Source organism: Stenella coeruleoalba (assembly GCF_951394435.1).
Source record: "Stenella coeruleoalba genome assembly, chromosome: 16".
NCBI classification, from domain to species: Eukaryota; Metazoa; Chordata; class Mammalia; order Artiodactyla; family Delphinidae; genus Stenella; species Stenella coeruleoalba.
The window spans coordinates 82965883-83036550 of record NC_137162.1 but is presented as its reverse complement, the minus strand read 5'-3'; the positions used below and the strand labels follow the sequence as shown (position 1 = coordinate 83036550).

The 70668-nt window shown below is 48.7% G+C and overlaps 2 protein-coding genes across 13 annotated transcripts; one reads left to right on the top strand and one right to left on the bottom strand.

Annotated features, from left to right (window-relative positions):
• Positions 1 to 15189: 15189 nt before the first annotated feature.
• On the bottom strand, positions 15190 to 41828 carry TAF5L (TATA-box binding protein associated factor 5 like). Of its 10 annotated transcripts, none has more exons than XM_079899633.1 (7): positions 39683 to 41029; positions 38506 to 38600; positions 37482 to 37581; positions 31846 to 31990; positions 28950 to 29054; positions 21282 to 22006; positions 15190 to 17059 (listed from the first exon to the last, which is right to left on the bottom strand). In XM_079899633.1, exons 4-7 carry the CDS (start codon positions 31985 to 31987, stop codon positions 16262 to 16264), a joined length of 1770 nt encoding a protein of 589 aa, XP_079755759.1. In that variant the 5' UTR covers positions 31988 to 31990; positions 37482 to 37581; positions 38506 to 38600; positions 39683 to 41029; the 3' UTR covers positions 15190 to 16261. The 10 variants fall into 10 exon arrangements, with proteins under 10 accessions (XP_079755759.1, XP_079755758.1, XP_079755756.1 ...); XM_079899632.1 differs by having other exon boundaries at positions 38506 to 38634; positions 39683 to 39699; XM_079899630.1 differs by lacking the exons at positions 38506 to 38600; positions 39683 to 41029 and adding exons at positions 33336 to 33449; positions 38100 to 38478 and having other exon boundaries at positions 37452 to 37581.
• Positions 41483 to 67645, top strand: URB2 (URB2 ribosome biogenesis homolog). Of its 3 annotated transcripts, none has more exons than XM_079899625.1 (10): positions 41483 to 41708; positions 43598 to 43736; positions 45085 to 45261; positions 46978 to 50284; positions 54058 to 54218; positions 55809 to 55919; positions 57715 to 57957; positions 60550 to 60637; positions 62441 to 62580; positions 66609 to 67645. In XM_079899625.1, the coding sequence occupies exons 2-10, from the start codon at positions 43611 to 43613 to the stop codon at positions 66804 to 66806; spliced, it is 4551 nt and encodes a 1516-aa protein (XP_079755751.1). In that variant the 5' UTR covers positions 41483 to 41708; positions 43598 to 43610; the 3' UTR covers positions 66807 to 67645. The 3 variants fall into 3 exon arrangements, with proteins under 3 accessions (XP_079755751.1, XP_079755753.1, XP_079755752.1); XM_079899626.1 differs by lacking the exon at positions 41483 to 41708 and adding an exon at positions 42011 to 42248; XM_079899627.1 differs by lacking the exon at positions 60550 to 60637 and having other exon boundaries at positions 66609 to 66747.
• The last annotated feature ends 3023 nt before the right edge of the window (positions 67646 to 70668 follow it).

Sequence of the window (70668 nt, the reverse complement as noted above, 5' to 3'; positions counted from 1 at the left end):
AACATTCTACTCCTCACCGGACGTTCCACAGGCCAGGACTAGAGGACATTCCCCTCCTTACAGTCCATTCTACAGACAGGAGTAGAGTACATTCCACTACTCACAGATGCTCTACAAACACGACAGGACTAGAGAATATTCGTCTCTCACAGAACGTTTCATAGGACAGGACTGGAGGACATTCCCCTCCTCATACAATGTTCCACACACAGCACGAGAGGACATTCGCCTCCTCTCACAACATTCTACAGGACAGGAAAGGACTAGAAAACATTCCCCTCCTCACAGAATGTTCCAGAGGACAGAAGCTGAGAACATTCCCCTCCTCTCAGAACATTCTATAGGACAGGACAGGACAGGATGAGAGGACATTCCCCTCCTCATAGAACGTTCCACTTTAGAGAACCTGAGAACATACCCCTCCTCTCAGAAGGTTCCACAAAACACAATCTGAGAAGATTCCCCTCTTCTCATAACGTTCTCCAGGACAGGAAAGGTCAGAGAACATTTCCCTCCTCAAAGAACATTCCATGGGACAGAGCTAAAGAAAATTCCCCTCCTCACAGAACTTTCCACAGGAGAGAACCTGAGAACATTCCCTTCCTCACTGAACGTTCACAGGACAGAACTTGAGAACACACCTCTGCTCTCGAAACGTTCTACAGGCCAGGACAGGACTAGAGAACACTGCCGTCCTCACAGAACCTTCCACAGGACAGAACCAGAGAACATTCCCCTCCTCCCAGAACTTTCCACAGGCCAGGACAGGAATAGAGAAATTCCCTTCCTCATAGAATGTTCCACACAGAGGACTAGAGGACATTCCCCTCCTCACAGAACATTCCACAGGACAGGTCAGCAATAGGGAACATTCCCCTTTTCATGGAATCTTCCACATACAGATCTAGAGAACATTCCCTTCCTCTCAGAAAGTTCTATAGGGCAGGACAGGACTGGAGTAGAGGACATTCCCCTCTTCTCAGAACGTTTTATAGGACAGGAAAGGACTAGTGAACATTCACCTCCTCACAGAACATTCTACAGGAGAGAACTAGACAACATTCCCCTTCTCAAAGAACGTTCCACACGACAGAACCTGAGAACATTCCCATGCTCTCAGAACGTTCTATAGGACAGGATAGGAGTAGAGAACGTTCCCCTCCTCATAGAACGTTCCACAGGACAAAACCCGAGAACATCCCCCTCCTCACAGAACGTTCTACAGGACAGGACAGGACAGAACTAGAGAATATTCCCCTCTGCAAACCACGTTCCACAGGAAAGAATGTGAGAACATTCCACTTGTCTGAGAACGTTCTACAGGACAGGACAGCACTAGAGAACATTCCCCTCCTCACAGAACATTCCATAGGACAGAACCTGAGAACATTCCCCTCTTCAGAGAATGTTCCACAGGATAGAAACTGAGAACATTCTCCTCCTCACTGAAAATTCTACAAGAGAGGACAGGACAGAAATATAGAACATTCAACTCCTCACACAATGTTCCACAGGAGGGAACCTGAGAACATTCCGCTCCTCACAGAACTTTCACTGGAGAGGACCAGAGGACATTCCCCTCCTCACGAAACGTTCCATCAGACAGAACCTGAGAACACTCCCCTCCTGTCAGAACATTCTACAAGACAGGACTAGAGAGCATGTCCCTCCTCCCAAAACGTTCCATAGGAAAGAACCTGAGTACTTTGCCCTTCTCTCAGAACGTTCTACAAGCCACAAGAGGACTAGAGACATTCCCCTCCTCACAGAATGTTCCACAGGACAGAACCAGAGAATATTCTCCTCCTCACACAACATTCCATAGGAGAGCACTAGAAAATATTCCCCTTCTCACATAACGTTTTGCAGGACAGAACATGGGAACATTCCCCTCGTCACACAACGTTCCACAGGATAGAACCTGAGAACATTCCCCTTTTCTCAGAACATTCCACAGGACAGGACAGGACAGGACCAGAGTAGAGATCATTCCCCTTCACACAACGTTCCACAGGAGAGAAGTAGAGGAGAATCCCCTCCTCTCAGAATGTTCTACAGGACCGAGCTAGAGAACATTCCCCTCCTCACAAAGGTTCCATACGACAGAACCTGAGAATATTCCCCTGCTCTCACAACGTTCTCCAGGACAGGACACGAGCAGAGAACTTTCCGCTCCTCACAACTTTTCACAGGACAGAAGCAGAGATAATTCCCCTCCTCACAGAACGTTCCACGTGATAGAACCTGAGTACTTCTCCTCCCCACAGAACGTTCACAGGACAGGACTAGAGAACATTCCCCTCCTCAGAACAATCTACAGGACGGGACAGGACTAGCGTATTCACCCCCTCACAGAACATTCTACAGGAGAGAACCAGAGAACATCCCCCTCCTCACAGAACGTTCCACACGACAGGAACCTGAGAACACTCCCTTGCTCTCAGAACGTTCTACAGGACAGGACAGGACTAGAGACCATTCCCCTCCTCATACAATGTTCCACACACAGCACGAGAGGACATTCCCCTCCTCTCAGAACGTTCTACAGGAAAGGAAAGGACTAAAGAACATTCCCCTCCTCACAGAACATTCCACATGGCAGGATAAGAGAACATTTCCCTCCTCACAGAACTTTCCACAGGACAGAACCTGAGAATATTCCCTTCCTAACAGAACGTTCCACAGGACAGAATCAGAGAACATTCCCATCCTCACAGAACGTTCCCCAGGCCAGGACTAGAGGATGTTCCCCTCCTTAGAGTCCATTCTACAGGACAGGTATAGAGTACATTCCATGACTCACAGATGTTCCACAGGACAGGACAGGACTAGAGAACATTCCAATAATCATACAACGTTCCACCCACAGCACGAGAGGCTATTCCCCTCCTCACGGAATATTCCACAGGACAGGACAGCAATGGAGAACATTCACCTCCTTATGGAATCTTCCACACCCAGGTCTAGAGGACATTCCCCTCCACACAGAGTGTTCAACAGGACAGAATCTGAGAACATTCCCCTCCTCTCAGAATGTTCTATAGGAAAGGACAGGACAGGAATAGAGGATACTGCCCTCCTCACAGAAAGTTCCACTGGAGAGAACTTGAGAATATACCCCTCCGCTCAGAACATTCCAAAAGAGACAACCTGAGAATACTCCTTTCCTCTCAGAATGTTCTACAGGACAGGACAGGACAGAAAACATTATCCTCCTCACAGAACATTCCATGGGACAGAACCAAAGAACATTCTCCTCCTCACAGAACGTTCCGCAGGAGAGAAACTGAGAACATTCCCCTCCTCACAGAACGTTCACAGGACAGGAATTGAGAATGTTACCCTGCTCTCAAAACGTTCTACAGGACAGGACAAGACTAGAGGACATTCCCTTACTCACAGAAAGTTCTATACGACAGAACCTGAGAATATTCCCCTGCTCTCACGACACTCTCCAAGACAGGACAGAACCAGAGAACATTCCCCTCCTCACAGACGTTCCACCTGACAGAACCTGAATACTTTCCCCTCCTCACAGAACTTTCACAGGACAGGACTAGAGAACATAGCCCTCCTGACAGAACGTTACACTGGACAGAACATGAGAACATTCTCCTCCTCTCAGAACGTTCCACACGACAGGACAGGACTAGTGAACAGTCACCTCCTCACAGAACATTCTACAGGAGAGAACCAGACAACATTCCCGTCCTCAAAGAACATTCCACACGACAGAACCTGAGAACATTCCCCACTCTCAGAACGTTCTACAGGACAGGACAGGACTAGAGACCATTCACCTCCTCATACAATGGTCCACACACAGCATGAGAGGACATTCCCCTCCTCTCAGAATGTTCTACAGGACAGGAAAGGACTAGAGAACATCCCCCCCCCCCCCACAGAACATTACACAGGGGAGGACAGGTATAGAGAACATTACCATCCTCATAGAATGTTCCACACAAAGGACTAGAGAACATTCCCCTCCTCACAGGATGTTACAGCATAGAGACCCAAAGATTATGCCCCTCCTTATGGAACATTCCACATGAAAGGATTCGAGAACATATCCCTCCTCACAGAACGTTCCACAGGACAGAACCTGAGAATATTCCTCTGCTCTCAGAACGTTCTACAGGACAGGACAGGACTAGGGACCATTCACCTCCTCATACAATGTTCCACACACAGTACGAGAGTACATTCCCCTCCTCTCAGAACGTTCTACAGGAAACGAAAGGACTAGAGAACATTATCCTCCTCACAGAACATTCCACATGACAGGATAAGAGAACATTTGCCTCCTCACAGAACGTTCCACAGAACAGAACCTGAAAATATTCCCCTCCTAACAGAACGTTCTACAGGACAGGACAGGACACGAGAATATTCCCCTCCTAACAGAACGTTCCACAGGACAGAACCAGAGAACACTCCCATCCTCACAAAACATTCCCGAGGCCAGACCTAGAGGACATTCCCCTCCTTACACTCCATTCTACAGGACAGGTGTAGAGTACATTCCACGACTGACAGATGTTCCACAGGACAGGACAGGACTAGAGAACATTCCAATAATCATACAATGTTCCTCTCACAGCACGAGAGGACATTCGCCTCCTCATGGAACAATCGACAGGACATGTGAGCAATAGAGAACATTTACTTCCTCATGGAATCTTCCACACACAGGCCTAGAGGACATTCCCCTCCACACAGAGTGTTCCACAGGACAGAACCTGAGAACACTCCCCTCTTCTCAGAATGTTCTATAAGACAGGACAGGACAGGACTAGAGGATATTCCCCTCCTCACAGAAAGTTCCACTGGCGAGAACTTGAGAATATACCCCTCCGCTCAGAACGTTCCTAAAGACACAACCTGAGAATACTCCTTTCCTCTCAGAAAGTTCTACAGGACAGGACAGGACAGAGAACATTAACCTCCTCACAGAACATTCCATGGGACAGAACCAAAGAACGTGCCCTCCTCACAGAACGTTCCATAGGACAGAACCTGAGAACATTCCCCTCCTCACAGAACATTCACGGGATAGTACTAGAAAACATTCCCCTCCTCATAGAACGTTCCACACGACAGAAATTGAGAACATTCCCATGCTCTCAAAACATTCCACAGGACAGGACAGGACTAGAGAATATTCCCCTCCTCACAGAACGTTCCACAGGAAAGAACCAGAGAACATTTCTCTCCTCACAGAGTGTTCTACAGGACAGGACAGGACTAGAGTACATTCCTTTCCTCAGAGAACATTCCACAGATCAGAACATGAGAACATTCCCCTCCTCTCAGATTGTTCTACAGGACAGGACAGGACTAGCGAACATTCCCCTCTTCAAAGAACATTCCACAGGACACAACCAGAGAACATTCCCCTCCTCACAGAACTTTCCACACAACAGAACCTGAGAACATTCCCCTGCTCTGAGAACGTTCTACAGGACAGGACAGGACTATAGAACATTCCCCTCCTCAGAAAACTTATTCCAGGAGAGAACGAGAGAACATTCCCCTCCTCAAAGAACGTTCCACAGGAGAGGACTAGAAGACATTCAACTCCTTACAGTCCATTCCCCAGGACAGGAGTACATTCCCGTATGCACAGATGTTCCACAGGACAGGACAGGACTAGAGAACATTCATCTCCCCCAGAACTTTCCATAGGAAAGACAGGACTAGAGAACATTCCCCTCCTCATACAATGTTCCACACACAGCACTAGAGGACATTCCCCTCATCTAAGAACGATCTACCAGACAGAAAAGGACTAGAAAACATTCCCCTCCTCACAGAATGTTCCAGACAAAGGACAAGAGGACATTCCCCTCCTCACAGAATGTTACACAGGACAGAAACAGAGAATATTCCCCTCCTCACAGAAGGTTCCACAGGAGAGAAACTGAGAACCTTCCCCACCTCACAGAACGTTCTACATGACAGGACAGGACAGGACTAGAGAATATTCCCTTCCTCACAGAACGTTCCATAGGAAAGAACCTGAGTACCTTGCCCTTCTCTGAGAACGTTCTACAAGACAGGACAGGGCTAGAGACATTCCCCTCCTCACAGAACGTTCCACAGGACATAACCAGAGAACATTTCCCTCCTCACAGAACATTCCACAGGACAGAACTAGAGAACATTCCGCTCCTCACATATCATTCCACAGTACAGAACCTGAGAACATACCCTCTTGTCAGCACGTTCTACAGGACAGGACAGGAGTAGAGAAAATTCCCCTCCTCACAGACCGTTCCACAGGAGAGAAGTAGAGATCAATCCCCTCCTCACAGAATGTTCCACCGGTCAGTACCTGAGTACTTTCCCTGCCTCACAGGGCATTCACAGGACAGAACTTGACAACATTCCCCAGCTCTCAAAACGTTCTACAGGACAGGACAGGACTACAGAATATTCCCCTCCTCACAGAACGTTTCCCGGGACAGAAGAAGAGAACATTCCCTTCTTCACAGAACATTCCACAGGACAGGAGTAGAGAACATTCCCCTCCTCACAGAACGTTCTACAGGAAGGACAGGACAGGACTAGAGAACATTCCCCTCCTCACATAACATTCCACAGGGCAGGACAGGTATAGAGGACATTCCCATCCTGATAGAATATTCCACCCACAGGATTAAGGGACATTCCCCTCCTCACAGAATGTTACAGAGTGCAGACCCAGAGATTATTCCCCTCGTCACAGTACATTCCACATGACAGGGTTAGAGAATATTCCCCTCCTCACAGAACGTTCTATGGGACAGGACAGGACTAGACATTCCCTTCCTCAGAGAACATTCCACAGGACAGAACTTGAGAACATTCCCTTCCTCTCAGAACATTCCACAGGACAGAACTTGAGAACATTCCCCTCCTCACAGAACGTTCCAAAGGACAGAACCAGAGAACATTCCCCTCCTCTCAGAACGTTCTACAGGACAGGACTACAGAACATTCCACTCCTAACAGAATGTTCCACACGACAAAACCTGAGGTTATTCCCCTGCTCTCAGAACGTTCTACAGGACAGGACAGGACTAGAGAACATTCTCCTCCTCAGAGAATTTATCACAGGACAAAACCAGAGAATTTTCCCCTCCTCACAAAAAATTCCACAGGACAGAACCAGAGAACATTCCCATCCTCACATGACGTTCCACAGGCCAGGACTAGAGGAATTTCCCCTCCTTGCAGTCCATTCTACAGGACAGAAGTAGAGTACATTCACCACTCACAGTTGTTCCACAGGACAGGACTAGAGAACATTCGTCTATCACAGAACGTTCTATAGGACAGGACAGGACTAGAGAACATTCCCCTAATCATACAATGTTCCACACACAGCACGAGAGGATATTCCCCCCCTCACAGGCATTCCACAGGACAGGACAGCAATAGAAAACATTCCCCTTTTCATGGAATCTTCCACACACAGGTATGGAGGGCATTCCCCTCCACACAGAGTGTTCCACAGGACAGAAGCTGAGAACATTCCCCTCCTCTCAGAAAGTTCTATAGGATAGGACACGACAGGACCAGAGGATATACCCCTCCTCACAGAACTTCCACTGGAGAGAACCTGAGAACATACCCTTCCTCTCAGAATGTTCCACAAGACACAACCTGAGAACATTCCCCTCTCCTCAAAACGTACGACAGGGCAGGACAGGACGGAGAACATTACCCTCCTCTCAGAACATTCTATGGGACAGAACCAAAGAACATTCCCTTCTCACAGATGTTCACAGGACAGGACTAGAAAACATTTCCCTCCTCATAGAATGTTCCACACAACCGAAATTGAAAACATTCCCCTGCTCTCAAAACGTTCCACAGGACAGGACAGGACAGGACAAGACAGGACTAAAGAATATTCCCCTCCTCACAGAACGTCCCACAGGAAAGAACCAGAGAACTTTCCCCTCCTCACAGAACATTCCACAGGACAGGACAGGAATAGGGAACATTCCCTTCCTCACAGAATGTTCCACACACAAGACTAAAGGACATTCCCCTCCTCACAGAATGTTACACAGGACAGAACTAGAGAACATTCCCCTCCTCACAGAAAGTTCCACAGGACAGAGTAGAGAACATTCCCCTCCAAATAGAATGTTCCACACACAGGTCTAGAGGACATTCCCCTCCTCAGAGAACATTCCACAGGACTGGACTAGAGAACATTCCCCTCCTCACAGCATGTTCCACAAGAAAGAACGTGAGAACATTCCCCTCTTCTGAGAACGTTCTACAGGACAGGACAGAACTAGAGACATTTCCGTCCTCACCGAACGTTCCACAGGACAGGACAGGACTAGAGAACATTTGTCTCTCACAGAACGTTCTGAAGGACAGGACAAGACTAGAGAACGTTCCCCTCCTCACAAAACATTCACAGGACAGGAATAGAAAACATTCCCTCCTCACAGAACGTTCCACAGGACAGAACCTTAGAACAGTCCCCTCCTCTCAGAACGTTCTACAGGAGAGGACAGGACAGTAGAGAACATTCCCCTCCTCATAGAATGTTCCACAGGACAGAATGAGAGAACATTCCCCTCCTCACAGAACATTCCAGAGGACAGGACTAGAGAACATTCCCCTCCTCACAGAACGTTCCACAGGACAGACTCTTAGAACACTCCCTTTTTCTCAAAACGTTCTACAGGACAGGAGATGACTAGAGAACATTCCCCTCCTCACAGAACGTTCCACAGGAGAGAACCAGAGAACATTCTCCTACTCTAAGAACTTTCTACAGGACAGGACAGGAGTAGAGAACATTCCCTTCCTCACAGAACGTTCCACAGGATGGAACCTGAGAATATTCCCCTCCTCACAGACCGTTTACAGGACAGAACTGGAGAACAATCTCCTCCTCACAGAACGTTCCACAGGATAGAAACTGAGAACATTCCCCTCCTCTCTGAACTTTCTACAGGACAGGACAGGACTAGAGAACATTCCCCTCTTCATAGAATGTTACACAGGACAGAACCACAGAACATTCCACTCTTCTTAGAACATTCTACAGGACTGGGCAGGACTAGAGAACATTCCCCTCCTCACCGAATGTTCTACAGGACAGGAGAGGACTAGAGAACATTCCCCTTCTCAGAGAATGTTCCACAGGACGGAATATGAGAACATTCCCATCCTCTCAGAACGTTCTACAGTACAGGTCCAGAGAACATTCTCCTCCTCACAGAATGTTCCATAGGAAAGAACCTGAGAACATTCCCCTTCTCTCAGAACGTTCTACAAGACAGGACAGGACTAGAGACTTTCCCTCTTCACAGAACATTCCACAGGACAGGACTAGAGAACATTTCCCTCCTCGCAGAACGTTCCACAGGACAGAACCTGAGAACATTCCCCCCCTCCCAGGACGTTTCACAGGACAGAACCTGAGAACATTCCCCTCCTTACAGACCGTTCACAGGACAGGACTGGAGAACATTCCCCTCCTCTCAGAACGTTCTACAGGACAGTACAGGACTAGAGAACATTCCCCTCCTCACAGAACGTTCTACAGGACAGAACCTGAGAACATTCCCCTCCTCTCTGAACGTTCTACAGGATGGGAAAGGACTGGAGAACATTCCCCTCCGCACAGAACCTTCCACAGGACAGGACCTGAGAACATTCCCCTCTTCTTAGAACGTTCTACAGGACTGGGCAGGACTAGAGAACATTACCCTCCTCACTGAATGTTCTACAGGACAGAACCTGAGAACATTCCCCTCCTCTCAGAACGTTCTACAGGACAGGACAGGAGTCGAGAACATTCCCCTCCTCACAGAACTTTCCACAGGGCAGAACCCGAGTACCTTCCCCTCCTCACAGAACGTTCCACAGGACAGAACCTGAGAACATTCCCCTCGTCTCAGAACGTTCACAGGACAGGACTAGATAATATTCCCCTCCTCAAGGAACGTTCCACAAGACAGAACCAGAGAATGTTCGCCTCCTCACAGAACTTTCCACAGGGCAGAACCCAAGTACCTTCCCCTCCTCACAGAATGTTCCACAGGACAGAACCTGAGAACATTCCCCTCGTCTCAGAACGTTCACAGGACAGGACTAGATAATATTCCCCTCCTCAAGGAATGTTCCACAAGACAGAACCAGAGAACATTCGCCTCCTCAGAGAACATTCCACAGGATGGGACAGGACTAGAGAACATTCCCCTCCTCACAGAATGTTCCACAGGACAGAACCTGAGAAAATTCCCTCCTCACAGAACATTACACAGGACAGAACCAGAGAATATTCTCCTACTCACAGAATGTTCACAGGACAGAACCTGAGAACATTCCCCTCCTCAAGGAACGTTCCACAGGAGAGAACCTGAGAACATTCCCCTCATCTCAGAACGTTCTACAGGACTCAACTAGAGAACATTCCCCTCCTCACAGCTGATTCTACTGTCCAGTGTGGTTCCAGATGTTTGTCTATGTCCATCACATGTTACTAGTTCGTCCTTCTATTTATAGCCCGTTCACTTTTTCTTTTTTGGTTCTTTTGATGAATGGATGTTTTTGAATTTAATCAATCTTCTCTTTTTTTTATTGAGGGCCTTTTGTGTCTTTAGAAATTTCTTCCTGTTTCTAGGTCATGAGGATATTCTTTTAAATGCTTTAGATTTCTGCCTTTCACATTTAGGCTTTATTTTACTTGGAGTTGATTTTCATGCATAGTGAGTTATGGGTCTAATTTTTTTTTTTTCCCTGTCGATTGCCAGTTGTCTTAGCAGTGTTGTACAAAATCTCTCCTTCCTCCCTTGCTGTGTGTGTCACCTTCACAGTTTCATATTTATTTCCTATTACCTTTCCTCTTTTCAATCAGTTTCAACGGTCTTTCAATGCTCATTACTCAGCCATAACTTCTAGTGCTCAGATTGTGAGTCCCCACCACCCCTCCCCACCATATCTAATGGATAATTTTGAATCCTTATCTTTTGTGAATTCTCAGTAGCACAGCTGACCATTACCGATTTTGAAGTATTTTCTCCCCTAGGCTTCTGGAACGGTACCCTCTCCTGTTTTTCTTCCTTTGTTGGCTGTAACTCCTTCCTGACCTTTAAATGTCAGGGAACATCAAGACGTAGTCCTAACCCCTGATCTCCTGGTTATCCTTGGTCATCTCATCTATTTGCAAGGTTTCCAATTCCAACTATATGCCAAGGATTCTTGCCCTGTCAGGGACTGATTCAGTGATTAGCAGGCCTAATCCAAATCGGAGAGGTTTGTTGGTGCTTCCAGAAATTTTTTTCCTTGTTCTTAAGAGCATGGAATGGAAAGTAAGGTCACATTCCCACTGGACATGAATATCTGGCCCTCGTTGCTGTTGGTAGCGCTCTGCACAGGAGACACACCTGACCTTTAGACTTTGTTATGTGAACCAATAAGATTCGTTATTTTTAAAGCCACTTGGAGTCCTATTTCTGTCCCACGTGGCAGAAAGCACTGTAATGAAGACAACTCCCGAATTAGCAGGTCGAGGCCCGATGTCTCCTGAGCGCCAGGCGTCTGTCCCTCTCTAAAGGCGTCTGACGTCTTCACTTGGTTCTCTCATAATCACCTCAAACTTAAGAGGCCCAAAAGTGAACTCGTTATCCCTTCCCCAACCTCCTCTTCCTCTAGTATTTTCATCACAGTAAGTGGCAATACCAGCTATGAAATCGCTCTTGCCAGAAACATTGGGGTCATCCATTATTCCTTTCTTCTTTTCTCCCATCCAACCCAGGACAAAGTCCAGCCAAATCCAGCTCTGAAATACTCACTGGACTTGTCCCCTTCTCTCCTTGCCCACTGTAGCCACTCTGGCCCACGCCGCCTGCCTCTCTCCCCTGCACGACTGCAATGACCCTAACTGCCCACCACCCTGCCCCCACTCTGTGTTCCTTCCAGCTGCCAGTGATTTCTTTTTAAATCAGTAGTTCTTTCACCCCAATGTGAGCTGGGGATCTGGGCACTTACTGAATGCCTCTGCTACCAGGTTGGTCAGGAGCGGTCTTATCTGAGGCTCAGCCAGGCAGGATCTGCACCCAAGCTCAGCCGCGTGGCCTTTGGCAGAATTAGGTCCTCACTGGCTCTGGGTTGGAGGCTGCTCTCAGTTCACTGCCCGGGGGGCCACTCGGCAGGGCAGCTGGCTTCCACCACTCAGCTGTGCCCCGCAGTGCCTGACAGCCTGGGTTCAGTAATCGATGCCTAGTTATCCTGATGTTGAAGTGAGTTGCAGTTGTAAACGTGTCTGTATGCCTTCCTGTTGCCAGCAATATTAAGGTGGAAACCGGGCTGCATCCTTTCCCTGTTCTACACCCTTCAGTGGCTTCCATTCCAAACTCCTGTTGGTGCCTGACGCCATGCCAGTTACCCAAGCTCATGTCACGCTGTGGCATTCCTTACCTGCCCCACTGGACTTCCCTGAGTGTGCCCAGTTCTCTCCTGACTCTGCCTGGATAACTCTCACCTATCCTACAGGCCTCGGCTTAATTACTACTTCTCCGGATCCCTGGGTTTCTTCTTCCACCGCAGCCAGTACAGCACGCGCTACAGACTGAAAACATATATGTCTATATTTATGGCATCATTTGATCAATATCTGCCTCCCTCTCTAAAGTCAAGCCAGGGACTGTGTCAGTTTTGCTTACCACTGTATTTCCACCCACTAACATGATATCTGATTGTAACAGACACTCACATATTAACATAGAAAAATTGTTTTTGAATTTCAGTCAATCATAGGAGAGTATTTAAGTGTCCTTCAACGCGTGAAATTGACAGGGAACATTTGCATTCCTTAAGCTCCTCAGTGAAGATTTTCTGCTCCCCACAAAGCAGTTTGAGTCACTTGGCTACTATGCAGGTGACAATAATATGAAGTTTTGGTGTGGGCCGGGCATAGACATAATGGACACTTCTCTAAAACATGCAACTGAAAGACAAGTTGAAGTACAGACTAATCTTTTAATCCATGTACTTAATACCAATCTGGGCGATAGCAGAATCAGAAGCCTACATATGCAACAGGTTTTTTTTTTTTTTTTTTTTTTTTAATACAACCAAGACATTTTAAATACGGGAATAAAATGAAAAACTAGGAATCATGGATACCCTTAGAAGCTGGATCTTGAACATAAAAGCTTTAAATTGGTTCCTGTTTTATGTCTTACATTACTTTCCTTTATCCTAATTTTCTCTCTTTTGGCTAGTCTATATTGCTAAATTACAGTCAGATTTTCTGAGCCTGTCAGTCTAAGAAATTTCAGCTGTTCCCCCGTCCCCCACCTTAAACACATTGCAGAGATTTACCATTGTGCTTCAAAATAAGTGAATATTCTGCGGTTTCTTTTAGCTATATATTAAGTTTTTTCTTACTAGCAGTTCCTGATCCTGCTGTTTCTACTGATTTATCTGGCAAAGGGAAGCATGAGTCTTGTAACTACTGCCAGGAACACTGTTACTAGAGACCTCAGGTCACTCTTTACCTGGTTCTGTGGGAATGAAGGGAGACAACAGCGTGGATGAAGCATGGACCCAGAGCCAGACTGCCCACTTCAAACTCTGGCTTCATCAGTTACTAGCTGTAATTGATGACACTTGGCAAGTGACTTAATCCATCAGTGCCTCAGATTCCTCGCCTGTAAAATGGGGATTATAAACAGCACTTAACCCACAGCGTTGTTATGGAGATAAGTTACTTTTCATAAAACCCTTGGAGCAGTTTCTGGTGGAGAGTAAGAGCCATATACACATGCTTGTTAAATAACTTATTTATACTCATATTTCCTTTTTGGAGAGTTTTTAAAAAATAAGTTCTTCTATCTTCAGGACTATACCCTCTAGCTAGAACTTGAGGGTTTGGAATATAGATCGTCTACATAACACACTTGAGACATGTTGACTATTCCGTGCTGGGTACAGATACCACAGCTTTTCTGGGTATTTTAGGTACTTCACCTACGAAATGGTAATATCTCTAGTCCTGTCTGTCTCACAGGATTGCTCTGAAGATAAGATAAAATAAAGCAGTACAAGAAAGCGACCTGAAGAGTGTGACCATGTTCTCATGCACCGTTGTGGACATAAGGACACATACACACCCTTATAATATTTCTAAGGGTTTGGGGAAGTAATGTGGGGTAATTCAACTATATCCCACATTAAGATTAGTTCACAAAAGGCCAACTATGCAGATCATTGAGAGCCTGAACTGAAATCACAAAGTGTATATGTGATTGGTAGTGATGGCCGACCAACCTAATGCACTTCTGCGTTTAATCAGAGAAATTCTGCATTAAAACACAAAAATGAAACCTAAAATCGGTGGTCCTTTCACTTCTGAGAAAGATTCAGCCCAATTTAGGCGTTTCATTGTTTCTAGCAATACACCACAAAACCCAACTTAAGAGCTCACTTATTACAGATGAGAACGCGCTTGAATTCTAGGCTCTGCCAGCAGACCATGTGAAAGGTGATGCTGCCTGGGTATGCCGCCAAACATTCTTTCTTACAATATCTGAAATATATGGAGTTTTATGAATAAGAAACATTTCCTGTTAATTAGGATCTTAGGCTCAAGTAAAAAAATTTTTTTGGCCTAGAATTCTAGTCTTCCCATTTAATTTCGTGATACATCTTGGTGTCCTTGCCAGAAAATTATGTTTTAAAGTACATTTAAAAAATTCTTGCATCATTTAAATCTTTGAATGAGTCCTTTATCTGGAATGGTTCAATAAATGGTCTGAGTTAATTAAATGACACCGTCCTTATGCCCCTTAGAGATTTTACAATGGGGTCTTTAAAGAAAACTGAAGTAGGATCTCACCAAAAAACTCTAGAGAGAAAAATGTATGTTGTCTCTGGCGAGCCACTGGCAAGTTTGGATATATAAAAAGTATTGTATGCTATCAATAATCCACGTGAATGCAAAGAGAAATGATTTGAAGCAAGCTGGACAGAATACAAGAGACAGGAGAGCAGCTCCCCGGGGAGTCCGGGCTACGTAACTGGCTGCCACCTTGCAGAAAGCTGAGCTGTGTCCCCAGAACAGCCCACACCCCCGCCTGTCCTCAGTTTAAAAGAGATGCCAACGCTTTTTGTTTTTTGAAACTAAATACATTTTAATAGAAAACAAAATACAAAATAACTCTTTTCAGAAAACAGAAATATTTAATCCTTTTTCCACAAATTAGAAGTTGCTTTATCTTCAGAGCGTAGTTTTCGACGTGTGTGTTCGTACTTAAGATTTGTTTCACAGACTGTTCATTAAACTGCTATTGCAAAGCAGGAGGTGGGAGGGATGATCTCAGGGGGAAAAGACGCTGGAAGAGCCACACCTCAGAATCATTTGGAAATTCAACATTTTCTATCTTTTGACTTCTCACTTCCAATTATTTTCATTTCTTTACCACAATCTGTCCTTTCAGGGGAGAGAACTGTTAATAGAAGTGCAGCCACGAAAAGAATCTATCCCACCATCACTGCAAGAGCCCAAGACTTTCTCAATCAAATCCACCCACCCACTTCTAGAAACATGTCAGCTGGAGTGATCAATCTGTCACCCAGAAATTTTCCCTTTCGCCCAATACACTGTACGACCAAATTCTCTGAATTCCCTGAACCTCAAAATTCCAAGTATCACAGCCAGTGCCAGGAGTAAAACCTGAAAGATGAGAGCAGAGAAGGCCCCTCCGCCAGTGCTAGGCTTCCTCTTCGCATTAATAATAATTATAATAATAATAAAAAATCCTGGTTCTCTGCAACCACGAAAAAGGAAAGACATTTGCCAGGATGACCCCGCCCCCTTTCCTCGTTCCCGCCCCCGAATTCTACCCAGATAGAGTCCCTTCCACCCAGTGACCCTGCAGCACTGCTCCTGGGGAGGGCGCCCAGCAAACCTCCTCTGGCCAAGTGCAGCCCCGGCGAGGTGAGGGCATCTTGGCTCCAGAGACAGGAAGGGGCCGGCAGGGGGACACCGCGGGATCTCCGTGATTCTTGATCTCACGTTCGTTCCCCGTCACCGCCCTTCCTCCCCCCGTCCCTCCACACTTGGGGGCTGAGCAAAGGGTGGCGGGCTCGGGATGTCCGCGGGATGAGGGGGCGCGAGGGGGGATGCGTGGGGACGCGGGGAGTCCTTCACAGTCAGTCAGTGATTTCATACGTCTGTCCTAAGACTTGTCGTCTGGAGCCCTTCGCACGCCCCAGTCCGTTACATCAAAGATAAAAATCAATGTTCCTGATTTTCTTGTGTGATTCCGGTCACCAGCAGGAGGTTGCAGGCCATGAACTGCACGCTCAGCACGTTGCTCATCTGGCCGGTGTAGACGCCCACGAGCTCGCTGGACGAGCCGTCAGCGGGTGCGCTGCAGTGCGCGCTCCTGATGTCCCAGATGCGCACCGAGTTGTCCATGGACGCCGACGCGATCAGGCTGCTGTCCGGGCTGAAGGTGAGGCTGGTGATGTTGTCCGTGTGGCCCCGAAGCTCTTTGTAGAGGGTCCCGGACGCCAAGTCCCACAGCTTCAGCCGCTGGTCCTCGCCCGCCGATGCCAAGTACTTACCGTTGGGGGAAAAGGCCAGAGAGAGCACGGGGCCGCGGTGGCCCGTGAAGAGCCTCACCGAGTTCCCCTGCTGGGTGCTCCACAGCCGGACCGTCTTGTCGGTCGAGCCCGTGGCTAAGTAGTTTGAATTGGGGTGGAACTTGACGCAGTCCACGTCTGCCAGGTGCCCGGCGTAGATGCGTAGCGGGTGCGTCCGATCAAACGACCACAGCCTGGCCGTGCGGTCGTGGGACCCACTGGCGAAGTACAGGCTGTGCGGGCTGATGTCCAGGTCCCACACGGGGTAGGCGTGGCCCTGGTACAGCACGGTGTTGGTGAAGCTGCCGAGGTCCCAGTACCTGATGGACATGTCCTCAGAGCAGGAGAGCAGCCCTGAGCTGTCCGCAAGGAACCTGGTGCTGTACACTGGCCCGCAGTGTCCCCGCAGGACCTTCATCTCCGTGCCTGCGTTATCGTCCTCGTCGTCCTGCGGGGACGCACGCATGCATGCACGCACACACACACACACACACACACACACACACACACAAAGAGAAGAGCGTTTAGTGGTCTGTCATGGAAAACAAACGTCTAGAAACAGACCTGCTTGGGAAACAGCATATACTCAGTGAACGACCCTGCTCTTTACGGTGACTCCAGGAGAAGAACTCTTAATTGCATAACTGAATAAAAAGTCTCCTACCACTTACAAATTGCCTTCCTTAAATTCACCTCGCAGCTAAGACTACAGCAAGGCTACTAGTGCAGAGCGATGACTGTGGACCTTACTCTTAGGTTGAGGAGAACCGATTTCAAGAGCCGATCGCTCGAAAAGACGTACTTTTGAACTTATGTTCTTAGATGCTCTTCTACTGGCATGTCTTCGCCCGTCAGTCTCAGCTGCTTTGCAGGCCATGCTGCCCCCTGTCTCCAGTCCGTTTAGAAAAATCTCCACATGCCTGTTACCGCCACGCCTGGGGCCAGTGATGGAGGCAGGCGCGGTTTCAAGATTTTTATACAGAACCGCTGCGGGAGTTCATCCAAAACTAAAACCTGGACATACCGCAGAAGTAACAGTAGGCCAGGGGTGCAGCCATCAGCAAGTTATGCTCACACCCTGTGACCAGGCATGAACGGCTGGTGTCCAAAGGAAAGAAGAGTTTTGAAACCGTGACTCTCTGGAGGGTCTCAAATATTTTCCCAAAGTAACAAATGAGGCGTGGAGTCAGAATTGCTCTAAATAAAGCCAAGCGACTCATGTGAGTCTTGGAAATGAATCCCTAGGTGTGGCGACAGAAAGGACGGCTCGTGGTGTGGGGGGGCCCCTCTCCTCATCCTCTTCCCCACAAGCACACTCTCTGTGTTCAAACCCACTCTCCGTTCATTCTCTCGCGGACAAGCTCCTTAAAACTGCAGCTGTCCTCACCCTGGAATTCATAAAGCCAAGTGACCTCACTGGAAGAGCAGGAGGTAGGATGAAGCTTCATGAACCGCTTGCCTCGTGAGCCTCTGGACAGAAAAAGGGCATCCTTTTAATCTGAAAACTATTAAATTCAAAATGGAATGAATGCCTCCAACGTTTATGTATTGGAGAAAAGTTAAGAGAAAATAAACACTGATGTCCATGAAGATTCAAAATGGCTCTTCCAGATACTCAACATTAAAAGCACTTAAGCGTTTGAGAGCTTAAGGTTCTACTGAGCGTTACCAAGAATATTAGTAATTTTCCTTTCCAAAGAGATTACAACAACACTTTAAAGTTACTGCTCTGCACCGGAGAGTTTGTGTCAGAGCTGCGGGGGCAAGAAACGACCCTGGGTGAGTTACACAGAGGGCCTCTGAAAGCTAGCGGCCGACAAGGGCACACGGTAGTCTCCGAGGCTTAAGAGGTCTTCATTTGGACCAGGCAGTCATGGAAGTGGGTCTCCCCTCTGTGTGCTCACAGGCAGAGAGCAGGACACACCGGAGTCAAGCTGGACTCCCCAGGGGCCCAGCCATTGTCCTGAGCCTGTGGAAAAGTGCCTGGTTGACTCTACAAACCAAGAAATGGGGAAGCCAGCATGGGCCTGCTGGCTATCCCTATCAGCTCCCTGCCAGGACCGCAGCTTAAAATAGTCCGGCCACATTTTTTTCTGTGGCTCAACCCATCCCCATTAGGGCCTCAGCACAGTCAAGCTGAAACCCTGAACAGGCAGTGGGTCACACGTGCCTGGCCTCACGGAGCCTCCCATGCTAACGGAACAGCACCGCAAATGCCCTGCCACTGTCTAAACCCTCACAGTAACTTCCACCCCAGATGCATCCCAAATAGGAATTTCTAATTTGTAAAGTACTTTCATGTAATAATAAACTATATTATGTACATGGTGAGACATGCTTAAACCAGAAATTTTCAAAGAATAAGAAATATAACATCTTCAAATACTATAGTCTGCTGACCCTGCTTTAGGCCATGGAGTCCCTCCGTCTGCTTCTGTGCTAGGACGTTCCAAGTGGCCCAGCTCACAGTGTGGTCATTCCTAGATCAGGGTACTTTGGGGTCTGAAAGTCAGCCCGGGGCTGTTCTCCAATTAGCTACCGATGGAGCCGAAAGAAATTAAATATGGCTGGGCTTGGGAGTGGGTGAGACTTGGAAGCAAGTGAGACACTGCTATGTGTGTGAGAGATGACAGCAGCCTGACCTAGGAGAGAAAAGGTGGCTGCTGGCTAGTGTGAATGGACGTGTGCTCTACGTGTAAATACACAACGGATTTCTAAGGCTTAGGACAAAAAGGGAGACTATAACAGACTTCGTTAACATTTAAAAAATACTGCTTATGTGTAGAAATGACAATACTTTGGCCATATTGGATTGAAAATACATTACTAAAATTAATTTTGACTACTTCTTTTTACTTTTGTAATGTGACTACTAGGACGATTTAAGTTACATATATGGCTCACATTATATTCCTATTGGCCAGATCTAAATGACAGTTTTATACACAAGTTACAGAACTGAGTATTATTGACAACACTGACTTGATTTTTCAAACCTAAAGACGACCAGATTGGGGGCAGAATGACCAGACGTTAAATGAACTGAACACAGGTGCTGCACTGCTGGGCTGAGGGCGGGGAGGCTGGTGGTGATGAGGGTGGTCCTGTCCTGTCCACATAACTGGAAAGAAGGGCAAGTCCTCCACTGGGGACCTGTGCTTTTGCCATGCTGTGCAAATATTAAAAACACACAGCTGCCAATCGACAAGCTATCTCCATCCGGTGTGCAGCAAAGTGGGGGAGGGAGGGCAGGCCCGCTCCCCATTCCCAGGCTGCTGGCACCGGGTGACGGGAGCACTGCGGGCCCAGCGAACACATTTCCGAGGCTAATCTAGCTTCTCTTCACGTGGAGACAACAGAAGCTGGAGGGCAGGGCTGTAAATCCAGGTGCATTTGGGATAATTTTATGCTTACACAGGAGCTTTTGGTTACTGTTTTGGTTTTTTTAAAAAAATGAGATATAATTCACATGTTACAAAATGCAGCGGTAGCCACGGTGTAATCTTAAAAACTTTTATTTTAGGCTAACGTTCTTTCCATCTTTGCATCTATCTTTCTACCTTTGCTCTCTTCCTTTGTATTATTTTTTAATGCCTAGAAAAATCCCCAAACTCAGTATCATCAAAGCTAATAAGGTCGGTAGGAATAGTTTTTTTAAGTAAAAAACAGAGTAAACGAGGGCAGTATCCCTCACTGTACGTGAAGAACCACCAAGACGCTAGAGCTGTGTCTCCAAGGAAGCTAAACTCGCGCACTGAAACACGTTCTGGAGGGCACTACAGAATTCTAGAAATCGAAGTTGGTGCATCGGAATTTAGACTCTGTACTCATCCTAACAAACTCCTCTAATTATACTGTCTTAACTGCAAGAAGCAAAGACTCGAAGGCCATACTAACTGGAAGGTGACTAAGAAAACAGGAATAGGTAGAAAAGGGGCTTAATTTGTACACCAATATTCTTGCTACCCTCATCAGTAACGGGAAATTAACTCGAGCGATTTTTTTTTTTTTTACTCATTAACTTTTCAACCTGGTGCAAAGGTTTTCCATCCCAAGTAACTTGAGGCCGAGCCACCTGAATTTCAGCGGTGATACGACAGCGCTATCCTACCCACAACTTCCGTGGCGCCACTCTCAGGGAAGGTGAGCTCTGTGCAGTTCAATTTCTGTCTCCCTTTGCCCATGCTCTTTTTGAGGCAATGACTCTCGGTGACCTGAAACTCAGGCCACTGTGCCTGCCCTTTTCAACTACCACCCGCAAACAGAGCGAACCAGCTCATCACACCGACTGCTGGACGAAATGGCGGCACCCTGGGTGAAGCCAGAGGACTTGCACTGCCCTCGAAAGGCCGAGAGCAGCCAGGGTGGGCGAGGGTGGAGAGAAACCAGTGTCCTCATCTACTGCTCATGGCACTGGGAGGCGGCAGTATCACACTTTAAGACGCAGACCCTCTGACCCAGTGATCCTACGTCTAATTGCTTATTGTCTCCGCCAAGGCTGGGCATTAGCAGGGAGTCACTGGCTACAGGTTACGAGGCATGAGTCTGGCGTTAGCTATACGATGCGGGAAATAAGGAAGTGCGTTTGCCGTAAGATCTGTCACGTTGGGTACGAATATTCCAAGCTGATTAGTAAGGCAGACGCAGGGAAGAAAGACCGACATTCCTACCTCCTTCTCCAAGATATCACAAGCCAAGTGGATGCGGGACACGTCTACTTGATGCGGTTCGGATTTTAACTTCTTGGAGCGCAGACTCCACAGTTTTATACAGGAGTTGTCAAAGCCAGCGGCGAGCAGCTTGCTGTCCGGGGAGACCTCCGCCGTGTTCAGCAGCTGCTCCGTGTTGTAGAAGGCGTAGAAGCAGATGGTGGTGAGAGAGGGGGGGCCGTCCTTGACACGCTTAATGCTCTCCTGCAGGACCTCCAGCGCGGCCTCGTTCTGCAGGATGGGCGCGGGCACGTCGGCAGGCTCCAGGCCGCCGCCCTCGCCCCGGGAGGGGCCGCCGCTGGCGTAGAGCTGGTAGTCCGTCCTCTTGGCGGGCTGCACATCCAGGTGGATGTGCCAGGTGAGGACTCTGCACAGCGCGGTGTTATTGTCACTCTGGAGGTAGCGGAGAAGGTAGTTGTAGCTGTCTTCCTGCAGGCGGACCACGTACTTGTTGTCCAGGAAGGCCCGCAGCCGGAAGTTAGACAGGATGTCCTGGATGGTCTGGGTGGTCTGCAGCTGCTCGATGACGTCCTTCTGGCTGGCATTCTGCAGAAACATTCCATGGAAGCGGCTGTAAAAGCTTTCCACCGTGCTCTTGGGACTGCTCTGGACCAGGTTGAGGTGGAGGTAGACAAAGAGGGGGTAGAGGAGAGGCATCACTTCATGGCTGTGCTGGGATTCAGAATCTGTAATGAAAGAGAAGCAGGGCCTTTACCGTCAGCAGAGTCTCCTGGGGAGCCCGCCGTCACATGGCCTCTTCTGGCCGGGACCCTACTTTCTGAGGCTATGGATTGAAGTATAAGCCCAACACAGAATTCTGCACACTCAAAGTCCAAGCCGGGACTGAGGAAGGAAGAGCACGGACCCTGAAGGCCAGCAAACACGGCCCGAAGTCAGCCGTAAACCCAGAATTCGACGGCCAGAGGTTAAGCGATGTGCCCGTTCCCACATGCATTCAGTAGCTCGTACCAGGTCTTCAAGGGTTAGTATTTTCCCAGCACATTAGTGTTGCTCCAACTGGGACCTGAGACCTTGGAGAGACCTTAGACGCATTCTCGGGAGACTGAGTTCTTCACAGAAACCTTAACTTGATAATTTAAAAAACAATGAACACAGGTAAATTCAGAATTATCTGGATGGCCTTTAGCAAGTAAGTATTAACATACAGTTTTAGTGCTGTACTTTGTTCTGTGATTCCTCTTGGCCCCATCACCTGCAGTAACATCAAGTTCTTAGTTTAGTGGGTTCATTAACATGTCTAGCCCCCCTGACTGCCATGTCTCAACGGCAACATGACGTCGTTCATCTGTAATTGTCCCACATCTGTCAGTGTACTCATTTTGATTTTGCTGGTTAAAAAGTACAACTTCTCTTTTGCAGTGATAATTTACAAGTGGAACACTTTCATGTCATTAAGACTAAATCATTTACTAACCTGAGACTTTAACACCATGAAAGTACATGATAAAGAATGTTCAAAGAAGTGTACAGCTTTGTCACAGGCTAATGAGAAAAGCACAGAAGTGTGTGTGACACTTAAGTGAGGGAGGGCAGAGAGAGCTGTGACGGAGCGAAGGTTCCACAGCCATCTGGACGGAGGCAAGTGGCCAGCGAGCAGGGCCATCGCAGGCACCAGCACCTCAGGGAAGCTGGGTGACACCAGCCCTAGGCCCGTTAGAGTAGCAAGTTATGACTGGCAAAATCCATCTGTTACTTTCACTTGTTGTCAATTTGAAGTTTATTTTTGTGGTTTTGCTTGTACTTTATATGTAAATGAGTTTAGCATTTATACAAAATAAAGCATAAAGGTTTCATGTGTCATGTCTGTACATACCTAAGTAATTAATATAAAAATGCTTTACGTCAGCTCTTAGCACTTCCGCTAGCATTTTCTTTCTTTCTTCTTTTTTTCCTGAAAAGGAATCCACACCTGGCTCAAGATTCAGGACCACGGCATTAGGGAATCTTATCTCCCTAACTGGAAGGGAGATGATTCCTGCACGCTCTCTCTGCTTGATGCTCTGTTTCACCTCATCACAGGTGAATTAACTGCAGAGTAGGTGCATTTGAGGATCAACATGCCCCCACTCAAATGCATTCTTAGAAGATGAACTTCAATCGCACTGATCCCGCTGAACTGAAGTCAGGGCTCCTGCCTCTGCACCAACAGGCACAGTGAGCTCTGGTGCTGGCTGTGGTGAGTGACCCTGAATGCCGAGGGGAAACTGGACTGTGCTCCACAGGGAGCCGAGGACAGTGTGTCTGGGACACAGGAGGTCACTTAGGGCATCTCTTAGTACCACCATCCCTGAGGTTAAGGTGAGTGGAAATATGCAACAATCCAATCCAGGCAGGACAAGTAGTGGCCCAGGCCCTTCAGGCACGAAGCTTTGCATCATCCCACCAGGTAAAGAACCAGGACCAGCTGAGGCACTAACTGAAGGCAAAGGGAATACAGAATAGGCGGCAGAGGAAGGTGAAGACCAGCTATGACCACGTGACCAGTGACAGAACCCAGGACTGGACCTGTCATGAGTATTCCTCCTTATTTTGTTATGAACGTGTTTGTGTGTGTGTGTATACCTATACATAAGCAAATATCTTTGTTTTCTTTCCTTTCTTATCCCCTTACCATGGAACATAAGTTATAGTGACTTTGTATCATTGTATTTTTTCTTTTTGTTTTGGCCGTGCCGTGTAGCATGTGGAATTTTAGTTCCCTGACCAGTGATCAAACCCTGGCCCCCTGCAGTGGAAACGTGGAATCCTAACCACTGGACCACCAGGGAATTCCCTATATCATAGTGTTTAAGTATTGTTAACTTTACGTCACAGTATTTAAGTTATGGGATCTCAAGGAGAAGGGTAAACATCACCTGTGGACTTTGCTTCCTCTTCTGAGGAAGGCATTAGGGCATTCTTGGTTGTACTTGGGATAGCTGTACCATGTTAAGTAGAATTATGACCTTGTTAATCACCTTTACTTGCAGGTTAATTATGGTTTAAGGACATGGGTAAGGGTGCCATCACAAGTCCATAGGTGGTGGACTTGTGATGGTTAATTTTATGTGTCAACTTGGCTGGGCCACAGTGCCCAGAAACCTGTTCACACATTATTCTAGATATTTCTGTGAAGGCATTTTTTAAGATGAGATGAACATTTAAGTCAGTAGACTAAGTACACTGGATTACCCTCCACATGTGGGTGGGCCTCGTCTAATCAGCTGAAGGCCTTAGGAGAACAAAGACTGACCTCCCTGGGCGGGGAGAAGGAATCGGCCAGCAGGCGGCCTGTGGACATGAACTGCAGCTCTCCTGAGTCCCAGCCTGCAGGCCTGCCCCACAGATTTTGGACTCGTCAGTCTCCACAATCACGTGAGCCAATTCCTTAAGATAAATCTCTCTATACATATTCACTTTGTTGGTTCTGTTTCTCTGGAGAACCCTAATACAGATTTCAATATTTCCTTACATACTGTAATTCTTTAGAAGACCTCTGGAATATTTCTGTCCCCAAATACTAATTAAAACAAACAAAAAGATTCAACCCTTACCAATTAGACGTCCAATATATTCTATTGGGACGAAGGGCTGTTTTCAACTCCTTACAATCTTAGTTTCAGGCTTATTTTCGAAAATGAGAGGCATTTTAATTTACTAAGTCCAGGATTAAAAAAAACTAGCCATCTAGAAATAGGGATGCAGTACTTTAAAACTTACTGAAATTCACTGTTGTTTCAGCCCATAGTTTCAAAACTGCTTAACTGTTCTTTCTTGTCTGAAGAGAACAGTATATTAGGTATAAAGCTCCAATCAACATATTCTATATGTGGAACAAGGTGAGACTAACATTAAGTCTTAACTCAATTTGAATCTCGTTCCCTTGAAATGGTAACATACACCTTATATTTTACTGAAAGGACACTAAGTTAAACGAACACCGAGCTTGTTGGTCCTCACTCCCCGGCCCTTCTCCACAGGGCTGGGCCCACCGACTGCACACCGTCCTCAGCTCTGAAACAGCACCAGCTGGCCTGCCCCTTCGTGTCCCTGCCTGGGGGCTCCTCCTCTTCCCTGTTCCTCGAAGGCTCACCTCACTCTGCAGAACTACCACTGCATGTGTGCCTCCCACGAGCCAGGCACTTACACCCACATTGTGTCTAGGAGTCACAGCTGTCCCCAGATTCAGATCCAGAGTGACTGACCCCATAGGCTATGCTCTTCCCACTACATGTCCTGTAGGAAAGGCCCTGGAGCAACAGGCAAGCTCACGGCAGCTCTCAGCCCCACAGCTTCTGGAGGAGAAATACTGGAGGGAGCTCAGCCTTAGAACCTCTTACCTTCCTCTGTTATCTCCTTCGAGAGTTACCATCTCCTAGAATTTACTTTGTAACTCCCCAGGGCTGATGCTGAGTACTGTATCACAGTCTGTATCTTCTGTGTTACGTAGCAGGATGCTATCATCGTAACAACGTAAAAAATAAAACCTGACTTATTTCTGTTCAGTATACCCCACCCCCACCAAAGAGCCTGAGGCATCCTCAGCTCTTCTCCCTTCTTTACTCCTTAGCCCTGGAGATCCTACCTTGACAATGTAACTGTGAACTGAAGACCCCACTTTCAGCATCCACAGCCCTGTCTCACTCCTCAGGGACCACAGTGGACTCAGGCTGGCCTCCCATCGCCCCTCCCACAAACACTCTCGTCCACTGCTTCCACACCCACATTCACGCCCAGGCTTGTCTCCATCACACAGGATGAGGGTCACACTTCTACCCCTGTGGTCAGATCTTGCCTCCATTTTGTCTGTCTTTATCTCCAATCTGAAAGCCCATTTTCTTTTTTCTCTTAAAAAAAAATTTTTTTTTATTGGAGTATAGTTGACTTACCATGTTGTGTTAGTTTCTGCTGTACAGCAAAGTGAGTCAGCCGCACACATACACCTATCCACTCTTTTAGATTCTTTTCCCATATAGGTCATTACAGACTACTGAGTAGAGTTCCCTGTGCTGTACAGTAGGTCCTTATTAGTTACCTATTTTGCATATAGTAGTGTGTGTATGTCAATCCCAATCTCCCAATTTATCCCTCCCTGAAAGCCCATTTTCAACAAAGCCGGCTCCTTCGCTGTTCCTGAAAAAATCATCACCGTCTCTGCCCCTTTGCTCATGCCTTCGCACGTAGGCCGGATCCTCCCACTCTGGCACAGATGCCCAGCGTGCAAGTGCTAACGTCGACCCTACCCTCCTCAGGAAGGCTGCCTCTGACCACCCCACGCCAGCCCCTCCCTTCACTCCAAATGCAGCTCCCACAAACACCCAGCAACTGGCTCCGTCTTGGCCTATGAAAACACTCCCCCAGTCACATCTCATGCAAAACTGTGACTTCTAGCCCTCTTATGTTAGGGTTAACTTTCAGTTCAGATTAATGACTACATGTTGTATTTCATCTTGGTGCTCAGGAAATAACTCTTCATTTGACTTGGTTGACTGCTCTTCAGAGCCCTGAAGGTGGAGAAAAATGTTCCAGGAAAAGCAGTCTGTGAGGAAAAACACATATACTCACCCCCTCAAAATAACCTGTGACCAAGGATTAAAAAATTAAATTACAGGGCTTCCCTGGTGGCGCAGTGGTTGAGAGTCCACCTGCCGATGCAGGGGACACGGGTTCGTGCCCCGGTCCTGGAGGATCCCACATGCCGCGGAGCGGCTGGGCCCGTGAGCCATGGCCGCTGAGCCTGCGCGTCCGGAGCCTGTGCTCCGCAACGGGAGAGGCCACAACAGTAAGAGGCCCGCATAGTGCAAAAAAAAAAAAAAGAATTAAATCACAGACAAGGTAACAGACAGCAGCCTTCTCAGTTTTGAAACAAGATGAGAAATTGCGTAGGAAAAGGCTGATGGAGACTATTACAGTGACAGATTCGGAGCTTCCGCGTTGCCTGGCTCCCTCATCAGAGGGCGGGCCCCCATCAATACACTCTCCTGCAATACCTAGCCCAGGACAGTCAGCCTCACGTAAGTACAGGATGACTGAGGGAAAGAGAAGGGCTGGAAGACGCCAGACACTTCTTTCTAAACCAGCTTCCTCACCACTAGGTTGATGAGAGAAGTCTCTCAGGGAGAAATCATAACCGTATTTAAAAAACCGAGTAAAATAACTTTCTAAAAACTGATTTTAAAAAATTTAAAAACTGCTCAAAGCCTCAAAAACCAATGCCAATAATGAAAAATAACTTGATTATCTCCAAGTTCTTGCTTACCTCTGAATGAAATCCTTCTTATAAATCCAATTTTTCTTTTTTTATCTTTAGTGGACATGGAAAGCAGCTGATCACTGTTCTGAGACATTTAACATTTATATGATGTGAGGATCTTAATGGAGTTTCTTTCTTTCCAGTTTAAACATAATAGACTCTTTTTATTAGACCCTTAGTCTTCGCAATTTTTTCATCTTTGTAACAATTCAACAGAATGAGTTCAACAGTCAACAACTGTGAGACTGATAAGATGACCTTCTTCAGGGTTTTATTTTGTAATCTTTATTTCCTGTAACATTTTGGTCATTTTGCCCGACTACGGAATACCAGAAATGTGGATTCTTTCCTTTAAAATACTAACCATTATAAGGGTGAAGTAAAATTAGGACAACTCTAAGTGTGCAAAATTAGGTCTATTATTTTGGTTTATATATTGATCACTTACTATGCCTCTTTACCATTAAAAATTATTAACCTGAGGGTTGTTCAAATAAGGAAAAAAAAATAAAACAACTTCAAAGTATTTTAGCTATAATTTTCTACTAACCAATACATGCTAATTACTCTCCATCCTTTGAGGACAGAGAAAGTTTTGTATTTCTTGTACCTCAAGGTGTTTTGTATAAAGTACTCAACAAAAGACTTTGATTAATAACCAGAATCAACATGGTCTCGCTTAGTGTAATCATCTTTTCAACATTAAAATTATAATCAGTCATCTTAGGACTAGACGAAATCACTTGGTTTTGCCTCTGAATAGCCTTCTTCACTTTACATATGAGGAACTAAAGGCCCCAGAAAGGCTACATGACTACATTTTTTAGAGTGATTAATTTAAAAAGTCATAGAGTGAATTAGAAAAACTCATTAGAACTCATATCTACTGATTCAGTGTGTCTGTGGTTATCACAGCACCCACGAACTGGACTAAATTACAACTTCTAATTTTTTGGTGTTGCTGATTCATGAGGATTACTGTCTTGCATTTTTGGAAATAAGGGGAAAAAACCATTTTGAGATGTACTGTATCACTGGTAGTGATATCAACGTCCATTTCACACCTGCTGCATTTAAGGAGGTTTCCCTACATGGCTGACTGAGCTTCTACTTATTCAACACAAGTCACAGTCACTGTGTTGAAGGCCATGGACAAAACAGTGAGTAACACACCCAGAGCCCTGCCCTTGCACACTTTAATCTCCTGATTTGACGCTCTTGGGAGTTCCAATAGACCATAAGTGTGAATGCAAGGCCTGTGTTCAACCACCTTTGAATCCCTGGTACCTAACACCAGAGCTGGAACACAGATGGTTCTGAGGGAAATTCGCAGCGCCCTTTTTTAACAAGAGAAGGGGGTCGTGTGGAGTACTTACCGGTGAGGAAATTCCGCAGCCGTCCGAACTGCACTTCATATTGCTGGGGCTCTGCCTGGCAAGGGGCCGCAGACACTATGTTGGCACAACCAGATTCTGATTGGACTAAGGAGGAAAAGATACATAAGATGGGGACAGCAAAGACAATCGCCAGCCCAAAACGTGGCAGGATGGATGGAAGGAGGTGCAGCTGTAGCATCTGACATCTCAGCCCGTTTTCAAAGTACGTTGGGGCTTCTGGTTAAATATGACCGACATGCCTACCCCACCCGCTCCTGACACCCAGTGACGTGACAGCAGAGGAACGAAAGGTATAAAGCACAGGGTACGCGAGCTGGACGAGAGAGGAGAGGCACACAGGCTCACGAGAGACTCCTCTGGACGCATCTGACCCCAGGACCTGACACTGTACCATCGTGTGCCTTGGGATGGGTCCATCTTCAACCCCCGTGCTGGGCATTCAGTGGGCCCTTTCAATCTGGAAATTCACGTCTTCCAGTTCTGAGAAATTTTCTTGAATCATTTTGTTGCTTTCTCTCCTGTGTTCTCTTTCTGGGACGCCTACAATTTCGAGGTAGGTCTCCTGAACTGACCCTTTAATGTCTCCCAGATTTTCCATTTTTTGTCTTTCTGCTCTACTTTCTGGGAGGCTTCCTCAACTTTCAACCCTTCGAATGATTTTTCAGTTTCCCTGTCATGTATTTATCTCAATGTTTTCTTCTCTTAAAATAGCAGTCTCTTCTTGTTTCAAGGCTATCAACGATGGTAGTTTTGAAGGTTTTTTTTCTCTCTGCTGTTTGCTTCCTTCAAGTTGCTTCTCACTGTTTCCTTAAATGTTTCATATGAAGCAGATCAGTTTCTTCCAGGATCTGACAGTCCCTAGTTATCTGAAAGTGAGGCACCACAGAGCTGATGGGAACTCTGGGCGTGCGCTTATCACCCAAGAGGACCTGGATGGGCAATTCCCTGCTGGCGATGTCTTTCGGTCCATTCTGTTGGGCAGGACAGATTCACCAGGGGCGAGGCTTTTAATCACCTTCCTGGACAGCAGGTGCCTGGATGGCAGTGTTCTCGGCAGCGAGAGGAGGAAGGAGGCTGGAGTCTCAATACTCAGGATGTAAACATGCACTTCATCGCCATTCTGTGAGTTCATGCTTTCTAACAAGAAAAGCAAAATTCTCCTACCCTTTCTGCTGGGGGTGGGGTGGGGGACCTCACAACTGGGGAGAGGCGGCGGGGGACTGACAAGCCATCTTCAACAACAATCCGGACGAACACCAACGTGCGTGGGACGCACGTGGGAAAGAGGAAGCAGGAATGTAATTAATGCAGCAGGGCCAAGGAGACACGACAGAGAGCATCGAGAGGCGGGGAGACAGATGGGAAGAGAGTCAGCGCCCCTCCAGGAACTCGGACACACGCTGGAAGGCTGCGGGCCCTCCTGCTGCCCCGCCGTGAGGGAACCAGTCTCAAGTCCTACAGTCACAAGCCCTCACAGGCATCCTCCCCTTGCCATTCCGATGACCACCCTTTAGCTCAGGCTGTCCTGACCTCTCACTGGATCACGCTGCGGCCTTCTGACTAGATCCCCTGGCGCCAATCCGGGCCTTCCCCCGTCAACACAGCCACCACGGCCATCCTCCTAGGACCCACATCTGATAACCTGGACACCCGCCCCCAGCTTTGCCCCCCGATAAGCTCCTAATGGTTCTCTGGAAACTCAGCTCATGCCTTCTATGATTTACTGACCCCTGACTATATGCTGGGAACATGAGACCTTCTGGGAAGCCCTTGCGACCTGCCGGCCAACCTGAGAGCACCACCTTCTTTGCTCGTATGGAGGCTGAGCAGCCCTCACGGGACCATGGCACGCCGCCCGCGTGCGCTCATCCGCCTGCCTCAGCTGACTGTAGCAGAGCTCCTCGGGAGCCAGGGTCGAGTCTTAGCTCTCTCGAGAACTTCTCAGCACCTGGCCACCAGCAGGCCTTCACGACCATCTGCTGAACGCAGATGTAAGTATTCCGATTACTCAATCAACAGAAAAACCTAGGACAAAATCTTACAATAATCACACTTTAGAAGCTTCCCGCTTTTCCTGGTGGTTTTCCAGGAACACTGACTCTCCTAATACTCCATCGTATCGAAAAGAAGACAACTGAGAACACAAATTTAACAGTGCTTTGCCCTACTGTCTATCAGCAACAGCACAGGCTCCAATGAACACAGGCCAGCGGGAGCTTATCAAAGGCCGTGACGGCGAGTTTAGAAGGAATTACTCTGGTCCTGTACACTGGCCATCCTACTAGAAACATTAAGGCTTTCATGAATCGATTCCGAGTTCATCGCCTGGCCCTGTCCTTGTCAGGGGAACCCAGCAGAGTCTGAAGGCGAGGGAGAGTGAGTGGGTCTGACACTGAAGGGAAGGAGGCTTCCCCTGAGGAGCCGGGCTGAGCTGGAGAAGGCACTGCCACCTTAAGCTCCCCACACCCGGCCATTTAAAGACGCTCATAACCATCCTGACAGCACGGCAGGAAAAATTTCTCCAAAGTTTTTCTAAAAAAGAATCCAAATCCAATTTCAAAACAAAGAGCAGAAGCAAAAAGAAATGTTAAAAGTCTCAGGAACACGGGTATGATGCCAACATTTCCACCCACTGATCCCAAAGGACTCATCCAACTGGAGAACGTGCCTTCCACGGGTGAGGCCCAAGCGACAGGGGAGGGGACACGTGCAAGAGGGGGACAGAGACCCTGGCCCTAGCTCACGGAAGGAGAAAGTTGCACACGACATCAGGTACAGCTCAAAGCCCCCGGGATCCTGCAGGAGGACGTGTTGGGCGGGGGTTTTCAGAGGCACTTGGGCTGGACGCTGCCTCCGGGACGGGGGTGGGTGGTACCTGCGAGGCTGGTGGCCATCTCCTCGGCGCTCTGCGACAGCCGCAGGCCTTGCTTCAGTGGGCCGTCTGCGTCCCCGTACTGCCGGCGTTTGAGGTAGCAGGACACGGCCATCTGAATCTGCTCGGTGCGCACCCGTTTCATGACCTGAGGGGGAACCATAAGGACAGCCTGACGTCACGCGTGGGTAGAGGCCACGTGGCCAGTCTCCTGGCTGACTTGAGAGCCTTAAGACCAACCTCACCCTCTCTTCCACTTTATGTATTGTCCCGATGAAAACACGGCCAACTTCAATGATGGAAAACAGGAATAGCCTAGATAATAAAGCCCCATGGGACTTCCCTGGCGGGCCAGTGTTAACACTCCGCGCTTCCACTGTAGGGGACATGGGGTCGATTCCTGGTTGGGGAACTAAGATCTCACATGCCTACGTGTTGCAATGTGCGCCCCCCCCCCCCCGAAAAAAAAAAGCTCCACAGATCCTCTGCAAACTCCATTTAGGACCATGATTTCAATCCGCTCCGAGGAATTCCAGGGCCCTGTGTTCCCGGCCGCCCCTCGCTCAGGGAGAGGGGTTCAGGGAGCAGGGAACCAGCCAGAAAGCAGGCAGGAGGCAGCACGAAATCAGAGCCCTGAGACATTCAGAAACCGGGTAAAGAGGTGTTAGAAAGTGAGACGTTAATAATGGGGAAAGGGAGAGCTATGTTTTCTCTTAGCAGTCAGGAAAAGGCTGCTGGCGCTGAGTCAAGGATTTGAGCAGTGTGTTTTCATGTCAATCATACTGTTTACCTCTTTCACACTTTATTTGTAACGCCAGGTACAGAAAAGCATCAACATTGTAAGAGGGTATGTATATGTGTTAGAAAATCTCATGAATTCTTATACGGAAGGAAATGCACTCAACAGGGGTAAATAACTTCTGATAATTCAAGCTAAGTTGGCGGTTCCCCCTCCAAAAGGACTATTTTCCTTGACTGCTAAATTTATTATCAAGAATGACAGGAACCCCTGATACTGCCATGGGCCTCAAACACTCCTCTGCCTGGAGTAAAGAATACTGCAGTCCAGATGACCAGTGACAGCTGAATGAATTTTCTAGGTTCACTTCTGTGATGTAAAAAATATTTTCTTCTTCAGGATCAGAATATTGTGTCCATTTTGGAATGCATGCAACCTTATCCATACACATGTGATGGTCCCCACCAGGGTAACTTTCTCTAAATCAAGGACTTCTAATTTTTTTGTGTGTGGAAGATGTGTTTTTGATAGTTTATTTGGATGTGTTTAAATTTTCAGTTTCAATTACATGCACTGGCTTTCTCCTTTGTGATCTCCTCCATTTGTTTTTAAGATTTAAAATTCCCCCCATTCCAAAAACCTGTTATTTATTTTTTCTTTAAATATTAAAAAAAGTTTATCTGTATCTAATTTTTATCCATTACAATTTCTTTCAGTGTACAATATGTGGTGAATAACCAAACAACTATTTTACCCAGATACTGCAGCAAACAAGTTGTTCCAGAATCATCTGCAAATAAATAATCCTTCCAAACTGATTCATGGTAACTCTTTTAAAACACAATCTGAAGATCGACTTTTCAATTGCCTAAAAGTCACACAACAGAGCAAACAGTGAAGGCTGGAGACATGCACACACAAAAACACATATATTTATATACAAATATAAAATGTTAAGAAATCATAAATATATTATTTTAAACCAGGTGTAAAGAATGATTATATTATCTATGCATTTCATTTCTGGATTACCAGAGACAGTATCAAATATTTGTTAGAAAGGAGGGGCATTGGGTCTGAAATGATTGAGATTCAGTGATACACTGAAACAGTAACAAATTTCCTCATACTGAACCACCTTTCACTATGGAATTTGCCTCACTTGGTTATGGTGTGTTAGTCTTTCACTGTATGACAACTCAGATTTTTTTTTTTTTTTAATTTTTGGCTGCGTTGGGTCTTCACTGCTGCGCGCGGGCTTTCTCTAGTTGCGGCAAGCGGGGGCTACTCTTCGTTGTGGCAGGCGGGCTTTTCATTGTGGTGGCTTCTCTTGTTGAGGAGCACGGGCTCTAGGCGTGCGGGCTTCAATAGTTGTGGCACGTGGGCTCAGTAGTTGTGGCTCGCGGGCTCTAGAGTGCAGGCTCAGTAGTTGTGGCACGTGGGCTTAGTTGCTCTGCAGCATGTGGGATCTTCCCGGACCAGAGCTTGAACCCATGTCCCCTGCACTGGCAGGTGGATTCTTAGCCACTGCACCACCAGAGAAGTCCCCAGATTATTTTTTAATTAAGATTTTTTTTCTATTGTTCATACAAGAATTCTGAGACTTTGAGAGTGGGGATCACTGCTCTAAGTATTCATCTGTCCATTGATGGAGACAGATAATTGTTTCTTTGTGGTTACTAATAAGCATTCCTGTACCAGTTTGACTATTTCAGTGATTCTCTATGGTTTTCTAACCTGGTTACACATAAGAGTCTCCTGCGAGTGTGTGTATAAATCATTTCAGCCTTGGAGATTCTGATTCAATGTAATATTTAGAGAAAAAAAATTTAAGTGCACACAGAGACTGTGAGAGTACTATCCTTTGCCAGTTTGGACCCAAGTCAGAAGCAGTCAATCCACCAGGCTCCCACCCCCGGCCCCGCCACCACACGACCCTACGCCGCTTGCTAAAGATGCTTTCAATCTAACTTCAAGAGTTCTTAGTCTCCAAGCTCTTCCAAAGCAGCCTGATGCCTTGTATTTTGGCTGGGACTAAAACTTTTCCAGACTTCCTACTGCCCATCTCTTGTTGCCATGGGAGTGCATGCTTGTATCAATGTGTGTCCCTTAGTGTTTCAGGTAAGATGGGAGTAAGAGGTCATCTCTCTAACAGGGGAAAAAAAAAAAATGTGCACAGGAAAAGACATGGGAAAACTGACACAGCAGACCCTGCAATGCCAAGTGTCCCCAAGGTGGGACAATGTATATGCATGTCTGAAGAGGAGGGGAAAAGAGAGAGTGAACAGAAAGCGGTGAGAATGAACAATAGTAAAAAACGGGCCATATTGGGGATTACTAGAAACTAGCTGGTAAATACTGATGCCAATGAATTTGCCCAAATTAGCTGTCTGGAACAGCAGTTTCTGGCTCCAAACCACCATGTAGGACAAGGACCTTCCCTGAGGGTGGGCTGTGAGCCAAGAGTCTGGGCGGGAGGAACGCGGGCATCAGTCTCTTGTACAGCCACGCTCAACTGAAATACCAGGGACGTTATCCAACTGACTGCCCTAGACTTGATTCCAGGACACACATATTTCAAGTGAAGCAAATAATAAATGAAATGGGAAAAAACCCCACAAACCTTCTTAAAAACAGACCTGTCTCTTGAGAGACTCAGACATGAGACTAACACTGCAATTCCAAGTTACCTGTTTATCTTTTCCCGTAATTATAAAATCTTTTAAATTTAAATTGAGTTTCAATCTAATTACATCTTTGTTAAAAATTTCAGGGTTTCCCTTAATTTTCAATTGACAGAAAATATTTTAACTTTAAAGTTAAAAATGGATGATCACATACCTTTCTTTTCATGTCACATTATTAGGATTTCTGGAAATTAACACGAGGATTCCAACACAATATGTATCTATGTCTCATGCATTAATAGTTGCCTACTGTTACCAAAGTTGCTACAGAAAATCAGGACATGATCACCTTCCTGCCTTAAAGTAACAACTGTGCAGGAAGAACCACTCTCTTAATACTCTTTGCTACAGCCTAACCCCACCCACTTATGTTCAAATGTGTATGGTTGGTGGAGGGTTGCTCGGAGAGACACCCCCAGCCCAGCACTTCATGGGCTAAGCACTACGCAATTCCATGAGATGCCAATAGAGTACTATATGAACAGTGTGTCTCCCCCTGCCCCTCAGATATAAGGTGTCAGCTTTGAGGATGAATGAGTTCAAAACAAATCCAGGCAAACTCACCACCACTATCCTGAAATCAGTTCCCCAGCTGAGTATACGGACAGTAGCTAGGTGTTTCTGTTGTTGTTGTTTTTTAAAGTAAGTGTATTTTTTTCCAATTATAAATTTATGCTTAAAAACAGATAAAAATTATTTTGTATTTTTTCTTAACTGAGAGGTCATGTAAAGTGCCTAGTAGGTGCTCATATATCAGTTCTCTTCTCTTTCCTTGCAGTATTCTAAGTGCTTATAAAATCCATCAAAAGGTCACTCTTAGTAGCACCTACAAACCTAATAAGCTTTTGCATTAATCATTGTGATAAAATGCTTGTGAAAATAAAAATCGCAGCTGAAAAATAAATGAGCTCGGTTTCAGTCATACATGATATAATTTTTAAATTAGGTTGGCCTTTCATATTCAGGCTTTGCTCAGACACAGACGTAACATGAATACACTTGAACTAAAACCTGTGCTCTTTCCCATGGAGTCCTAAGAAGTAAATGGCACACGAACAAGGCTCACAGCTGCGGGCTCAGGATGCAATGTAGAATCTGGGGGGTTAATTTGGGTAGGAGGGTTGGGGGTGGAGCAGAAATCATACAGCCAGGCAGACAGATGCCCCTAGAACTTGACTAACATCAGCTGGGACCTCCATAAAGTCCCAGAAGTCTTTCCTTGTCAACTACTTCCTTTCCCTGCAGCTTCCTACCTGCAGCCACCCCCAAATCTGCTCCAGTCTCCTTACTCAGCCAGCCGACCCTGCTTCCTATGTCAGCGGGCTATTTACTAAGACTTGAGATTCCTCAACTCTTGTCAAATCTGTCACTTTTCCCCACTATCTTACATGGCTTCTAGGCTGCTGAACACACCACCTCCCCTGCAGGCAGGTCTCTGGCTCCCCTCTTCCACCCTTCACATTCCCTACTGACACAAGACTCGTCCTGTCTCTAGTCAGATCACCTTCCTGAGCTCAAGTCTACAAGACTTCTCTACCTGGACACTGCAAACATCTGAAATTCGATGTGCTCAAATTCTCTTCCTTCCATACGTCTTCCTTTTCCTAGTTTTCCCAGCCAGCTTAATGGTGCCACCATCCACCAACAGAGAAAACCACAACCAAAACCAACCAATCAAATGAAAACTGTCATCTTAAGACGCTTTTCTCTATCTCCCTCCCCCTCACTTCTAAATGGCCATCAACTCTTTATTCTAAACAGGACTCTCTTGGAGCCATTGTGCTACCATGTCCTCACTGCTGCGATCTGACAGCACAAATCACTTCTCACCTGGACTATTCCAACGTCCTCCTACTACTCTAGGCCAACCTCAAACACCCTTTTGAATGCAGCCAGACAAAAAGACTGACTATGCCACTGCCATGCTTAAAATCACCCTCTGCACCCCATGCAGACTGCCCACTCCTGCCATCACTGTTCTCTAGTTCCCCCCCAGATGGAGAGTTCCCTAGAACAGGGCTTTTATCTTTGAAATTCACATTAAAAGTAAAGTGAGTGTCATCTAGCTTCTGCTTGGAATTCTTGACGGTTTACTTTAGGCACATGATTTCTCTGGATTTTTATGAACCAAGAAAGCCACAAATATTTGATGCTTACTTCAAATTTATAGAACGGCTACCTACATTTATCGTGTCTTACGTCATGAAGAATACCTTTCACGTGGGCTCCATTTACAAGCACTGTAGACAGAAGAAACAGGATGCTGTGCTCTCAGAATAAGGGGGATATGGTTTCCTATGTTTATCATTCTCCCTGCAATGGAATTCAAATGCAGCAAGTGAGGTTTTGGAGATGCTTTAATGACACCAAATCCTTTATGTGTGTGTGTCTCACAGAGCAGCCGGATCACTTTTTATTCTAGAGCAGTACTGCCCATAGGACTTCCTGCAATGAAGGAAATGTTCTAGGTCTGCACTGTTCAGTGTGGTAGCCACCAGCCACAAAGGGCTATCTAGCAATTAAAATGTGGCTAACGCAGCTGAAGAATTGAATTTTTAATTTTCATTAAGTAAAATGTAAGCAACCACACATGGCTCGTGCTTTCTGTATTGGACAACACAGTTCCAGAGCATGGCATTACTTTGTGAAACTAAAGCAGCAGTGCCTTGACTTAAAAATGGCAATGCACAAAGTCTTGCAAAACACTTCTGATTCCTAAATTGCCAAATCTCCAAAAATTAGTATTTTGTTAGTAAAAATGGAGCTAACTTTTTATTACTATCAAACACTCTAAGGTTACTAAGATACATATACATTTACATACATCTTACCAGAAAGATATCTTCTTTGACTGCTAAACAAAGATTTATGAATGGGAGTTTTCTATAGTGTTTTCTAAAACTTGCCAGTACACAACATTCTTGAAACCTTCTTGAAGTTAAAAAATGAGACGGGGAAAGGAATTTGTTTCAGTAGACAAACAGAGCAGCAGTTACTTTCTGTAAAATGTTCACATAAAAGGCGAGCTCGAACCTAAGACAACTTTACCCCTGCAATGAGAAAATTAAAAAAGAAAAATTTTTGGCTAACTTAAACTAGAAAAAAACCCTTTAGGACTGCAGATCAATTAGTCAAATGTCTGCTTATAATCTTTAATTTATTAACTTCCATGTATTTTAAAATATAGAAGGCAACACATTAATTCATGAAACAATTTTACGCCAACTATTCACTTACATCTTCAACACCAGCGTCTCTGTAGTCACTGAAGCCACTCTGAATCATCAAATTCCATTTTCCAGAACACACCATCTTCGCTCCTACCAAATCATCTATGATACAGCACTTGATGCTCTCGCTGGAAATCTCAACGCAAGCCATCAATACCGATTCAGGTGGCAGAACTTTTCAAATTTATCACTTACTGTTGAGACATTGGTGGTATAAATATCCCGAACTAGCAATGACTGAGATTGTTTCAGTCCAATATGTATTTCCCAAACAGCATCTTGTTGTTGGAAAGAGTAATTACAGTGCCTGTAACAGGAGAGACTTAAACATGTGGTACCACCCTCTTTTCAGAGGGATACTCTGGGGGGAATCCTGCCTAGTAGTCAGGCATATACAGTACATCCTTGAAGATGCTTTTTAAGAGAGAAGGTTGCCTGGAATGATCTGGTTTCCTCATGCCTTCTCAGAGTGCTCTTTAGGCTTCCAGATTTGGATTCAAATGCCTGCCTCTGCGAAGCAGTCATTTTCCTTTTGGAGTCACAGGCAGACACAAAGCTGCCAGGACAAGTGGCTGGGCCTTCCCTACTTTTAATCCCACACCACTACAGGCACAATCTTTCCAAACGGCTAATCTGACGCCATCTGTGCTCAGCTTAAAAACTTTCTCCTTCCTTCACCAGTGTGGAGGATAAAAAAAATCATCTCCACTGTGTCACCCTGAGGTTACTCTTATCTGCCTTTGTTTACAAAACAGGTGGGTACCACAAGGCCTTCTCGCCTTAGGGGCTTTGGTCAAAATGGCACTCCTAGCTGGTTTAGCTAACTCCCACTCATGCTTCACAGCCTAGCCTGGCCACTTCTTCCTCCCCAAAGCTTCCTTGAGCCTGATTCCTTCCACCCACCAAACCCAGGAACAAACCTCTATCACAGGAATCACCATACTATTTGTTTCCTATACCACCACTACTAATACCTGGCACTTACTGAGTGTACATCACAGGTAAGATACTATTTTAAGTGCTTTACATAGACTATCTCGTTTACGCCTCCCGAGAACCCTATAAGCTAGGGAGCATTCTTCAGATAAGAAAGCTGAGGCTCAAAGAAGTCAGACAGGTGCCCAAGGGTCCATGGTGCCAGGAGGGGAGCTTGGGCCACCTGGCTGCATGGTCTGAGCTCTTACCTTTTACAGTGTCTTGCTGCTCAAAGGCTTCTCTCGGGAAACACAACAGTGAAAGCTTACCAAATGCTTGTTGAGAGAGTGATCACAACAGTTACTACCTGAGAAGCTGGCTGTCTGTCACATGGAGAGGCTAGAAACGGTTTCTAGCACTGTCCACTGGGTAATGCTGGTTTAACAGAGCGCCCCCGGGGCTCCCTTCCAGCTAAAACGAATCATCAAATAAACAAAACAAACAAACAGCCCTTTCTCCAGAGATGTCCTTCATAGGTATTATGAAGGACATCTGTTTGCGAAAGTAAAACCAAAAAACCAGTGACTGAGTAGTTAAGAGGAGCCTTTACCTAGTTCCACAGTGATAGAACCAAACAAATTTCACACATTCAGAGGGAGAAGCAACAAAACTATTCCAAAACACACAAATCTGCTTTACTGTTGGTGACAAAAAACAAACAAAAAAATGGTCAAGGCAAGCCCACTTTTTGGTTTGCCAATTTAACACTGATTTTTAAGGCAGGAATGATTTATAATTGACAAAAATCAAAATTACATTTAACGCAAAAACTTTAGGCCTACGAGGAACCTAGAAAGTATTCTCTGCCAAAAAAAGAAATTGTAATAGCTGATAACTAGTATTTACAGAACACTTCCCACTTGTCAGGTATTTTCACATTCATTAATCCTTTTTTGGGTATCCTGTAAAAGGTCCAGTTTATCAGTCATTACCCCATTTTACTGAAGAGGAAACGAAGGCTCCGAGAGGTTACAGATAGTAGTTACATGGTTTCGACCTGAGGCCGATGTAGTCACCAAGCCCCCTCCGCTACATGAAGCTTCTCCGAGTGTAAAGCTATGGCTCCAAACTCCTCTTCCTACTCCCACCCTCAAGCAGAGCTGGGACCCAGACCGGGGCGGCCACCGTGTCCGCCCTACCCCGCAGCGTTAGGTCACCTAAGAGTAGACGGCCCCTGCCCGCGCGCCCCTCCCAGCGCAGCCCCGATTCCTGCCAGCCGGGTCTCCCTTCCTAGACCTCCACCTGCAAGGTCAGAGATCAGCGCTTCCAGCCTGCCGCCGCGGGGCACGAGCCCAGGGCGCTCTCACCGCTGTCGGGAGGGTAGCACTTCCGCTGAGCCTCCTAGGACACCCGGTCCCTCACCCTCGGCTCCCCCGCCCACGTCGCGCCCGGGCGCTCAGGGCCTCGGGGCTCCGCGGCGCGCACCCCGTACGCGGCTGTCAGGGGCGCGGCCGCCTTGCGGGCGCCCTTGCAGGTGGGCATCGCCGCGCTCGCCCGCGTCCTCCCCGCCACCCTGCGCCAAGTTTCATCCCGACTTCGGCCCACAGACACTTCCCTCTCCCGTAAATGAAGAAGAGGCCGGGCCCGCGCTCCGGGCCTCCAGGCGGTGCCGCCCGCTCGCCCCGCCCCCACCGCCCAGGCCGCGCTGCCGCCTGCGCTGCCGCCCGCGCCCTCGGCCCGCCGCCCGCACTCACTGAACATCCCAGGCGGCTCCCGCTCCCCCCGCCGCCGCCGGGGTCGCCCCGCGTCCGCCTCCGTCGTCTCCGCGGCAGGCTCGCGCTCCGCGGCCGGCTCAGCCGGGCCCCCGCGCCCAGTGCCCCGCCGCCCCCGCGGCGGCTCTGGGCTGCAGCCCCATGACTGATTGACGCGGAGCCGCCGCGGGCTGGGCCGGGCCGCTCGGGCCTCGACGCGCGACCGTCTCCGCCAATGGGCGCGGCGCCTCGGCGCTCGGCTGGCGATGCCTGGCGTGCGAACCGTCCCGCCCCACGTTCCTGCCGCCCGGTCCAGCACCGCCCCGCAGCTCCCAGCGCAGCCGGAGTCCGGAGGAAGGAGCGCGATCCCCCACGTGGTGGCCCCGGAGTCGGTCCCGCCGGTGCTGCGGCCGTTCGTCCCTGCGCGGTCCCCATCCGCGGCTGGCCGCCGGGAGAGCTCCCCACCCGGTGACTGCCCTCCGCCCCGCCCGCCGCCCCTCACGGCGGGGTCTGCGTGAGTTCCTCACCTGGGGGCGGCCTGCAGGTGAGCCCCCTCCCAGCCGACCCTTCGCCCCGCCCGCGGTCCTTCCCAGGTGACCAGGTCCCTCCAAGTGAGCTCCCTACCTGGGCATGGCCCTCCCACGCTGGCTTGCTCCTCCGGCGGCCGCTCGCCTCGCTCCTGGCTGCTCGCTTCCTTCTGTTCCGCAGGGTTTAGCGTGGCCGCGCGAGGACGGACGGGGCTTTGCGGTCCGCACCGGGCTTCCCACGCCCGCTCGCAGGGATCGCTGCGGGCACCGAGGGCCCAAGGTTGACAGATCCGGGAGGGTGTATGGGGCGTCTTTGTAACCAGTTCTGCAGATACTTTTAAAGTACTTTGTAGCTGTCGCCATGGCTGTATAACATTGAATTTAGAAGTTAAATTAGTAGCTGTTGAATGGATATTGGACGTTTCGACAAAGAGGAAGACTGACAGCATTTGACTGTTCTGGCCTCTGAAATAGTGAAGGGTACCGTGCTGAACCTGTCTTTCATCCGATGTTCGCTCATTCCCTGTAAAGATCCCTATTGAGAATTAGCTCTGAAGGTAGGTCTGTAGGATTTCAGACCCCTTAGATTTTAAAAATCCAGCGATCCAGTTCTCAGGATAGCAAATTGTTTTGGTTTGACAGTTATTTAAATTGGAATCACGGGGCTGCGATCTTTTCTCGGTATTTCATTGGCCCTATTTTGTTATTTACGATAATTTTATTTCAGTATTAAGTATCATGAAAAACTTTCTCCCTTGAGGAACTGACTTGTTTACTTTTATGTAATGAAAATGACTTAACCTGATATGTTCTCCCCTTTTTACTTTGGCTTTTAGGAAACTCTAAGCTACATTTACCTCAGTTTTATAGGATTATAGGTGGTTGGTATGTTTGTGTTCCTTCTTTATTCATAATTGTATCCTTCCAGCGTTAATCATGTAACTATATTCTGTAGAGTCTTAGAAGCAGTGTGTGTTGGTAAGTTTATGAAGTTACTGTTGCAGCTGAAAAAACATTCTATCTGTTGGGACTGGGTTTATACTATATTTCTTTTGTATATATTTCTTTTGTATAAGAATATACTATATATTCTTTTGTACTTGTACTATTTCCAAATACTGCTTATTTATCTTTTTTTTTTTAAAGATGATGTTGGGGGGTAGGAGTTTATTAATTAATTAATTATTGCTGTGTTGGGTCTTCGTTTCTGTGCAAGGGCTTTCTCTAGTTGTGGCAAGCGGGGGCCACTCTTCGTCGCGGTGCGCGGGCCTCTCACTATCGCGGCCTCTTTTGTTGCGGAGCACAGGCTCCAGATGCGCAGGCTCAGTAGTTGTGGCTCACGGGCCTAGTTGCTCCGCGGCATGTGGGATCCTCCCAGACCAGGGCTCGAACCCGTGTCCCCTGCATTAGCTGGCAGATTCTCAACGACTGCGCCACCAGGGAAGCCCTATTTATCTTTTTAAACTGTTCAGTGGGGTGGGTCCTAGTATATACTCTATAGTATGTATTAGAATATTTTTGCAGAAAAAACTCTTTCAGTCTAAAACCATGTGTGAACGAATCTTTTCACAAGTAATTTGAACACTTTGGGTTTTGTTCCATTGAATTCCTGCGCACTGACCTCTGAGGGTGTGATGTTTGATCACAGCAGGAATACTTGTATGTGTGTGTGTAATCCATCGTCTGTTTGAATTTCCTCCAAGAAACTCATGGACTCAAGCATCTTATGTATAAACTTCTGCCCAACAGTGTTTAATTCATTAGAAAAATATTTTTAAAGGAATATAAGTTATGTAGACAATAAGGTACATAGTGTTCATTTTCTGCTGCCTATTAAGTTTGACCTTAATATTCTGGTCCTTTATATTAAAAAAATATAATTTTTTTCCATTGCTTTAAATTGTAGGTAAAGCACAGCAATGGCCGCTGTTTATTCTGGCATTTCTCTAAAACTTAAAAGCAAGACAACTTCCTGGGAAGATAAACTAAAACTAGCGCACTTTGCCTGGATTTCCCATCAGTGTGTTCTTCCAAATAAAGAACAAGTAAGTTTAATGTGAAAGTTACATTTCTACAACCTAAACTAATGATCACTTATGTAAATTGCATATTGACATTTAGTTAAAATTTAAAAAGATTAAAGGTTGGGGAAGGGAAACATGGTTAGAAAGTTAAAAGTCCTATCAGTGAGATAAAGTAAGTAGTTAGGTATTACATTAACAAAGTTTTTCTGTTACAAAACCTCAGCATTTCGTTTATGTTTGGAAACATCTCTTATATTCTGAATTAAATATGTGCATCAGTGAGCAAATTAGGATTTAGGTTACAGAAGTTAAGTTCTGAGTCTGTTGGCAGCTTCATTTGTTTGTAAATCCTAAGTGATGCTCCATAAGCAATTCTTGTTGGTGCTTTGTTAAACGTCTTTGGAACTTGATGAATCGAAGGCTGGAAGTAGGGAAGCTTTAGCATTTGTAGTAAACTGAGGGGAAATAGATTAGAAACCGATAGATTAGAAACAGATTAGGAACCAAGAAAGACATAGCTCTTTGTTAACATTTCTCAAGCTTATCTGACTAAGAAAAGCAGTTAATACAATGGAGACACCGGGATGATGAGCTCATGCAGTTAGATACTCATTTGCTAGTATTAAGCAGCACAAAATGTGTCAGGTGGATTACAGCCATTGAAATGATGAGGTCCAGTATGTAGAGCACTAGCAGAGCTAGTCGTTTCTAAATCTGGCTGCACCTGAGAATCATTTTGTCTGTTTGACCTGGCAGCCGTGGCAGGCAATTTCATCAAGGTTTCCACTACCCTTCTCCAGAGAGAGTTTTTTCCTTTTAGCGTTTGTCACTATTCGTGTTGTTATTGACAGTTCTGGTGTCCTGAGCTGAAGCCTCACCACTTTTCCTTGTGTTTATGAATAAGGAAACACGTCACAATAATGGAAACTGTTTATGTCCAGCCCTCCTTTTAATACAGCACTTGTGAATCATTTCATAGAAGACTCTCTGTCTTCTGAACAGGGTAAATAGGTTTCGGGATGAAGCTGCAGTTAACTCGGGAAGCCAGGACACAAACCCTGGTCTTCTGACTCTGCATTTTTGCTTTTGTGTGTCATTCCTTTTGTGGCCATTCTGAGCAATTGTTGTTGTGCTTTTAACTTGTAAAACTTGGAAGCAATTAGTTAGAAGAAACCGGTTTCTCTTGAAACTTTTTATTGGCCCCAGATGAAGACACACTTAGTTTTTTGATTGATTCTTTAATAATAAATATTTTAAGACACCAAAATGTAATATAATGTTACCAAAGATAAGTTTTAAAGGAGAGTTTTTCCCCCCTGGCAATTGTATTTGGTTATTCGTTTATTTTTAAAGTATATTCCAAATTCAGGTATTACTTGATTGGGCACGACAGTCGTTGGTTGCGTTTTATAAGAAAAAACTTGAACTGACCGAAGACATTGTCGAAAGGCTTTGGATCTATATGGATAACATTCTACATAGCAGAAAATTGCAGAATCTCCTCAAGAATGGAAAGACAATTAACCTTCAGATTTCCCTCCTCAAGGTAATTAACAGTTTCCTGTGTTATCCTATAAGTGTTACACGTATCTCTATTGATTTCCTGTTAATGCTGGAGGCTTATTTGTCTTAAGGTTAATGATATGAAGATACAGACAATATCAAAGTAGGGGAGGAGAAAGAAATATTTTTAGAGTTATAATAACGACTGATATTTATTGAATGCATATTGTATGCGCTACACCGTGCTAAGCACTTTATATTATGAAAAGCTAAGAACTTTTTCGTAAAGTGGTTAATTACCTTTTTAGTTGGAAAAGGTAGCCAGCAAATGATGCTACTTTATGACTTTTTTTTTTCACCTTTCTGCTGGACTGGAGGGAGGTCAAAGGCCAAAATCTGGATGAGAATTTCCTCAAAGGTTTTTGGCTCCGTGATTTTGAAGTCTCAGGTCGGGATTATAAACTTCACTGTCAGTATTGAGTATTTTGAAATACTGTGAGAATAGCCGGTGACAATAAAAAGCACAAATAAGGAGTACTGAGCGTGGGCCAGGTAACCTGACGAAAGTCACACAGAAAGTAAGTGGCAGAGCTGGGATTTGAACCTCCGTCTGTCTGATGGCAAAGCCCGCGCTCTACGCTGCAGCCTCACCCACACGAGCGTGTGCGCAGGAGAAAAGCAGTAGAGGCTGGGAACAGAAGAATTAAATGGTTGATGCCTGATGGTTCATAGGCTTTAGTGGTTCTTGAAATTATGCTCTAAATTGTGTCACTTTTTAAAATGATAGACCAGTGGTCACCAAAGTGGGTTATTCTGAATGGTTCTTTGGGAGTGTGGGAAGAAAATCTTACATCTCTATATGTTTTTTAAAAAGTCACTTTAATTTCTATGTATGCTTTATAATTATATAAGATACTAGTGCTATAGTGCATACATATAATTTATAACCTTATCGGGTATAAGTGTGGAAAAAGTTGTATAATCAGAAGAATTTGGAGATCACTCTAGTAAGTGTGCTGGCATTTAAGTATGTGATATCTTTGTTTCGGCTTTTCCAGAGCCAGCAGTTACTCGGATGGAGATAAACACACCTGTGTCCTTGGGCTACTGCTAACTTAACACCTAGGATAAATTTGATTCTCAGATGCCGTAAGGCTGGGAGCAAGTCACTTAGCCTATAAGTGAACTTTGGAACCTGTCTGGCCCTCATAATTTCTGGTGCTTGTGAATTTCAGAATTTTGGAAGCAATAGACTGGGTTTGCTGTATGTTAAGTAGTAGCTGGCAGCGTTTACTTTCCTCTTTTAAGAATGCCTTTTGCTTTGGCTTTTTAAATACAAACAGTATGACTGATTATAAAAATGTGTTTTGGACCACAGGATCATAACCCAAGGCCACTGTCCATCTACCTGTAGCATCTAAGTTGAATTATAGGTTTAGGATCTAAGAAAAAATGAAATCTTAGGAGTTTAAGCCTTATAAAACTCTGCTCTTTAAAAAGGGACAGCAAATTTACAAAGGCACTGAGCCCCTTCCCAAGTTTATACTGGTAGCAGATGGATGTGTGTAGGAGTTAAGACAGGTCCTCTGCCTTCCTTTGGTGCGCTAAGGAAATGCCAAGTTCATTTAGATGTGCGAATCTGGGCATTTCTCTCATTCAGATGAGGGCAAGGAGTGAGTTCACTGATTGTGTTGTATTTTTTGTGTGTACGTGTGGGTTTAGGGTCAGTGATGAGTTTTCTTTTTTTCTTAATGGTCAGATCATCAATGAGAGAATGGCCGAGTTTGCTCTCTTGGGATCTCAGAGGAGCATCTGTGTTGTGCTGAGCTGCTGCCAGGGTATCCTCTCGACACCCGCCCTTGCTGTCATCTACACGGCCAGGCAGGAGCTGACGGTCGACCTGCTGAGCCAGCTGTGCTGGTTGGCCTGTAGGCAGCCGGGAGCCGTGATGCCCCAGTTGTTCGAGGTTCTTCACCTGGCCCTCGGCCTTTACCTCTCGATTCAGCGGCAGCAGGTCAACCCGAGACGCACCTTTGGGGAGGTGACCACACACTTGCTCCAGCCCTGCCTGGTCCTGAGACACTTACTCTTGGCAGGCACGTGGACCCAGGCTGGCCAGGACCTGCTGCGGCCGGCGCTAGGCCGGGACATTAGGAGTCAGATCGAGGCCGTGCTTCGAGGTGGAGCTTTTCAGGCCGAGCTGCTCCCTTCCTACAAAGAGGAGCTCTTGGACCAGCAGCAAGGTGACACGAAGATGGGGGCCATGAAGAATCTCCTAGCGCCCCTGGGCACCGTGACGGCCAGGCTGGTGGATGCCGGCTACTGTGAACCGTCCCTTCAGGCTGCTGTGGTGGCCAACTCCGTGGCCCTGCTGTACAAGCTCTTTGTAGATTCTTACCTCAAGGAGGGGAACCAGCTGCTCTGCTTCAAGGTGCTCCCTCCGCTGTTCGGTTGCTTAAGGATTTCCCACCTGCGGGAGGAGCAGCTGCAAGCCCTGTCTGCGTCTGACTGGACCGTGGAACTCCTGGCCTTGGAACAGCTGCTAAATTCAGTGGCCAGTAGTACTATCTACAACATTGCCACTGACCGGATTCGGCACGGGGAGACTCAGTTCCGCTTCTACCGCCGTCTGGCCGAGACGCTGCTAAACCACCCACAGGCCCCCGTGCCAGCCTGGTTCCGCTGCCTCAAGGCTTTGCTGTCTCTGAATCATTTGATTCTGGAGCCAGACCTGGACGACCTGTTGGCTTCAGCTTGGATCGACGCAGAAGTCGCAGAGTCGCGGACCCAGAAAGCCCAGGAGGCGCTGATCGGTACACTCTTCCAGACGTTCGCCAAGCTCCGGCAGGTGCCCCGGCTGTTCGGGGAGGTGCTGGGCGTGATCTGTCGCCCCGCGGCCGAGGCGCTCAGGCTGCCCGTGCTGTCTGCGGGCCCCGCTGCTGTGCTCCGCGAGTGCCTCCCGGATCTGCCCCCGAGCCAGGTCCTGGACGCCTGGGCCCTCATCCTGGAGAGCTTCCAGTCTCTGGTCCTGCCTGATTTGCAGGGTGACATGGACATGGCCCTGAAGTCGCTGTCACTGAGCTCGCTGCTGCACTGCGTCATGGTCCACGCGCGGAGCCTGGATGGCGACTCGCCCCTGCCCGTGGTCAGGCGCACGCGGCGCACCATGGACGAGACGCTGCGGGGCCTCGTGAAGCCCCTGCTGGACCTCCTCTGCAAGCCCCAGCCCTCGGTGCCCGAGCCCTGGCAACAGAGAGTCGGTGACTCTGCGCTCCTGCTCGCCCACACCTGGGCCCAGGTGGACACTGTGCTGGGCTTGAGCTGCGACCCGTATCGCTCTGAGCCCGGGGCCCTCGCGGGCACCGCCCCGGAGCCCTCGAGCCTCCCCCCGCTGCTCCCGGGCGTGGAGGCCAGGCAGTGGAAGGAGATAGAGGAGTTTGCGGCTCAGTCCAACTCCCTCGGCAGGTACTGCTTGGAGCAGCTCCACCTGCAGAGGATGAAAAACACCTTGCTGCAAGCGAGCGTCCAGTCTGAAGAAGCCCTCCTTGCTCTGAGGCGCGATGCCGCCTACATCCTGGGCTCCGGGAGAGCGAGCCTGACCCGGGGGACGACGGCCTCCTGGGACGGCCAGGTGGGGACAGTGAGTGCGCTCACCTACCCCGTCGCCCACTGGCACTTGGTCATGTCCAATCTCACGATCTTAGCATCCTATCTTTGTCCAGACGACCTGCGGTACCTGGCCGACATCCTGCTGAGAACTTTGCCAACGAGCAAAGCCCAGGAAGGCCCGGCGGAGGAGGAGCCAGACATCACACTTGAAGAAATATCGAAGGCCGTCCTTCACAGCCCTCTCCTCCCCGAAATGCAGTCCCTCCACTCTGCGCTCTTACTGCGCGTGACTGCGAGCTGCGCTGGCATCCTGTGTGCTGGCGCCCAGGGGGGCCCTGCTCTTCTCCGCCAGCAGCTGCCCTGGCTTTTTGAAGGGGATTATGCGGTCGTGGCTCACGGGGAAAGCAGATTTCCAAAGGTCGGGTCGGAAGGTGTAGAGCCAAGGGGAGAAATCGCCCAAAACTTACTCTCCTTGGCCAGGGGTGACTCGCCCGTCCAGCTGGAGGGAGAGCAGCTGGAGAGCATTCTTCGGCTTTTGGAGGTTCTTTCTGCTCTGCAGCTGGACAGCCTCCCGCCCCCCTGCCACGTGCATTGTGTTCTCCTGCTGCTGTCCCTGGCCGGCACCGTGCTGGGCAGTTCTTGCTCCCCCTCGCTGACCCTCAGGTTCTTGATGACGTGCTACCGGCTTCTCGGTTACCTGCAGAGAGGGAAGAGCGCCCAGTCGGTGCTCAGGGTCATGTACGTTAGCGATATCTTTGAGATCACGCTGACCTCCTTGTTCAAAGCCAGTAGGAGGTTTCTTGTGGACATGGACGACCCCTCTTGGCTGGAATTCCTCCAGGTGGTGGGGACGTTCTTAGAACAGCCACTGCAGGTGCTCCTCCAGAGGAAGCTCAGCCCGGAGCTCAATTTTGGGAAAATCCTTGCGTTCCTCTCGAGTTCCCAGCTGCGCCCTGAAGCAGCTCCAGGCACACGGTCGGAAGATCAGACACCTCTGGGCCAGCAGCTCCTTCTGGTGTCCTTAACCAAGCTGTGCCAGGCGCTGGGGCCTTTGGTCAAGGAGCAGGAGCAGCACGAGGCTCTGGAAGCACCGCGTGAGCTGTTGCAGGCGGCTGTGGTACAGGCGGGGGCCGTGCTCCAGCTCTGCACTGCCCGCGGGGCCCGGGGCTGCCGCCTCCCGCCGCCCGTCCTCTCGTCGGTCGCCTCGCTCTTGGAGGCCGATGTGGCCCTGTGCTCTGGGCACGGCGGGACGGACCACGTGCTGCTGCCCCATGCCGCCCTCTACCAGGCTGTCTACTCTCAGATCCTGTCGGAGTTGCCGGATCTAGCAGGAGACACCCCATCTCTCCAGGCAGCTGTGCAGTTTTTGACTCTGTTCTTTTTAGCCCCAGAACTGCACCCCCAGAAGGAGTCTGTGTTTACCTCTGTGTTTCAATCTGTGAGAAAAGTCCTTGCAGGTGAGACGTTTTCTCTTGAGCTAGTTCTGTACCGTAGAGCTTTTGGTGAGAGGTCGCTAAGCGGCAGCCAGGTGAGTTGCTCCCCCTCTCCTTTTTGAAGCAGGTCTGCATTTCCGAAGGTACCACACGACGACCTGGGAGAAACTCTCCCTCCCCGGAGTTCGTTTCTGGTGTCTGCCTTCTCTGCACCTGTAAGCAGTTACCTTCACAGTTGTTTTACCTGCTTTTTAGACAGACAGCAGCCTTCTAGGTATATTGTTTTGCACTTCAGTTTTTCACTTATTTTGGAGATTGTTCTAGTTTATAGTTTTGAACCACTCTTCTCTGTTTTAGCCTTTTTCTGTCCTGGCCCCAGAGGTCAACATAGACAGTTTCATCTTTATTCGTAGGCCCTTCAGTATCAGATCTTCAGCGCCGTCAGTGGACTTCAGAAAGATAAAATCTGCCAACTTTTCAAAACTCCAAGTGACTTAATTTATAGGGAACCTCATAAAATTCCTTGAGGGTAGGACATCGTCCCGCAGGTCTCAGAGTGGTACCGGGCGTCGTGGGGCTGTGGGTGCTGATTGGACAGAGGCTCAGCCTGTGATGTCATCGCAGTGTTGTAGTCGGATGTCACCCTTGCAGGCCAGCTAATCAGGACTGAAAACCCAGCCGGTGTCTTCATTCTCTCCAGCAGGACAGTCACTACCTGCTGTCCCCGAGGTCAGAGGTTGGCAGGCTAGGGTCCGTCCCTAACTTGAGCTCATCAGGGTGGCACTGTTCCCAGTTGGCGTGGGTCCATTTTCTTCTTGTTTGGCTGGTACTGAGGTGGAGGCTAGCTAGGGTAGGCCTCTGAGGTGGGGCTGGGGAGTCTGCCAGCCTAGCCCAGCCATCACAGCACACACAGGTGTTCTCTGGGCCCTGTAGGAAGCAAGGCCGCCTGGGCCAAGGCCAGGGCTGGGGTGCTGTAACCTGAAGGACACTCTGCTGCCCCCCTTTCTGATCTGCCCTGGTTGTGGATTGACTGAAAGGCTTCGGTCTCACGTGTTCTGTCTCACCCTGTCAGCTGCTGTCTTAGGGAACGGTGTCACCTTAGTAACGGGGGCTGAAATTCAGTCCTCTGTTAACACTGGTTAGAGCATTCTAAACGAACGTCCTAAGATATGGCCCCCGGTGGTCCGAAGCTCTGACTCTCCTGCCCCTTCGTTAGACAGAATGCAGTGTTCCCCTTTATCCCTGCAACCCCCTGCAGAACGCAGTGACCGCCTTTATCCCTGAAATGGAGGTGGCCCCTAAGTCCTAACTGTGTGTCCTTGGACTGCTGGTACCTGTGACTTTGGGGGCAGAGCCGCGGTCGGGAGTGAGGCCAGCCACCCCACTGCTTCCCCAGATCACAGGCCTGAGCACTGCCCCAGGGCCCAGGCCTCAGGCACCTGAGCTGCTAGACTGGGCCTAGAGAAGGGACCAGGGTGATGGGAGGTCTGGAGCAAAGGCCAAGGGGGGAGTGGCCCAAGGCTTTGGGCTGGGAGAGGGAGGGTTAAGGTGACCACCTGGGTCGGGGGTGATTCAGGTAGGTTTCAGCTCAGAAAAATGAGCATTTTTAAGAAATGCTCTCTGACAGGAGAATCAGCTGCCTCAGTTCAGTTATAAGAACCCACCCGTTTTAAAAATGCTTCATATACATGTGGAACTGTGTCCTCCTCTGGCGATGACTGAGCTGTTGATTTTGCCTTGTCTAATTCAGTAAACAGACATTCACACAAGTTACCTGAGTCACAGGGTGAGGAAAGGCTCTGAAATGACCAGAGCGGTGGATTGTGCAGGCAGGCGAGGCCTCCGCCATGGGAGGTGGGTGAAGGGAGGGCGGGGAAGGTGGCAGTGCCGACACTCAGCCTCCCAGGGATGGGAGTCTGCGGTGCCCTTTCTTTGATTTGCCAACCGCAAGAGTTGGTGCTGTTCTACCCATTTCACGGATGAGCAAATTGAGGCCCAGAGAGGTCCTGCATCCAGGATCTTAAGTTTGTGGAACACTTGGACCTAGATGTTCTCTCTTGAAGCCTTGGTCCCGCCCACCCCCTGTAAGCAAAGACTGGGGCGTAGGAGTGTCTTCTGCAGTGTGGGATAGTCTGCTGGCTGGAACGGGGCTGGAAAGTTACTCTGGAGTCAGATTGTAAAGGGCCTTGAACTCCCTAACCGTGGGCTCTCTGATGAAACCTGGGGACACTGGGTTTACTTCAGAAGGCTGTCCTGCATTAAGTGGGAACAACTGGGTGACTGCAGCGGGCAGTCCCCACAAGCTTGGGGTTCTTTCCATCTCTTCAACATCCCCGTCTGTGTTAAAGCACCACCCCACCCCTGTGCCCCTATTGATTTTATAAAAGAATATAAGCAAAGTAGAAAAAGAGTATAAAGAAAGTGCCGGTCACCTGTCTCTCATGGTCCAGAGACAAGCCCAGCTGAACATCATCTTCCTCCTCATTCTCTCGGGCTTTTCTCCGGGCTGGGTGCAGGGCACAGGTGCCGTGGGCAGGGCACAGGTGCCGGGTGCAGGGCACAGGTGCCGTGGGCAGGGCACAGGTACCGTGGGCAGGGCACAGGTGGCACAGGTACCGCGGGCAGGGCACAGGTACTGTGGGCAGGGCACAGGTGCCGGGGGCAGGGCACAGGTGCCATGGGCAGGGCACAGGTGCGTGGGCAGGGCACAGGTGCCACGGGCAGGGCACAGGTACCGTGGGCAGGGCACAGGTGGCACAGGTACCGCGGGCAGGGCACAGGTACTGTGGGCAGGGCACATGTGCCGCGGGCAGGGCACCGGTGCCGTGGGCAGGGCACACGTGCCGCAGGCAGGGCACAGGTACCGCAGGCAGGGCACAGGTGCCGGGTGCAGGGCACATGTGCTGCGGGCAGGGCACCGGTGCCGCGGGCAGGGCACACGTGCCGCGGGCAGGGCACAAGTACCGCGGGCAGGGCACAGGTGCCGGGTGCAGGGCACAGGTACCGTGGGCAGGGCACAGGTGCCATGGGCAGGGCACAGGTGCCGGGTGCAGGGCACAGGTGCCGTGGGCAAGGCACAGGTGCCAGGTGCAGGGCACAGGTGCCGGGTGCAGGGCACAGGTGCCGTGGGCAGGGCACAGGTGACGGGTGCAGGGCACAGGTGCCGGATGCAGTGCACAGGTGCCATGGGCAGGGTAGAGGTGCTGCAGGCAGGGTACAGGTGCTGCGGGCAGGGTACAGGTGCTGCAGGCAGGGCACAGGTGCTGCAGGCAGGGCACAGGTGCTGCAGGCAGGGTACAGGTACTGCAGGCAGGGCACAGGTGCCATGGGCAGGGCACAGGTGCCGAGTGCAGGGCACAGGTGCCGTGGGCAGGGCACAGGTGCCGGGTGCAGGGCACAGGTGCCGGGTGCAATGCACAGGTGCCGTGGGCAGGGCACAGGTGACGGGTGCAGGGCACAGGTGACGGGTGCAGGGCACAGGTGCTGCAGGCAGGGTACAGGTGCTGCGGGCAGGGTACAGGTGCTGCGGGCAGGGCACAGGTGCTGCAGGCAGGGTACAGGTACTGCGGGCAGGGCACAGGTTCTGCAGGCAGGGTACAGGTACTGCAGGCAGGGCACAGATGCCATGGGCAGGGCACAGGTGCTGGGTGTGAGGGGGTGGTGTCATGCTGTGCATGTGCCCTGCAGTTTTGACCTGCACCGTGACCGTTCCTGCGTCCCTGAGATGCTGACCTTTAGCAGCTGTGCACCATTTCACCTGCCCCTTGTCTATCACAGCAGTTTTGTTTTCCTCGCAGATCCTGCGATTCCGGTTCAGGTAGTTGAGGAGATAGAGCCTCATTTGGGAGCCTTGTTCACCCAAATGTTAGAGGTTGGGACGACAGAGGACTTCCGGATGGCCCTGCAGAGTATCCTCCAGGGACTGGACGTCAGTAACACGTGGAGAGCAGATCTGCAGGTGGGTTGCTCCTTTCTCTCTTGCGCGGCAGCACGTAAGTGATATGGGCTTCAACGGGAAAAGTTACTTGCAATGCGGTGTCAGCGCTGAAACTAAACAAATGTGCAAAGCCAATCCGTACTTGTATACTGACCCGTAAAAAGTTCCATTCACATCCATTGTGTGAGACCTCTCACATCATACTTCTGCTTTTACTTGGTTTGGTCACATAGCCTGGGTCCCATTTGAGGCTCTTTCAGGGTGACGAGCTGCCCTTTGGTCCTTAGCCCCCTAGTCTGTCTGGTAGTTGCTAACGAAGCCCCTCACTCCCACTAGGCCTGTGTGTCTGGGAGGCTCTGCGCGGAGCTGATATGCTCGAGTTTGGTCCCCTGAACGACCCTGAGTGCCGGACCGGCCAGAGGCTGTCCCTGCTCGCACAGGCAGAGGAAGGCTGGGAGCTCACTGTCTGGGCCCAGGGTGGCGGCCCAGGCCTTTTGGTTCTGAGCTTTCTCTGCCGTATGAGTGGCTTCTTGACTGCTGGTAATAATTGGCACCCAGGAGCTGGGTTTTGCTTTGGGTGGGAGGAGAGCTGGAGAGAGCAGATTGGGGGCAGCAGGGAGGACTTACATCTCCTCTGTGTGAACACGAGGCCCATCTCTGCTGCCACCCTCCTCCCTCTGGAAGTTTTCACCGTGCGTGTGCAGCACGATGGGCTCAGCTTTGAGAAGGCCTCTGGGCTTCCCTTCAGCAAGCCAGGGGAGACAAACCATAAACTTCTACGTAAGCCCGTCAGATGGTCAGAGGAGAGTCGTGGAGGAGGTGAGGCTGAGCTGAGGTCAGAGGTGGAGAGGCTTTGGGTGGGGCTGGGGGGCGTTGCTATGGAGACAGGGAGGGGATAGTACGTGCACAGCGCAGTGAGCACAGGTGAGTGCCAGGAGATGGGGGATGGGGGCGCCAGCCAGCAGACCCTCAGTGGGGAGACACACGGAGCTCGGGCCGGGTGGGGGTGGGTTGTGGTCAGAGGGAGCAAAGGGCAGAAGCCAGGATTTCGTGGTGTGGGCTCTGCAGCGTTAGGGGCAGGAGGAAGGGGCCGATGGTTGAAGCGGATGCTGAGAGATGCCCAGCACGGGTCACTGAGTCCCTTCCCCTCCCTTCCCATGGTCGGAAACCGTCACCTGTCATCCCGGCACCTGGTCTACTTGTCGCACGTTGTCCGTGTTTCCTTTCACCCCTAGGCACGTGCCGTTCTCGCGGGTGAGTTACAGCGGCCTCCTCTTCCGACGCCACCTTGACGAGACGGGCCTCTGATAAGATCGCCGTGGCCTCCTGTGTTTCACTGTCCTGGCACGTTTACGTGTTCGGTTTAGTGAGACGCTACAGAGAAGGCCCTTCCTTTGCCGCAGTCTGCTCACCTTGTTCATTTCTTCCCGCAGGTGACGGGAAGGGCACCACGCTCAGCACTTGACTCAAGCTGGGTCTCGTCCCTGCCCCAGCACAGGGCTCTAATGGGCTCTGCTTTGTCACAGCACCATTGACCAGCCTGCTTCCCGAGCTGGGCTTCCCGAGAGAGCTGGTTCCTCCTACTGCTGAGTGTTTTCCCTTGTCCCCTAGGCTGTTTTGTCGGCTGTGACGTTGGTCAAGTTGCTCTTGAACTGCCCGTTTGGTGGCGAGAAGGCCAGTTTGTTCTGGCGTGCGTGCCCACAGATGGTCATGGCTCTAATGGTGAGTACCTCTGGGTCGTGCGTCCCCCTGCCCCTGCCTTTCACGTGCAGACGGGGCGGCGCTTCTGCTTCTGTCACGCTCTGGTTTTATTATGCAGAGTGTGTTTCCGGGGCCGTGTCCTGAAGACGGCTGTAACCACATTGCTTTTCTGTCTGGGTGTCCAGGCAGCACCTCTGTCTGGTTGCACACGTAGTGTCATCAGTAGATGTGATGTGAAGGCCCTTGGGCGTCAGAAAGCATTTGTGGTCCGTAATGGAAGGAACATGGTGCCCACAGGAGGCTTCCATTTAAATTAGGTGACAGGAGAAGGAGTCCCGGGCCTCTCTGTGTCCACACGAAATTCTGTGGGCAGTTTAGTGCATTCATTCGCGTGTAGGAATATGTGTGTTTAAGTGACGATTCAGTGAGGAAAAAAATGGGTCTAGACTAGGATAGTAATGTTGCAGATAGACGATTGTTAATCCCATGCAGACGTTAAATTTTGGTACATGTGAACATACACAGTAGTCACATGACTTTTTGTTTCATTAGAACAAAAGCCTGGTTCCGGTGGGCGCTGTCTGTGTTCCTGCTCTCAAAAGAGTCTGGTGTCAAAAAAAAAAAAAGAAAGTGGAGGGGGGGCTTCCCTGGTGGCGCAGTGGTTGAGGGTCCACCTGCCAATGCAGGGGACACAGGTTCGTGCCCCGGTCTGGGAAGATCCCACGTGCCGCGGAGCAGCTGGGCCCGTGAGCCATGGCCGCTGAGCCTCCGCGTCCGGAGCCTGTGCTCCGCAACGGGAGAGGCCACAACAGTGAGAGGCCCACGTACCGCAAAGGAAAAAAAAAAAAAAAATGTCTGGTGTCAGTATTCCCAGACTTGGGTTCGGAAGAGCAGTGCCTATTTGACCATCATTATCAACCCTGATTATAGCTTGTGCTACGTGAGAGCATTGCCTTGGGTTAGCATATTCTCATGGCAAAAGGGTCTAGAGAATAGACATTGATTTCTTCTCTGATCTTTTGTTTTGTTGCTTTGTTGTTTCCCTGGGAATCTGCATTAGTGGACGAAGCCCATTTGTACTTAGGTGTATGTAGGGGGAACATCAGGAAGAAGGGGGGGAGGGGGGAACAGGGCCCAGGGCAGTGCCTGGTCAGTGTTGGCCGAGCGCATAGTAGGGCCACGTGGATATAAACACCAGGCTAGGCGTTTAGGTCACTCTAAAGGGGATAGCACAGCGTCAGCACAGCCAGGGCACCCAGGAAAGATGATCACTGTGAGAGGCCCCAGACGGCCTCAGCTGGGTGCTGTTTACAGCTGGCCGTGTGAGGAGGGCTGTCACAGGTGGGCTCGCGCAGGGTACCCAGGTAAGACTTCGGGCCACCCCTCAACTTCAGTCTCTGCTCTGTATTCTTTAGAACAATAATTGACTGTCTTGAACTAGAGCTGTCCTTTATGAAATGTAACAGATGGAGTTGAATTATAGACATTTTAGAACAAGGATCTTTTTGGGAGAATATTGTTATGTGTGTGATGTGAAGTTTTTTTATTCTGAGAAAGTAGATGAATCAACTCTTCTATGAGAAATTACTTCTCTTCGTGGTAGGCGCATCCGTCAGAGGGTGTGGACCGAGACGGCCACGTCCCTTGTAGGTGCCGCCCAGGGGGTTGAACGCTGGTCTCCTTGTCTCTCTGAACTGCCCAGTGACCACTCGGGTCACTTTGGGGTCTGGACGTTCTTCCCTCGGTCATTTTGGGTTTGGGGCTGTTTCTCCGGAGAATCGCCTTCATCTTCTGTCCCTCGTTCCTCGCCCTGTAGCTGCAGACCCGAGAGGCTTGTCGGGAACAGCCCGTGGCGCCGGCACTGGTGGGGCCCATCTTGGACGTCCTGGCTGCGCTGCTGAGGCAGGGGGAGGGGGCCATCGGCAACCCGCACCACGTTGGCCTGGCCTTCGGCGTCCTGCTGGCCGTGCCCTTGGATGCCCTGAGGCCCCCCGAGTATGGGCACATCTTCCCGCGGGTCCACAACGTGCTCTTCTCAATCCTGCAGTGTCACCCGAAGGTGAGGAGGACAGGGCGCCCGCTGGGCAGGGAAACGCATCCTCGAGAAGAGCGGCGGCGTGGGAAGGACAGTGGTTTGCGGAACAAACTTCCGGCTTCGAGTAATTTCTAGGGCCCAGGCGGCTTCTCAAGCACAGAAGTATGTGACCTTCACATCAGGCTGTGTTGGACCTGACACTTGGAACATGCCTGTGTCCTGGGTGTTTCTGGAAGCCCATTAGAAATTATTCTGTTTTTGCAGATCATATATTTAAATGTCACTCACTGGCGTAGATCTCTCGGGTTTATAATTCAGTTGCATGTAGGGAGTGAGCCATCCTGAGTTCCGGTCTTACAGTGTGCTGCTTTTTAAATAAAATGAGACTAGGAGCAAACGCCCCGTAGAAGAGATTCCAGTTTAGCCACCATTTATTGAACGTTTGCTGTGTGTCTCCTTTCACCCCTACAGCAAGTCTGTGTAGTCGGTGGCAATCCCATTTCATTGGTAGAGAAACCAACGCTCAGAGCTGCTGAATGATTTGACCAGTGTCACCCAGCTGAGTCTGAATTTTAGCTACAAGACTGGATTTCCTTGGCTGGTGTTCATTTGTGCCTCTGCTCTACGTGGGAAGCGTGGGAACTTATAAATAGGACAGATACACATATACGTAGGCACGTTCAAATATTTTTTAAGTGTTTTGATGTTCTACGGTTGGAGACCTGCCAGCAGTGCAGTTTTTAAAAAATTTATTCTCTGGTAAACTAAGCATTCCATCCAGTGTCCTCCCCACTTAAGAATCGCCTTCGGCCCTGCCTATCTTGGGAGGCTCTTTGTTAGAGCTCTGCTGATTCTTAGATTTTTGTGTGACCGTAGAATGTAAATGCAACCCCAATCAATTACAAACTGACACCACAGATCTTGCAAAAGATTCAGGATTTCATGCAGTTGAGGAAAGTGACGTTGGAAAACTGTGTGCATCTCCTGCAAAACCAGTGAGGAATGACCATTGAGCAGAATTAGACCATTTAATGAAAGGAGAGAATTGACAAGGATAATGACACGGTATTGCAGTAAAGAAGGATGTGACTTACGGCAGCTCACACTCACTGCCCGCGGGGCAGACTCAGGGGAGCGGGGCACACGCGTTGGGCTGTGTGGGCGGTGGATGGGGGTTGATACGGGCCCCCGGCTGGAATCGGCTTGGGTAAATGTGCAGGGAGCAGCACAGAGTGAGCCCAGCCAGGGTCCCCGGCAGGGCGATCCGCAGCTGGTGCCATGCTGAGCTCTTGACGTGTTTTAACTTATTTAACCCTCACGACAGCCTGTTATTATCCTCACTTTGCAAATGAGGAAACAGGCACAGAAAAGGTTCAGTGTTCTGTCCGGGATTGCATATTAAGCCAGGGTGTGAACTCAGATGGGCTGGCCCTGGATTTGTGTGCATTTAATCACTGTGATAGCAGAGGAGGAAGACGGGGCCTCTGGAAATGTGATGACGCCCTGCAATTCTTTGGCAGAAATGACCTCTTTCTGAACATGTTGCTGAAGCTGATAACTTGACATAAAGAATGTGGTGTTATGCTCTCCAGACTTTGCTTGGATAAACTGTACCCAAGAAAAGAGTCCCGACACTTGATTCACTCCTCGTTCACCCTGAGCCTTAGAGCAGTGCCGCCCAGTAGAACTTCTCCTGGGCGGGCGTGTTCCGTATCTGCACCACCCAGCACAGGAACCGTTGGCCACACGTGTCTTGACTACGTAAAATGTGGAATTGTATGACTAGGAACTGAATTTTAACATTAATTAATTAACATTTCAGTGGCCACATGTGGCTCATGGCTGCCTTATTGGACAGTGCATTGCTTTGATCATGATCGCAGGATGGTTGAGTGTAAAAGAAGCCTTTTGGGCTTCCCTGTTGGCGCAGTGGTTGAGAGTCCGCCTGCCAATGCAGGGGACGCGGGTTCGTGCCCTGGTCCGGGAGGGTCCCACATGCCGCGGAGCAGCTGGGCCCGTGAGCCATGGCTGCTGAGCCTGCGCATCCGGAGCCTGTGCTCCGCAACGGGAGAGGCCACAACAGTGAGAGGCCCGCGTACCGCAAAAAAAAAAAAAAAAAAGAAGAAGCCTGTTTTATAACTTTCCTATCATTTTTCAAGATAAAGTCCCAGCCAGGCCTTTTCATTGCTAAAAAATGAGAAGTTTTGTTTCTCATTTTAAATGGATTTGCTTTATGTAATCTTTTTCTCAAGTGGCAATTATACTTGAATACACTGGCTACTGTATGTTTTGTTATTTATTTCTACCCATTTCCAGAAGGCACCACTAACAGAGTAAAAGACAGATTCAGCAAAGTCTAAACTAGGATTGCTGCATTAGATTCCTAAAGTTATGCAGCATGGAAGCCCCACCCCGAACCATGAAAACGGATGTAAAAGAGTTAAGTAAGTAAGGTGAGCATTTCCCTAGAAAATCCTGGCAAAAAGGAGTTGCCACACTGTTTTGAGTGTCCTGATAGGTAAGGTTAAGAAGGAAATAAATATGAACTCCTTTAAAGTAGATCTTGAAATAAACTGTTGCCTACATATTTTCATAGTCTTTTGTCTATCGTTGCAGGTAATGCAGAAAGCCATCCCTTCTTTCTTGAACTGTTTTCATAGACTGGTGTGTTCAGTTATACGCGAAGGGCGGCAGAAAGACAAAGGTAATTCAGAGTAACAGTATCAGATACCGATTTCAAATGTGTTTATTTTACAGGTGTCTCTGGCCACACATGTTACGGAACATAAAACCACACAGTTGAGTTTACGTAAGAGAAATATTCAGATCATCAAATGAACACGTAAACAATTTAAAAAATTTCAGACTGTGACATTTTTTAACTGTATCCACAGCAGTGAATGCATTTAACATCCCCTAATTGAAATAGTTCTTTTCTGGAGAAAAAAAGTATCTAGATTCAGGAAATATTTACTCTTATTTACTGGGGATATAAAAGCATCTACAATTCCATCCTTGCCCTTACAGAGCTCATAGTTTAACGGGGAGATGAAGGAGGAACGGGCAGTGGTGGAGCCAGCTTACTGCTCATCTTATAGGGGGGCAGAGTTCCTGCAGCTCACTGTTCCTGCTGCATCTCAGCAAGGTTGTTTTGTTTACCAATGGAGCAAGCTGCCATATGACAATCGCATAAATTATGTGTACAGCTTGTTTTCCAGCCTGGAGGTTTGTTGATTCTTGCTAAATTTCTGATTCGGGGGAGAGTCTCATTATTTAGAAATTTGCATATTATACTGTGCATTCCAAAAGTCAAGTTCATTGACGCCTAACTTACGTGTAACAAACTGCATCTGTTTACAGTATATACTTTAATGAGTTTTTTTGTGTGTGTGTGTGGTACACGGGCTTCTCACTGCTGTGGCTTCTCCCGTTGCGGAGCACAGGCTCCGGACGCGCAGGCTTAGCGGCCATGGCTCACGGGCCCAGCCGCTCCACGGCACGTGGGATCTTCCCGGACCGGGGCACGAACCCGTGTCCCCTGCATCGGCAGGCAGACTCTCAACCACTGCGCCACCAGGGAAGCCCCTTTAATGAGTTTTGATGGGTAAATTCGTGCGGGGAAGCACCACCAACAGTCAAAACACAGAGCATTTGCATCATCCCCGAAAGAGCCCTCTTGGGGTCCAGCCCCAGCCCCAGGGAGCCACTGATGTGTTTTTCGTCGCCGTAGGCTTGTTTGCATTTTCTAGAATTTTATAAAAACGGTGTATTACTATGCTGAGTGAAAACCGGGGAGGTTGCTCTGCTGAGTTGGGGTCCCTCCCCAACTGCTGTGACAGCCTGGCTGGAGGGGGCCGGGGCGCATGTAACCTGGGTTGCGGGGACACTTCAGGCTGTTAGAATCCCTGGGAGAGGAGTGTGTAAAGGCCTGGGTGATCCTGGCACTTTTGGGTGGGAGGAACTAGGAGTCAGAAGTAAACCTGGGAAGCCAGCAAGAGGTCTAGTAATGGTAGTTGAGTCTCATACCTGTCTATGAAGGGGAAATCCTAGATGATTTCTGAAACTTAACGAGGCAAAGACATAATCAGGCTGTCTTATCTTGTAGTTGAGTCTCATACCTGTCTATAAAGGGGAAATCCTAGATGATTTCTGAAACTTAACGAGGCAAAGACATAATCAGGCCGTCTTATCTTTAGAATCATATTTTCCTTTCTAAATACAATAGCAATCCTAGATTTCACCCTAAAATCTTGGTTATTCTAGTCCGATCCTTAAAAAACCCATGGACTGTTGAGGATTGTAAGTGCCTTTCCTTTTGTAATATAGATCAATATTTGGACACATCCTGTCTCCCTAATTCTGTCTTCAAATTGAGCCAACAAAAGAGTCTGGGGGAAAAAAAAAAGGAAGGTTTGAATAATTGGGGCTATGTTGAAAGAGTAAAATTGGAAGAGTTAAAACGCACGGCTTTTGAGCTAATCGGTTTGGAAACTCTTTACTTCTGTAGGAAGCGCAGAGGACCTGCCAGTGGTGCTGGAGTGCGCCCGCCTCGTGGAAAGGATGTACAGCCACGTGGCACTGCGGGCCGAGGAGTTCAGGGTGTTTTCCCCCTTTATGGTGGCCCAGTATGTGATGGAGGCGCAGAAGGTAAGCCCACAGTCCTCGGTTGCAGGGTCCCCCAGCTGTGCGGCCAGCGACCCGTGGGGCCTGGCGGTCCTGTGCAGTGGCGGCTGTCCCGCGTGTGCTGCAGCCCCTGCAGGGTCCCCGTGCGGGCTGCACGAAGACGCAGGGCGCTGGCGGTGCCCGGGTCGCGGGGGCTCTCAGCCACCGGTAGGTCTCTCCTTGCTCTGGCACAAACCCTGGGCCTGTTTTGCTCAGTCTCTGGGGTCATGAGGGAGGTGAAATGTTACCCCGGTCCAAGAGCAGGAGGCAGAAAGAGGGATCCTGGGGTCCCTCAGCAGCAGGGGCTCACGGGGCCGCTCTCCAACGCTCAGGCAGATGGCCTGGGGGAGATCCCGGTAGACTTGTTCAACTGGATTAAACGCTCTGGTCCCAATTAATCTGACTTTTGGCCTTAGTGTTCTGGATAATTCATTCATTCTTCAACAGTGACCTCACTCTGGAGTGTCAGTGTGCTATTTTCACAGTTCCACAAGACCCCGCGTGACCTGTGTAGTAAGTTCGTTACAAGACTTCGTGTCTTACTTGTTTAAATGGAACGTCACGCTCTTGAAGTAGTGTGTTCAGGTGTATTATCTGCCTCCTTGTGCAGGTATAGATACACAGTTACATCGTTTATCTTGCTTTCAATAGAATACCCGCCTTTGTAAATCTCGTAAGAATGGTGGCGAGCCACTGGTTAAATGTGTTCCATTAGAGGTGTTGGCGTTTCTCAAGGGAGGGTCGTCTGAAGGGGCTTCCTTAGAAGGCCTGGTGTGGCCTCAGCTTCCGTCCTGACCCCGCTTCAGGTTGTTTCCACAGCCCCGGCCCCAATCCCTCAGCCAGTGGAGATGGCCGTCACGTGGGCGGACGGTTGGCCGGGTCGGGGGGCGGGGTGTGTAGGAACTGGGGCCGCATACAAGGGCCCCTGCAGGTCGTCGTTTGAATGAGATATGGGCTTGGGGTTTGGTTTCCTTGCAATTATTTAACATTTTTATAGAATCTTGTTGTTTCCCAAGCACTCAAGTCATTAATATGTGAGCTTTTGCTGGAATACGAGCTGGCATGATTTTCTTTTTTTAATAAATTTATTTTATTTATTTGTGGCTGGTTGGGTCTTTGTTGCTGTGCACAGGCTTTCTCGAGTTGTGGTGAATGGGGGCTACTCTTCGCTGCAGTGCGTGGGCTTCTCATTGTGGTGGCTTCTCTTGCTGTGGAGCACAGGCTCTAGGTACACGGGCTTCAGTAGTTGTGGCACACAGACTCAGTAGTTGTGGCGCACGGGCTTAGTTGCTCCGCGGCATGTGGGATCGTCCCAGACCAGGGCTCGAACCCATGTCCCCTGCATTGGCAGGCAGATTCTTAACCACTGCACCACCAGGGAAGTCGGAGCTGGCATGGTTTTTTGTTTCACTGAAGAACAGAATGAGACACGGCAATATCACTTACCCAAGGGCCAAGAGCGGAGGCTATGATTTGAACCCTGAAGTCACTGATTATTCTTCTGAGATTTACTTTATGAAAAGTCTCTGGTTTGCCAGCCTCGTTATTCGTGTCTAATTTATGCTTATCTGTTATTTTTTAATTTTAATCTTGAAGGCCAAAAGCATTGGGAATTAGCTGAGGCTGTTGCGTCCCAGAATCCACTGGCAGGACAGTCTACGTTTTTAACTCTTATTTGTTTTTAAAATCAGGAATGAAGGAAGTATTCCATATGTACTAGAGGCTTCTACTGAGAGAGCCATAAATCTTTCTAGACCAGGAAGACATGTTGAAGTTTAAATACAGGCTAGATGGCAAGTTTTTCAGCAGCAGGCAGCGTAGGTAAAGGTCTTTCGGTGGTTTGGGCCGATGACAGTGAGACGGCCTCGGGCAGGAGGGGCAGCTGCTCCTACAGGCCTTGTTCCTTCCACACAGAGATGTGTCACCCTGGAGACATGTCGGGGAAGTTATGGTCACTTTTATCTTCTCTTTTACCTGTAGATCAGATTTACAACTGTCCCTCTATATCAGATAGCTTAGAGTAAATAGTTTGCACTATTCCCCTGGCCTAAGGTCCTTTTAGGTTAACTTAGAGATGTTTCCATTCGTTGGCCAGTGACCGTAATGTTGTAGAAATTGACTTTTTCCCCCTGTTTTCCAAATAAGCTGTCTAACGTAAAGATGCAAAGGGGTTGTGTTGTCCTGATACTACCGGCCTTGCTGTCCCATTCCCCCCTCCCCATGCTCCGGGCTGTACTTCATAAGGAGACACACCAGCTAAAGGGCTGTGACATTTGGACTCAGAGGCCCAGTTCAGACCTCAGTGCTGCCACTGGGGAAATTACTGCGCCTCTTTTTGCCTTTGGAAACGGAATTATTTGTTTAGTGAGTGGTGATTCAGTGAATGAATGAGAAAGCCCTCACCCAGCTAGTGAGGTTAAGGACTTCTGGTTTCAGTTTGTCCATTTTATTTTTTCTTTCCCTCCCTAATACCTTAGTATGGAATCACAGACAAGCCATTCCTCCTGTGGCCCTTGAATGTTCTTATCATCTATAAAACAGTAAAATTTAATTAAGATGATCATCTGTCAGATGTTTTTTGAGCTACTGTGTGAAAATAACCATATCTGTGAACAACAGCATCGTCTTAGGGGCAGAAACAAATCTCCTCTTTAGGACTCCTGATGACCTGATGAACTCCTAGGTCATCAGGACACTAAGGAAGAACTGGCCACACGCCAGGCCTGTCAGCCGGAACCCTGCTGCTGCTTTCTGGCTACAGCTGCCGCAGTGGGCAGACTCTGCCCTGCCCAGGTCCGGCTGCAGCCTGGGCGGCTCTGGCAGGGTGAGTAGTGCCTGCCGTCCTGGCCTCTGTGTCCACATACCAGCCTGAATCTCTGACCTGCAAGGTTTGTGCCAGTAGCCGATGAGGCCACGCCAGAGCTGGGCTGCCACTCCTCCTGCTGTGGCCCAGATGTTGGTTAACCCAGATTTTTAGGAAGGCTTGCATCTTTGGACACAGGGAGCGATTAAACCATTCTGGGGCAGTTAGGGATTTAGGGCCCATTGTGTTATTGTTGAAAGAAGTAAAAATACCTATGAAGTGGTAATTATAAGTCACGTCTGACACTGAGCCACGTGACGGGATCTATCAGGGATCCGGTTGGAGAGCGTCAGAGCCACTGCCTACCTGCCCTGCTCTGGGGGGAGGTGGCAACGTTGCCGCCCTCATCCCATAGTGAGTAGAGCTTCCAACGTGATTGGCCACGAGGAAGAATATGACACAGTGTTCAGGTGGCTCTTACCATAAGATTTTTTCTTTTCCCATAAATTTATTTATTTATTTATTTATTTAGGCTGTGTAGGGTCTTTGTTGCTGCACAGGGGCTTTCTCTAGTTGAGGTGAGCGGGGGCTACTCTTGGTTGCGGTGTGCGGGCTTCTCATTGTGGTGGCTTCTCTTGTTATGGAGTACAGGCTCTAGGCATGCGGGCTTCAGTAGTTGTGGCATGTGGGCTCAGTAGTTGTGGCACGTGGGCTCAGTAGTTGTGGCTCATGGGCTCTAGAGTACAGGCTCAGTAGTTGTGGCACATAGGCTTAGTTGCTCCACAGCATGTGGAATCTTCCTGGACCAGGGCTCGAACTTGTGTCCCCTGCATTGGCAGGCGGGTTCTAAACCATTGTGCTACTGGGGAAGTCCTACCATAAGATTTTTTAAATCTAAAGATTCAAGTTTTAAATGCCTCTGGTAAGTGCGGAGGCATCATTCACTGAATAGCAAAGCTACCCTTGTGATTTCGTGACGTTTTACTCCATCTCAGGTTTTTGTTTGCTTGAGTTGGCCTCTGTTTCCCCCAAATATAAACTTAAAAGTTTATGAATAGTCAGTTGTTTCACTTACAAGCAAAATGACATTTTAAAAGGAATGTCTTCTCTCAAGTTGGTGGCAGAAGCTGGAATCCCTTGTCAGAGCCTCAAGGGTCTGGCACCTGCCTGTTTGCGCTCACAGAGAAGTGAGTGTGTCCCCCTCTCCCAGGTCACCTTGTATCCGGCGGTGAAAGGCCTCCTGCAGGAGGGCATCTACCTCATCCTGGACCTGTGCATTGAGCCCGACATCCAGTTCCTGCGGGCCTCGCTGCAGCCGGGGGTCCGAGACGTCTTTAAGGAGCTGCACAGTGATTACATGAAGTACCACAAGGCAAAGCACGAGGGAGAGAGAAGATACACCGTCTAAGCTGTGCACGGACGTGCACATGCCATGGCCCCAGGTCCAAGAGAGCTGGAGGAGGCAGGACTTCAGATGCTTGAATTCGTGGCATTGAAACACGTGGAAAATCCTTCGGAGTTTATATAATATGTATTGCATTTTACAGTTATTTTTTCACACTATTTCTTAACACTTTTTTATGCAGTAAGTATTGCAATAGAATCCTGAAAATAGATCCTGAATTCAATAAAATTTGCCAGATCTCCCTTGTGGCCATTCCAAATGTGGTTCTTGTCTTGGTCCAGTGGTTTGGGGTCCCATCTCCCCACTAGGAACTACGTAGAACTTGTTTTTTTCACTTCAGGTACACGGGTGTGTAATGAAGCCCAATTTAAATATCTTTGCCTTTTACGTTCTTCAAGAAACATGGGACGTTTTCTGAAACACCGCTCTTCTGCCCTCCCTCGGAGCGCATCTTCCGATGGAGCTGGGCAAGTCAGGACGTGGAGACTTGGTGTCGGCTGGGGATGGCGGCCCCTGCTGTGCGGGTGGCCGCTCGGCGGGAAGGTGCTGGGCCTGGGGCTCTTCCTTCCTGCTTCCACTCTCGGCAGTTTATTTTGGAATTTTATTTTCCTCTTTTTTGAAATTTAATTTAATATTAAGAAATACTCTTGTTTTTTTTGTATTGCCTAAGCAATATGTTTCATTATAGCAACCTCAGAAAATAAAAGGGAAAAAATTTAAAAATACCCCCAGTCTCAGCTGCACAGACAGCCGCCGTCATCTGGGAGGGCCTTGTTTCTGTCCCTTTGCATATATATATGTAGTTGAGTATTTAAATAAATGTATATAGAGTTGCCAAATTGGATCATAAGTGCATTTTTTTGTTTGTTTTAGTTACCCAGCTTTTCTTCCTGTGTAATATTTCAATAACGTCTTGGGGACATACAGATACTAGACACACTGTAATGGCTGCATGGTTGTCTGCTGAGTAGACACAGCTGTTTTATTTAGTAAATCCTCGTGGTAGACATCAGATTCTTTACAACTTTCCTTTTACAGATGATGCTTGCAGCCAGCTCTTTCCTGCTATAATTATTTCTATAAGATAAATTCCCATAAGTTGTATTATTTGTCAAAAAACCCTGTCGGTTTTTAAGGATTTATGTAAATATTGCCAATTGCCCTTCAGAAGGTATACAAATGTATTTTCCTTCCAGTGAATCAACTTTAATGTTATTGATTTTGTTTTAATGCCTCCTTGATAGGGAAATGTTATTTTGTTTTGAATTTCTCTAATTACTGAGATTTTTCATTTTTTATACTTACCATTTTTATTTCTTATAAAAATTATGTTTATACAGTTATGTTTCTTATGTAATATTAGCCTGTTTCTCAATTGGGATATTTGCTTTTTTCCTTACTCATTATCTTTGTGGAATTTATGTTGGAATTTTCTTGATACCCCTTTTTTAGTCAGTCAAAATATAGACAAATTGTTTGAAGGATCATCCCTAGGCAAAAGGTGTTTTTTTTTTTTAATCCTAACTTTTCAAGCACGTGTTATTGTAGCAGACAATATAAAGTGGATTTTTTGGCAACCTAAGAGAAATACCCCGTTTTTCACGCCTCAGGATTTGATTGTATTTCTTGCACTGGCTGACAGAGCCTGGGAGATAGTTCTGCTGTGCATTCTACATGTTTTAATCCGTTTCCTACCCTCTGTCTAGACATTTGTGTGTAGAAGCTTTCTAAACTCTGGTAATCAGAAATGGATCCGGCGGTCTGACATCTTTTGCCTAATGCTCTGCATTGGCGGCATCCTGTCCCTGTGCCCAGTTCCCTGCAGCATCCTCCGCGGGGTTGATGTTGTTCCTTTTTCACACCTGGAGATGCTGTGCTGGAGCCTGCAGGGGACCTTACAGATGCAGATTGTAAACAAAGCTGGAATGAAGACCATGTTCTTGGCTTTACCCTTTTGGTCAAGTGCCCCGACTGGAGGGTCACTGGTCTCTGAGGCCCTCACAGATTTGCGCCTGTTTTTTTCTCTGCCAGAAGTTCAGGAATCCCCCTGCTTTGGGGCCCTTCCTGGGGTGCAGGCCCGGAGCAGTTCCTCGGGCGTCCTGGTGGTGGCACTGCAGGGCTGCTCTCCTTGCTCAGGACTCAGAGGTGCCTGCAGCCTGGGAGGGAGGGGACGACGGGCCTGTGGATCCGGGCCCGTGCCTGCAGACATCTCTGCTTGAACGCTAAACCTTCCTAGGGGAGAATAATTTTCCACTCTGTTTTGGTGGTTAATAGGGAAGAGGAAACCATTTTCTTAGTGGTAATCATAGGAGCTCGGCAGTCCTCATTTTAAATACTTTATCAGACTAGACCTTGCGGGCAGAGAGGTGGCCCCGGCTGCTCTCCTTGTGGCAGTGGGGCGTCCCGGGGTGACAGTGAGACCCCTGTGATGTGTGTGGCCCCAGCCTCTGCCCTGGAGGCCTGTGTGGTTCCTGCATCTGACATGCTGACATCAGTCCCTCTGTGTAGGGCGGTGCTGGGCCTCGCGGAGCTGGCTTCCTGCCGGGGACACCGACCGAGACCTGCCGACAGGTACGCAGGATCATGGCAGGGGGCCCCAGTGCAGGCGCTGGGCGAGGGCGGGGCCGTCCTGGGGAGGTGATGTCTGAGGTGAGACCTGCCCGGATGACCAGGAGCCCCCAGGGGCCTTCAGTCAGGCTGCACGGACGTCGCTTGTCACCATGGTTTTGGCCAAGGACGGGCACCCGAAGGGCAGGACAGATGTGCTGGAAGTTGGGGGGCGAGAAGAATGAATGTGGGGCTCTGGGCTGTGCCTGCGGGGGCTGCCCTGGCCATCCTGACCGCCCCCGTGGACCAGAGCGGCCGGGCCTCTGTGGCCTGTCTTCCTTCTGGGCAGCTTCCCAGGGTCCGGCCAAGGAGGGCTCACGCGATTCGGGTTGGAAGTTTTCGTTTGCCTGGTTTCTCGTTTCATCTTCAAAATAATTCAGCTACGCCCCTTCCTCTTTTGTCTAATCAGCTCTCGCCTTTATGCTTCAAGTCCCATGAAATCCTCTGCAGAGGCGTAGGCTGGGTCACCTATGATTCTTCGTTCCCTCCCGTGTGTTCCTAGCGCTCTCTTTTCTCTTTCTCGTTTCACTTTCCTTTCGGAGGGTCTCAAGCCCCCTCTGTCTGTCTCCTCCCTGGCCTGATGGGTGTCACAGGTGTCATCCTGGGCGCTGGGCCAGAGGACTCTCGTCACCTGTGTCGCTGTGGACATCCTGCCCATGCCTCCCAGCCCCCTCCCGCTTGCTGGTTCCGTGGCTCTGTGTCCAGTTCCCTCCCATTTCCTGCCTCCGTTCTTTGTAGCCTTGGCGTCCATGCCGAGGACCTCCCCACCCCTGGCCCCCTTCCCGCCGTCCCCACATCTGTCCCCACTCGGCCACCGGCCGCTAGCTGTTCGCCCTCCCGTGGGAGCCCGCTCGCTCCAAGGCACCCTCTTCAGTGTCCCCTCCCCTCCGCACTGCCTGCTCTCGGCCTGCCCCTCGTCCCTCCGTGCCCCGTGCCCGCCATGCTTCACGAGCATCCCCCTCCTTTGGCTCCTGTCACTGTGTCACACTCTGGTTATCCTGCGCCCGGGCGGGGCAGGAAGCGCTGTGGCTGGAGAAGTAACAGAATCATGATGGTTCTCCACAAAATCCTGTTCTCGCTGCTCGGCTGGGTCCACCTCTTGGGAGGAAAATCTCTTTCTTCCTCAGAGGAAGAAGCATGGCCGAGGCGGCGTGGCTTCGAGGTGCTGTGAATTCGTGGTGATTGGATTGTTGTAATGATCTTGCGTGAGGTTATAGCTGATGGTAGAACATAAATGTTACGGAGGAGAGAAAGGTTT

Excerpts from the sequence above, each read along its gene's own strand:
- TAF5L (XM_079899630.1), bottom strand. The coding sequence starts at position 33,404 with ATGAATCAGTTTGGAAGGATTATTTATTTGCAGATGATTCTGGAACAA. Across the intron at positions 31,991-33,335 it reads TTGTTTGCTGCAGTATCTGG|GTCATGAAACGGGTGCGCAC; the intron begins GTAAAATAGTTG and ends GTTCCCCCTCAG. Across the intron at positions 17,060-21,281 it reads GTGATATCTTGGAGAAGGAG|GACGACGAGGACGATAACGC; the intron begins GTAGGAATGTCG and ends GCGTCCCCGCAG.
- URB2 (XM_079899625.1), top strand. The coding sequence starts at position 43,611 with ATGGCCGCTGTTTATTCTGGCATTTCTCTAAAACTTAAAAGCAAGACA. Across the intron at positions 55,920-57,714 it reads AGATGGTCATGGCTCTAATG|CTGCAGACCCGAGAGGCTTG; the intron begins GTGAGTACCTCT and ends CTCGCCCTGTAG. Across the intron at positions 62,581-66,608 it reads ATGTGATGGAGGCGCAGAAG|GTCACCTTGTATCCGGCGGT; the intron begins GTAAGCCCACAG and ends CCCCTCTCCCAG.